This window comes from Spinacia oleracea, chromosome 4 (assembly GCF_020520425.1).
Source record: "Spinacia oleracea cultivar Varoflay chromosome 4, BTI_SOV_V1, whole genome shotgun sequence".
In the NCBI taxonomy this organism is placed as follows: Eukaryota; Viridiplantae; Streptophyta; class Magnoliopsida; order Caryophyllales; family Amaranthaceae; genus Spinacia; species Spinacia oleracea.
This window is the reverse complement of record NC_079490.1, coordinates 182513341-182585051: the sequence shown is the minus strand read 5'-3', so window position 1 is coordinate 182585051 and position 71711 is coordinate 182513341. Positions and strand designations below refer to the sequence as shown.

Below are 71711 nucleotides of genomic sequence, written 5' to 3'. Positions count from 1 at the left end.
TTCCTTACGAAACTAGCAATTTTACTTGGACAGTTGAAACCCAGAAACACAGTTCAGATTAGCAATTTGATATGTATAGCCATAAAGGAACCCATTTCTTAATCACTACAGGTTTATTATTAAGCATGCGTGATATAGTTGTTGGAACTCCTAAGCTGTTATATTTTACCATTGTCAACCATAGTATCTCTCAAACTACTAGTATCACACTATGCACTACATCCCTGGATATAGTTGCAGCTGAAGAAATATTCACCTTTATTTGTGCAGCAAGCTCATTTTTCTACCCATAAATCCTGCAGTTTATGATAGGATACCGGTTACTTGGTTTCAGAAGAACCTCTGATTTTATGCACAATTACGTCATATCCTATACGTGCTATTATACTGATTGATCTGATGCTCGTTTTGATCTCAGGTATATTAAGTCAAGTGGGCAAATGGTGAACTTGTATCTCAAGCAAAGAAAATATGTTTGAAGGTTCAATGGAGCAAAGCTCCTCTTTATATTTTTAGATTCCAACACTTCAATTATCGTACAATTTATATTGCTGGTTGTAACTGCTTGTTTAAGAATTACAAATCTTGGATGACAACAGAGCTGGAATCAGATTACCGCTGCCCGCCAATAAGTCTGAGATTGCAGTAGCAAGTAATGATAAAAAGTAAGTAAAAGAGTTGTAATAGCCAGCAACTCTGATTTATGAACAAAGGAGTTTACAAAAAAAAAATTAAACAGGAACAATCTCTCAAGTTTTATCGAGAATGAAGAAATATATACCAAGTATATATAGATGTTGAGTGCCTGGACAAGTTTTTCATCAATGTTTATCTTGCTTAAAAACAGGGAACCATTTTAATGGAAGCTCCTGATTACCAAGGCAGCAACAAGTAGCGTCTGATATGCATCTGGGCAACGCCTTTTCGCATATTTTCTGACAAGCTTCCATGGTGCATTTGCCTATGTATCCACACGAACTGCCCTGACTCATGCTACCTCTTGTTTCTGCCAACAATTTCAAGAATATTAGAAATTCAATCTTAATTTAGTGCATGAAGAAACTAGGGTAAATAACTAAATACAGTACAGGATTGGGTTTGACATCATACCTGATGAAAGAAGAATGGATAAAACCAAAAGTACAGACCAAAACAATGAGATCATCTTCATGGTTTCAATTCAGTAAGATAAATTACATACCAAATGAGTTTATTTATAATCTTGTTAACTTAAACCAGGGAAACATGCCAATCTGGCAACAACTACTGGATATATTATTGACTAGAGATGCTTCAATTCTACTAAAAGCTGTTCTAACTTCTAGGAGAAACTCAAAGCTGTTCTAACTTCTAGGAGAAATAAATTCTTTTACAAGGACTAGTGTGTATTGGGTGTTATATTCACTTATTTTTCACAACTATCAAACTTATTATCAGGAAAAAAAAAAGTTTCCATAACGGTTTATTAGTAGAACTTACTAGTTAGCACCCGTGCAATTTATGGTTTCATTAAAATAATTAAACAACTAGTTTGTGCCCGTGCTAATGCACGGGGTAGTGGGTACTAGAAAGTAAAAAAATTACTCAAAATAGAATATTATTTATAGTGTATGTTGGTTACCAATACCAAAATGTATAATTTAGTTCTAGAATAATGGTGGTGTAGGACAAATTGTAATTGCAAAAGTGATCGATTACGTGGGTGTTTTAATTTTTTCCGAAGTCCATATTTTAAATAATAAATTTCTTATTCCCATCTAATTCATATAATTGGTGTGACTTTATTTCTTTATTTTCTTCTAGTGGAGCACGTAAAGTAAATGTAATTGAATTCATAATGAACACGTATTCAAATTATCATTTATGGATTCCTTACTATGAATAAAATATTATGTTCATACTCCATTCGCACCACATTAGTTTTGACACTTATCATGGCACAAAGTTTTAGAGGATAATTTCTTGTTTGGTTATCGAATACTATTTTATTGGAAAAGTAAATGCGGAAGGAGATAGAGGGTACTATTTTATTGAAAAGTAATTTTGATAAAAGATAGTGGAGTATTTTTTTTAATTAAATGTGAGAGAGTGTGAAACCCAAGCGATTCCGTAGAAAATGCTAAAAGATATCGAAATTCTCACAATACACCAGATTGTACCTAAATTCCACTCAATTCATCGTCCTCTTACGTCATTTTTTTTAATAAAAAACAGTACAAACTGAATATATGACCTATAAATGAAGAAGGAGACTACTAACATTCTTTATTTTAAGAGGATTTTGTTAGTTGTAAGTTTATTAAGACATAGGCTCCGTTCTATTCAACTTATTTTGTCTGAACTTATATAATCTGAACTTATTTGATATTAATTGAACTTATCTAAATTTATTTTTATCTAAAAAAACTTATTTTGTCTAAAATAAACTTATATTTGTGTAAAAATGTCTAAAAATAACTTATTTTTTCTAACTTATATTATCTGAACTTAACTTAACGTATATGAACATATTTTGTCTTAAATAAGTCGAACAGAACAAAGTCTTACCACGATAGTCTCAAAAGACATGGTCCTTTTTCAACTCATTGGACAATAAACGACCTTGATCAGTGGCAAACCTATCTCATAATTAAATTTGGTCTCATGGTTTCCACGGCGTGTTCGAATAAAAATAAAGTGTAATCTACCAAATGTTTTTTGCAAATTAACTGATATTTGCCCAATAACACATCCCTCACAAATACGTGTCTAGCTACTTACTCCTACAATGCGCATTTCAAACGCATAGACACAATAATATAAACAGTAAGATAAAATCAATAATAGAAAATAGTATAATCTTATTTAGGTTTACCATTTATAACAAAAAATCAATTTAAACACATTATTTAATTTATTCACATAATAAGTGGTATACATGTAAAATTTGGTGTTATTTGATTTTCCAATTTTGTTCTTTAATTGATTATTCCGTATGTTATTTTCCAAATAGTGCAAATTGGTTTAATGTTTGTCTTATTTCCTTCTTTTTAATTTGTAGAATAATGCAATATTGAAGTAAATTTGACATGTTTCCCTTTTAATTTTCCATGTTTTCTTTTTGGTTTTGCGTGATTTATTTGACATCTCCTAATTTTGATGGTGGTTTCATGTGAAAGATTTAGGATTTGATTTATTTAAAAAAAAAAAATTAGTTAATGACTTCCTAATATAACTTTTAATGAGAGTTGAGGGATTGAAGTTTGGAGCTCTCACGTTTCTCATCACTCTGCCTTAATAATATAGATTAGTTTATTCAAATATTATAAAGCGGGCATCAGTTAATAATTTTGATTTTCAATGCCAACAATTAAAAAAAGGAGTTGTACTTAGATAGTTAAATGCAATAAATTAAAGGGAGTCACCTCATAATTTACTCTATATTAAATATTTTACAATCATTATTGTTTCCTAGAAATATAAATGAGTGGTTGTACTTAATTTCTAAAAGAGCATTAAATTAAAATATATAAAAAGTCCACGAAATAAAATATTCTTAAATTACAAGAATAAGCCGTGTATTAAGCAATATAAGAGTATATAATTAGTTAATTAATTAACTTTTTTGAAATTTATGTTGCTTAGAGAAAAGGGTAATGCAATGCTTTTGATGAGTAATGACTAATGAAGCAACAATTTATTAGTGTTTGAGATGCATTTCGGTGTTCATGATCCACTTCCCACGCATACTTTCTTGCATGCCATTTGCCTATGAACCCACATACTCCCCTCTTATTTTTTGCATTTTCCAAACAAAATAAATAAAAAACTTGATCTTACTTATGTATTAACAAGCCTTGACCGAATAAGAGATTATCCACCTTTAGTAGTTTAATCTTAGTTTGCTATCTACGTTTTGTTAGAGTTTTTAAAGATTCTAGTGCGTCTTGTCATTTGTAGTTGTAACAATGTGTAAACTCATTTTTATTTTATGCAAAATAAACCTATGTTAAAAAAATATAAATAAAATTGAGAATTCAATTTCGGTAAAAAAGTTCGATGTGTTAATTTTATTGGAGATATATTATGTAATTGTACTCTTCACTGAAGTAAAAATATTTGTGCCGACTTATAATCATTACATCATTAGCGAGCTAGGGATAACCCACCCCCCCCCCCCCAAATAAAGCAGTGAAAACCCTTACATACTTTTGAATGCAAGACATGAAAATGGTACATGTTCTCCCTTTGGTGGAGTGTGTAGTAGTGTAGTTTCTATAACTTTTCTAATTTTCCTAGGTTGCACACTCTCGCTACTTTATTTTTTGTTAGTTTAACTCTTAATTATCCTTAATTGCTTTAATTGTCTTTTGAATTATGCACTTTTTAGGAGCAAGATTTCATCTTTCAATTCAAGTATTTCGTTATTTCTTAACTTAATCTTGTTATTACTTTCATTTATAGCTTTCTTGCAAATTTTTGAGTTTTTAATTCATGATTTGTGGTAGAGTTTCTTTACCCGAAATATAAAGTCATGTTTTCATGTATAGTTTGCTTAGATCTTCTAGGTTTAAGATCTACTATGTGTGAGTACTTCTCTTAGGCATATGGGTTGAGTGATCCCCGATGAAACTCCTCTCTCTCCTTTTGTATGTAACTTTGGTGTTTGTTGGTCTTTGCTAGTTGTTGTGGGATTGTGTCCTTGCTTGAGATGGGTGTATGAACATGCTTGATGGAAAAACAATGAGTCGTTTTATCAACCAATTAATCACATTTTTAATATGTGCACAAGTTCTCCTACAAATCAATTTTATGTCGTTGGTAGCTTGAGGTAATTTAAGCATTTTGACATTTATATTATCAATGCACTCAAACTCGGGCAACAACCTATTACGCTTCGTTGCCAAGAAAAGGATAATGATCTAGGTACCCATGTTCTTCAAAAAGGACAACAATATCATTTTGGTTTTGAGACTAGTATCAAAGGTACAAAGCGCTTTTTTGCCATTTCTATTAGATGGCGATCCCTGATATAAGTATTGATATATTTTGGGAGAGAAATGACGATTTGATGGGCCATGTTTGTTTTTGGGAAGTTAGAGAAGATGGATTTTACCGTCGTAGTGAGGATCACGGGGTTACTTAGAAAAAGATGTATGGCTGGTCCAAGTAATGCTTGTCATTATTTCATGCAATCTAAAATTGTGTCAAATTTTGTTAGGAAAATTTGGTAATATTAATCCAACCTTTGACCGATTTTCTTTTATTAAGCCCACTTACGACATATTTTTTAATAATCCCACCTTTATTACCCAACAACTTTTATTGGGCCCAACAGGTCATAAAACTGTTGTAAGCGGCATTATTTCTCTACATGGCAGTACTCTCTCTCGATATATTCAGTCATCATCATCAATTCATCACCATCTCGTTGACTTTTTCACCGATTACCGGCCACTTAAGCCCAATAAAAGTCGTCGGGTAGTAAAGGTGGGATTATTAAAAAATATGTCGTAGGTGGGATTAATAAAAGAAAATCGGCCAAAGGTTGGATTAATATTACCAAATTTTCCATTTTGTTAAGGATATTGTAGTTATAGACATATCATTGTTCGTTGATATATAGATATGTGATAAAATTTTACGGGATTTACAAAATCTACGTCTCTACGCTATGTAGGTTATATGTCTTGGCTCTAAATATAGGCATTTGTCTATCAATAATAATGAGATCAAATTATGTTACTCCGATCCATAAGCTAGTTTGGTAATTATGTTTTTTAATATAAAATAAGTTAACTAGTTTTTGATTCCTTATGATATACGTATTTTATCTCTATTTAAAATATTGATCGTGTTTAACTGTGTAATAGAAGAGACAATTGATAAAATGAAAATTTGAAATACCGAAAGAGGATGATTAATTTAGAGTTTGATAAAAAGTTACAACAATTTATACCTTTAAGGTGCATACATGCTTTTTTTTGCGCATTTGCCAAAATATCTGATTGTGCTTAACAAGTGTTAGGCGAAGGCTTCCTAATTTCCTTCCTTTTATAGCGGTATCTTTACCTATATAAAAAGCCGCAACATAGTCAAGTTTTATGTGTAATTTTTTGATTCCTATTTCACCCCTCTTTTTAGATGGAAATTGCAATACAACCATTTTTAAACTTTGGATGACACATGTCGTGGCCTATGTGTCTCAATTATATCTAATCACTTCTCTAAGCAATTGCTAGTCAATCTCCTTGATTAACAAAACAAGCCAATCAAGTGGCAAATGCGTAATAAACAAGAAAAAATGGGTAAAATTATAATTGACGAGGGGCGTCAAATTTAGAACCGGTTAACAATGAAGATGTTTCAAATAACACGTACATTAATTCCAAATTTTCGAAAAAGTTGTCATTCTCTGTCACCTTCTTCATCCATGTATTCCCTCTCATCTGCTTCATCCATGACATCTCTCTCATATCTTTCTTTCGCATTTACAAACAACAATATACCTTCATTTTTCCATAATATACAATCATTTCCTACCAGTATACTATCATCGACAATTGCAGTGTATCAGAATAATCATGTATTCATAGGAACCTCAAAAAAATCTAGATCTGAAACTTTTGAAAACATATAGCAAGAGAATGGAGATCTCAAAAAAAAAAAAAATTAATCACTTACACAAAAAAATGAAAATACTACATGCAACAAAAACGAACATTTTATTCTCAGAATCAACAAGTTCCAGGACTTAATTAACAAACATATATTTAATCTTCATAATAAATGGATATGAACATCAGAGTCTCACAAATTGAACATAACCATACACAAATATGAACATTCTTAAAATCCATATCCGAACATATAAAATAGGCAAATTTGCCAAAAAGGACCTTTTATAACTCAAATTTTGCGAGAAAATACCTTACATAATTTTTTTTGTGAAAACACACCTTAAAGTAATTTTTTTGCGAGAAAGGACCTAAGGAAAGTTTCCGGCATTGACTGAGCTTTTCCGACCATTGACTTGCACGTGAGCAGCACGTGTGGCTTACGTTGGCTAAAGACATTGATTTTCCCGAGTCTTGAATTTTCAAACTTGATTTTTTTTTGATTTTTTTTTTCAACTTTAGGTTTTAAAGCTTAGAATTTTGAAGGAAAATTGGGTGTGATTAGCAAAATCAAGTCACACGTGCTTCTCACGTGCAAGTCAATGGCCGAAAAAGCTCAGTAAATGCCGGAAATTTACTTTTGGTTGTCTTTCGCAAAATAAAATTATATTAGGGTGTGATTTCACAAAAAAAGATTATATAAGGTCATTTCTCGCAAAAAAATTTACATTAAGGTGTGATTTCACAAAAAAATTATATAAGGTCCTTTCTCGCAAAATTTGGGTTATAAAAGGTCCTTTTTAACAAAATTGCCTATAAAATATATAGATCCGTTCTTTTCGATGAATTTGGCAAAAAAAAATGGAAAAAGTGGAGATTCAACCAAAAAAATTCTAATTTACTTAAATATTACTCCCTCCGTAGGGAAATAATTAGTGCTGACCTGCACGAATTTTAATAAAAGTGAGTTGATTTTATTAAAGAGTGAAAGAAGTGGGGTAAGTGTGGATTAAATATTTTAAATAAAATAAATAGGAAGGGGGAGAGCTCTTGACAAAAAACATTAATTTGTTTGTTCTTTTTTTCAAATTTGTTGCATTATTCGTCGAATTATAGTGTTTTGTGGAGAAATGAGAATGATTTCCATAGGTTTAGTGGCGGTGTTTGGAGAGAGAAAATGCAAATGGAAAGAGAAAAATTTTAGGAGAGAGATAAAATTTGAAGTGAGAGAATGAAAAAGACAGATTTCTGTTTTTACGCAATTTATATTCATAATTTACACTGTTTAGGTTCTTTTTTCGAGAAAAATATATGCATATTTTTAATACACTTCATTATGGGAATATGGAATACGTCGATATGAAGTAGCCATCAGGATGTAAAGTAACATTCGGCAGCTAGCTAGCTAGGAAGTGCTCTAAGGATTGGTCTTGTACAAAGGGAATTGAAACTCCTTGAAATGTCCGCACTCCTATCCCGGTCATCGAACACCTTTTATGAGGAGGGTTTCCTCCTAAGTTCCTCCGCCATTTTTCATGTAAAAAATGAACCTCCCTTCATCTTTGTTTATGTCCTTCAGTTCTTCTTGTGAGCTATTATTATTCCTTCCAATAATCATGTCATATTGTTCTGAATTTTTCTTTTTGGCCCTGCATCGCAAGATTCTTATGACTAATTTAAGGATTATTCATCCTTTTGATCATTATTTAATTGATACTTGTTTTTAGATTTGGTACTTCTAATTGTTTAGGTCTCTATCCATTGTTTGGATGATAAAAATTATTCTACAACTTGAGTATGGGAAATAATTGATCTATATTTCCGGATCTTTAATGATTTGAAAGGATTTTGTATCCTTGTCCTTGCTTTTGAGGCTTAATTGGAATTTTATGGATATTTTGTCTATGTCATCTGAAAGGCTTTAGTTGATTTTTCTGCTTTCTTTTTGAAGTTAGATCTAAAAATTCATGAATTACAGAAGAGGTTGTTACTGGTTCGATCCGGCATTGGACATTGTTGTCACTATAGACGTGTCTCCGCCCATGTTTTTCAACAATCTCTTCTCGTCGTTGGTGATGTGAAGACTACATATTCAGCCCAAGTTGGTTTTCGTCGTGAAGCGTTGGAAGATCGGTGGTAGAAAATGCAGGCCATGTTCTGGGGAGGTCACCGGCAGAGGTCAAAGACCACTATGAACACCTCCCTTGTATTAGCTTCCTTGAGAAGAAATATTTCTTTGGCTTCTTAGAAAAGCTTTCGTTTAGTTATTTTATTTTATTTTCATGTTTTTTGTTCTAATCTATTGCCTTTCCCTAAGATATGGAGATTTTTAGACTTTTTGGTGTGATTTTTTCATGCACGTTTGATCATATCTATACTATTGTTAAACCTCCGAGGCAAATAATGTCATCTTGCCACATGTCGCTTCCTATACAAGGATGACATGGCGCATCGTCATCTTTGATATGACATCTCATAAAATTTGCGAGTCGTTAAGACACATGTCTTCACCTTTACCTTCTTGAAGATGAAAAAATGTTAGCTATACGTTTCGAACCCGTGACCTCTCATTTGTTAGTCACATATTTTAACCACTATGCCACAACTCATTTGTTGTTTTTTATACGTTCAAAACTATATTAAGTCAATATAATTAGAAAAATGATCTGGATTATTTCATAGTCTCACATCATTAATTAGTAATCACATTTACGAGTTACTAATAATTACATGATAAAATTTATTAAAGCATACTGAAAATTAGATATATTGTAATTATGTAACAAGATAAATTGGATTTTAAACGAGTTATATAATAATCTAATTGATCCATCTTTCTACTATCCGGTGCATCGTCCGGGACACTAACTAGTTATAAAACTAAAAGTATCCCACTCTTCTCGGTCCCAAAGGACAAAGGCTGTGAAAGGACTTTAAAACATGTTGGAATTAGAATTTTCAAATATAGACTCGACCTATGACCCCACCTGAAGTGACTTTGACTTGTAATTGAGCAGGAATCGAATTGTTATTAAAATAGAAATCCCCTAACCTGACTGGTCTGAACCGATATTGTATGACCCGAACTCGACAACCGACCGGAAGATGACTGATAACAGAACCAACCCGATTGGTACCCCATTCGACACCCGACCTGACAATGATTTGAACCTGATTATAACGACATAACTTGTTAGTGACCCGAGTCACCCGACCTATAGCAACTTGATTTAACCCGACATGTTAATAATTCGACTTGTCATTGACCAGGCTAAGAACACGCGATTTGTTGATGACATGGTCAATTAGAATAAAACTCAAATTTGAACATTAATTTTTACGATATAAGAACAAAACATAGGCTAAAAACTTGATCATCTACATTAGTTATCAGACACAATCTTGACCAATGCGCAAGAGTAAAACCAACCTGATAATTGCCCGATCCAAACTTGATCTAAACCCGAAATTCAATCGGACTCGAATATGTCTCGATCAGAACCCAGCATGAACTCGGGTGATAAAGTGACCTGACACGACCTAAGACTCGGGATGACCTGACTCGAACACGACTCGAATAACCGTTTTGACAGCTCTAGCTGGAATGTATATGTCAAATTAAATATGTTCCTTCGTGCTGCTGCAATAACAAATGGGCACTGGACGTGGTTACCTATAAAATCTATCATTTACGGACTACTTTTTGTTTTTCCAGATTACGAGTTTCATCAATTTGTTGCTTACAAAATTGTCAAATGCAAAAGAGAGACGGAAAAGAAAAGAGGAAATCTTCTAAAATCCATAATGTGGAGATCTCTGGGGAAAAAAAAAAAAAAAAAAAAAAAAAAAAAAAAAAAAAAAGAAACTGCAGATTCTTGCAGACAGGCAGACACTGATATATAACAGAGAGGACACAAACGCACAGAGAGAGCAAAGAAAAGAAGGGAGTGTTGAGTGCAGAGAGTGCAGACCTGGGTTTTGAAGGAAGGAAAGAAATGTTGAAATAAGTGAGTAATGGAAAACGTAAGGAAGAAGATTGATCATCATGAAGACATGCAACATCCGAAATTAGGCCCAGCGGTTGTTTGGGTTTGTCCAGGAAGAAGAATTTGTTTGGCATTAAGAAGGTTAGAACCAGTAGCAGCATCAGCTTCATCATTAGCAACAAGGGTTTTCTTGGTTACAACACGATATATGTCTGTAAGAATAGTCAGAAATGCAATCTCAACATTTAAAGCCTCAAGAGCAGAGGTTTCCAAGAAGAAAAGACCTTCCCTTTCTGCAAATTCTTTGGCATCCTCAATTGATACAGCTCTAAGGGAACCCAGATCAGATTTGTTTCCTATCAGCATGATGATCATGTTGTTATCAGCATGACTACGCAACTCCTCCAGCCAACGAGAGACGTGATCAAATGTCTGCCGTTTTGTGATGTCATAGACCAGCATTGCTCCTACAGCACCTCTATAGTAAGCACTTGTTACTGCCCTATACCTCTCCTGGCCGGCTGTATCCCAAATTTGAGCCTTGACTGTTTTGGTGTCTATGATAAGGGTACGAGTTTGGAACTCAACACCGATGGTGGCCTTTGAGTCGATGCTAAACTCATTCCTAGCAAACCGAGCCAGGAGTTGAGATTTTCCCACTGCTGAATCTCCTATTAATACCACTTTGAACACGTAGTCTATTTTCTGATTCAGACCTCCATACAGATTCAGATTCCTATTCGACATCCTTCAGATCCCTTGTTTTTTATTCGATCACCTACTCAGTATTCAAATACCTAAGCTACCTGATTTTAAAGGAAAATCAGAGTGACTAATTAAAACTACAGGATTGATCAGAAACAGCAAAGAGTTTTGTGGTTTTGACTTTTTAGCAATGCCAAATTGCCAATTAATCAGATGAGCACCAATATTGCTTTTGCTTCCGATGTGCATTGGATGCATGTTTTACATAGTCCTATACATGTCTAATGTCTCACCTGTCATCTTGCCCCGACCCTTAATTTAATGGACATTGTTTACTGATGTTTTACCTTGTCAAGCACGCCTAAGTCATGTTCACCAAGTTGGCAGTAATGAAGTTGAGACTTTGATCCCTCCCACTAACCTATTACCTACGGTCATAGTAGAGAGTGATGGATAGCTCAGTTGGTTAGAGCTTCCATCCCGGTTCAGGTGATCCTGGGATCGATTCTCATCCCCGCTGGCTCATTTGCACCACAAAAAAAAAACCTACGGTCATAGTAGCAAAACCTTCAAGTTAGATATGCATATATAATGACAACATATCTGCAAATTACCAAGGATTGTTATGAAATTGATCCAAACAACACTCTAGTTGAAGACCTTAACTTTTGACTTGGATTTCAGAATTCGAAAGAATATCAGCAGCAAATCAAAACTACGGTATAATCTTTCTATAAATTATGAACTTCCAAAAGCTTGAACAAACCAAGGTAAGAGAATCACCATAATTAGTTTGGTTGAAACTACAATGGCTAATAACTAAGTGTATCATAGACAGAGGGACTTTATACTTGTAGTTGTCCCAATCCTTGAATTGGAATTTGTCTGCTTGTTTGCGGGACTTGTCACAAAGTAGCATGTGTGTCTATAGTCAACAATACCTTGAAAGATTGTAACACAACCATAAATATACTTCCGTCATACTCTCTCCTGCCTCCGCCCCTAAAAGATTGTCTTATATAACAAACTTCACTCTATTACCCCGTAGTATTTGGGTTGTAAATGTGCACATGGGTTGGTAAAATGGATCAATAACAACCCACAAAGAATATGGGTAATTTTTTAAGGGTTGGGAGTAGATGATTTTAAAACTTGCAAGTTAGTGTATTTATTTTATTTTTCTATTTTTTTATTAGGTAACTTGACATCAAATTATGAAGTTATTAACGTTTGCTTATCAGAATAGTCTTAATGACAATGGTAAAGCCAAACAAAAACAATGTTAACAATTGGGAAGTCAATTGGTAAAGGGTACTACTATGAAAATCTGTAAATTTATTGTATACCAGGTACGCGTAAAACCTATTGACATTTGTTTCATTTTCAGAGTACATGACTGTCAAGGAAAAGAAAGATGCCTGTGAAACCAGAAATGAGAGCTTGTCGGGTGTACCAAGCAAGCAAACATAAACCCAGGTGATGGAGGATACAAAATTCAGCTTGTGCTGTCAAACACCACTTGGAATTTACTCAAAATCAACACAATCTAGAGTTCCGGCCCCCGGATGTGCTATTGTTCATGTTACACAACTTCGCCTGAAATTCGGCATAAAACGTGATTTTGAGAGCTTACTCCTCTAGTAGATGAGACGTGGATGACAGAAGTGTTGACAACTCTTCTTCTGTTGCTGCTCCGAAACCTTGCCATCTTATTCTACCAAATTTGTCAAGCAATAGCGTGTACCTGTAAAAAGACAATTTGTCCAAAATATAAACGAAATAGTTACAAGTTACTGATAATACAACCTACTAAGAGAAGACAAATGGTCCCATACCCAGTCAAAAGGTTCAATATCTTGACTTCTTTTCTGAAGTAATAGTGATCGCCAAATGAATAGACAAACTGTCTTTGCAGTGCACCTGTATTCTCAGTTGGTTTTGATTTCTTCATCATTCGAAGCAAGAGCCATTTCACAGGATTTCGTGACAGCAACCATGAGTCCACAAAAGATACCTGGTATGAAAACTTGCACTTGTTAACTTCAAGGTAGACAGTAAACAGGAAATATAGAGGCAAAAATATGTGGAAGAATGTCCACTGCTATGACTACAAATAATGAAGAATTAAAATGATATCATAAGCATTTGCTGATCTCATTGATATTTGATGTAACGACTAATCTGCCAATCTCCAAAAGACTTGCACTTGCACTTGCACTTGCACTTGCACTTGCACAATGATCTCTCGAGAGCAGTTAGAAAGCCTGGTACCAAACAGCAGTCAAGCCTTTACACCTTCAATTAGCAATAATGCTTTTCAGCAATTTACTAGATTGCAACAAACCCAAATCAGATGAAGGCCAGGCCAACTCTGCAGTTTACGTATTCCAGAAGAAGACAAAATAGGAAGGTGCACCAGGAAGCTTCTGAGAAACAAGCAGTGCTGCCAGGTCAGCAAGGGAATAAAGAGGAATAGGACAAGAAATACCAACGGGATGTAAATAAAAGGGAAAGGGGGTAATCAGATTATGCAGGCATTTTGTGAGTGATTATTCCTTAGGAGAGTAACAGCCTAAAGCTGTCTATTGAGAGTAGTGGCCTCAAGTCACCCCTTTATTTTGTAAGCTGTCCTTTTTGAGCAAATCAATCAATCCATTCCTCTATTTTCCCTAAAATATTCCTGTCATTCTCTATTGTTTTCTGTGCTAAGCAGTGAGTTTATTACATAGATCCAGTAACTGTCAGAATGATCAAGGATCCAAGTTTGACCAAAAATATTGAAATTTTCGTCTAGTCCAACATTTAAACACATACTCGTATCCGTCATGAGTACCTAAGTCCAAGTAACATATAGATTACAGAATGCTACCAACAAACATAAACAATTAGTTCTACTTTTAAAAAAAAATTATAAGAAAAGAGTTTGTAATAGCAGTAGGAGAAAAGGAGAAAAAACAATAAGGACAAGCTCTGGAAAACAAAATTACAGACTACCCCAATTTCATTGTACCTCGCCAACCGAGTAGAAAGCCCCACCCACCTCAGCTCATAAGAATGCTAAATGTGTGAATGAGTGATAAAGTCACACTGTCAGATGTGGATACCTTGTTAATTCAACAAAAAAAAAAGCTAATTATGTGACCTTGCGCAGTCAGAAGTTAATAGAACACTTTAAAGAACTTTCAAGTTCCTCTCCAGATACCACATAATTTCCATGAACACTTTGTGCCATAATAATCTCTTCTCCTTACCCTTGCCAAACACCCTAGCTTTGTAGCTATCCGTCATCTCTGAAAGGAAAACCCAGAATTCCTCATGAAGCGCATACAACTTCTTCTGAAGGTAACTCGCCATTTCATAGTGTATGAAAACAAATTATCACGGCAAAGGAAGCACATAACCGGGAAATAACCAAACTTGGCCTACGCTTTTGGAGCATGTCATTGGCTCCTTAGTGTTAATTCTCCCTAACGCCAATATCCATACAGAAGACCTCACCTTAAGAGATACCTTCGCCTTAACAATCAGTTCTATTGATGTTCCATAAGATACGTCTGTAAAGCAATTCATGTTTCTAACCCATTTTAAACAGAAAACAGATCATGAAACAACATGAACATGATGATGACACATCTAAACAATCACACACACACCCAAAAGCAGCATGCAAACAAGTGGTAAAAGGAGAGTGAAAACCTGCTTAATTCCTTTTGCCACTTGAAGCTGAGCGCCTTTGAGGCCTAGTTTCATAAACCAACCCCTACTTAAGGGTGTAGCCTTTTAGGCATCTTACCTATCTAAATTGAATAGACGTATAGCAATATTTTTCTTCATTTATTTCCAACCAAATAATATTGGGCCTTGTGGCACCTTGTTGCCCAGAAATTGACGAGTACAAAGTGGATGTTGGAGTGCAAGATCAAAAGTTAACTTACGAACACATAAAAATGAAAAAAAGTATGAGCTTTTCTTCACGTGCAAATAGGGAGAGAATGTGTTATATTAAAATCCTCAAGATACAAAGACATTGATATCATCAATCGTTGCTTTTTAATGACATCCAACCCCAGACAGTAGCAGAGTAGGGCCTTTAAGAACAATAAGGTTCAGGTCCAATAAACATGTATAAATGCCCTCCTGAAAAGATTATTTTAGAGACTACCAAGAGAGACAAAAGAGGTACATCAATTTCAGGAGCTTAGAAAAGCAGTCTGTGGAACTCAATATTCCAAGCTTCTCTGTCGTTTCCTCCAGGAGGTGCCAATAGTAAGAGAGTTCAAAATTCAGAATAATCCTATGGGCCCTTACTATGGACCTATACGTATTCTTGGTGCCATTCACTAGATTCACTACCCATATCTTTCAACTGTCCACTCTATTTGCGCACCTACCATCTCAACTATCAACAGAAATGCCATTGCTCGTCCCAGAAATCATATGTTCCCAAGTGAAGTTATCAGGTATTAACTTTTGGGTTGGCATACGGACACATTAATGCAAGTATTAATAAACTAGTCAGGGGAATCCTTCACAAGCTGAGCTCAAGTTTGCAAGTTATATCCACAATTCCACATATCATCAAATCATTACGTCAGACCGCACACTAATTTAGTGAGAACCTGGCTGGCAAGTGATACCTTGCCTCATTGGTTCATTCCAACAGTTCACCATGCTAGACTCATATATGAGTCCAAATTGGCAAGTGAGCTTGCCAAAGGAGCTGGCTCTTCAATGTGTGGCTGAAATTGATGACAGAACCTGGATTTATTATATAACCTGATGTCATCCACAACTCATAGCTTGACACCATCAGTTGATTCCACTAAGTTGTTTGAACTCAGCTTTTCACTTAGGGACAAGCCAGGACAAAACAAAATTTATCAAAGACTTTAATCAATTTGTCCATTTTGCATACTAGGGAATTTTCGCAAACAAAAGTTGGTCATGACTTTAGCTGTCCTCGGTTCTCTGACTCGTAAGCTTGAATGTTCCAAAAGAAACAAAACCTGACTTTTCATGGTTTTCAGATAATTATTTTATGTGTGGCTGGTAAAATCCTAATATATGTGCATATCAACTTAAAGTCCCAAGGGATACAAACTAAACAACCAATTTCGACAAGCCTGTCCACCCTCCTCTCATCTCAAACAAAACCCATAAAGGCAAGAGTCCGCAAGACAAATTCTGGGCTTGGCTTGTAACTGAGTCCCTGGCCATCACTCTGGTTCTTTCTCCAACTTACACTGAACACCAGTTATACTCTTTCCAAAAAAGACTTGCTCCAGCATCTGCATCTCTTACATAGTCAAGCGCATTTTTCAATGTCAAAACTGGACTCATTTCAGCTTTTAGTTACAGGGGATGAGGGTCTAAAACTCAAGTCTCTCAAAGGAAACAACCCATCAATTTATCAGAGAATAAAGGAGACAGCAGCACAAGTATCTAAACCCAAGAGAAAGTGATTGCTAGATACCAGGAAACGTTGTATTCTTCTGGGTCTCTACGGTACGCACAATACCAAGCTGCTCAACGTAGTTTCCTAGGACTATCAATAATCTAGTGGAAGCAATTATAATTTTATAATTCCAGTCACCAATACACCACTGTAACATACTACTAGAAAGACCTATCCTGGAGGTAGCTTCTCGGCATATATTGCATAAGTACTACATAGGAGAGTTGGAAGTGGAACCACTGATCAGAGAGTGATTTGAACCCCTCTCGAACATGAAACTGCAATTCATCTAATACCGTATATAAATAATCAATATCCAGTTTGCAGTGAATCAGTGATCACTGCAAGACCTTGAAAAACTGAAAATAATAGTACCAGCCAGACTATGGGACTAGTATTGTGAAAGCTGAAACTTTGGAAAGGCATAAACAAGACAATACCTCAAACCCTAAATCAAAGTGCAGCTAGCTGAAAGGTGGTTCAGATGGTTATGCTAAGACATGTGTTTGGGACGGACAAAAATAGTAATTTAAAAGACTTTTCGCTCAATCAACAACCCTCGATGTTGTCAGTTACGCTTAAGTTAGGAATGCATATTCACTAAAAGTTAAGAATAAAAGCTGCGCTGGATTGTTTGGCCACTATTTTCAAGCTTCAGTCTATCCCTTAACAACAATATGCTAACATCCACATCTTCAGCTAAAGGGCATCGGCCCATAACATAACTGAAAATATGATCTGTGAATAGGAATTAAGTAATGCTAGCCTGCTAGGTTGGTAAACTTCTTCAGCCATGCGAAAATTATCTCAAACGGGCAGGTTCCAATGAAGATGCACTTGAAAGAGAAACCTTTATCATGTTCAACACCATTTATAGTTTTATACCACTAACATGTTAAATCAACAAAGAAATGTAATAGATAAGTGAGAGATATTGAGACTTGAGAATTCTTTTGGGGGGTGTTTGGTAGGGGTATTTGGAATGGATTGGTACAGAGTTGAATCCGTTATAATGTTTGGTTGCCTTTTTTTCCCTGTAATCTGGTACTTGGAGGTATCAAACTCCATCCCAACCCCATGGAATCTCAATCTTACCTCATATCCGAAGATTCCAACTACATACCCCCAAGTATCAAGCCCTTATTATTTCACAATAGAGCAAAGGGAGGGAATTGGGTACTTCTTGGGCACAAGTCCCTTTTCTTTTCTTCTCTGATATTGATGCTACTTTTTGGGCAAAATAATAGGTGTTCCAAACTATCAATTGAGTTATGGAACTCAATATTTGTACCCAGTACATCAATTTGAGCTTTTGAGTTGTTCTTTAGTTTGATTTGAACATGAAAATTGGTAGAGCCTGTTTTCTTATTGTTCTTTTTTTCGGGGGGGTGGGGGGGGGGGGGGGGGGTGGGGGGGTATTGTTCTTTTGTTTTTTGGGTTCAATATACCTAGTGGAATGAAGTCATACTGCCAGCTTTTTCCCCTATGCTTGTGTATACTACAAAGGATATTGAGTACATTTGTTCTCTCAATGAAGCAAACATTTTTGAAGTGAGAAATCAATCAAAAACAATGGAGTATGTTTAGATAAAAGATAGTATGGCACAATTACTTTTGAGTTGAGTCCTTTCCAAGGTGTATAGCAAACAGTAAGTAAAGAAACATAAACCATTGCTTAATTAAATCAAACACATTTTGGTGAATATGGGGTTCTCAATTCATACCTCTCTGTTATGGGTTTTGTATCCCCTTAGTTTCTTTTGTACTTTGGAAGTGAGCAAGCCTCTTGAAAGCTTGTACTTATCTTTCATTGCTTCTGTTTTGCAGAAATATTAATCACATTCACCTTCTTCTGTTAATTTGTCCATTGATTCTGTCCAATTTATTTTTTGGTAGGAAAATTATGGTAGTTCATAACAAGATAGTGTAGAGATCCTTTAGGAAAGAAGAACCGAGGACACCCTTAAGCCACATAAGTGATAATAGACATTGCATGGACTTGAACTGTATTCATGTTTCGTATTGAATCCGACAAACATTAGCATTATACCACATGCATTCATAACATAGGTATAGCATCAAAGACTAAGAATTTAACCACACAACACAATACATAATATAACCATGCGTAGCTAGGGGGTCCAATCAGCAGATGATATATTTAATCTTAAGGTATGATATTAAACGTGTATACCTCATAAAGGTGGACATCCTTGGAATCACTGAAAGCACTAAGAAACGGTTTGCTCCAAGAATCATTCATAGCCTGTAAACAAACATGGAAAAGTCAGACCACAGAGCATGTTGAAAACCTCAACCATAAAATCGCAGAGAAGGAAAACCTAAAGATCTAGATAAGTTGCAATACTCAAAGATTTGAAGCATTTTGTATCATAACAGTGCAGCTGATTAGTTAACACATTTCACACTGAACAAAGGAGCGAATGCATATTCACTAATTCTTTAAAAATAGAAGGGAGGCAATAAAGTAACACGGCATGAAAAGAATTCAGTGCACGTTTTAGCTGTGCTTATGATTGTGTGCTCTAGCCATAGTTATGGTTCAATAGGAGAAGACTCCTGCATAGTACAGAAATTTGTAGCTTAAAGCTTTAAATGACAAGGCTCAACAACCTGGAACATCCAGATTAAGTGGACAACCACAACTGGACAAGGCCAGATGTCTGTGCAAATCCAAGCGAATCAAGAGACCCACTGTCACTCGACTCACTCCTCTCATTCTACTCCTATGGCTTAAAATTTGCAGGATCAAAAAGCTGTTCAGGAGATAGGGAAAATCCTTAGGACCCCTCGCCAAACCTTTCAAGGAAAGTAGACTCTTTGCAAATGATAGGTGTTTGGCTTATGTTTTTCCAAAGAAAGATGAGGTTGACAATTAATCTGAGGAATAATATGCTGCTCATTTCTCACATACTGACTATTACACATCTAGAAAGATTGATTGATGCAGTATGGATCACTGCCAAAACCTACCATACTTCTATTGTTCTACATAAACAGTACATTATTGTAAAGTACGTGACAACGGAAGATTGAAATGATGTTCTCTAATCTCTACTTTGAGCCACAAATCGTGAGTGATATTGCCATCCTTTAGCATGTGTTCGTCTTCATGAACTTCCACTGCCACTTATACCAACTAAGTGGTAATGAAAATTTATGAATATAAAGATATGTTTCGAGGTGGAAAAATATCACCACGGACTAAGGCATGTGACTTTCCATATTAACTTACATTTGAAATCATAGTTAACTAAAGATATGTATCATGGAACAAGGATAGGTAGGTCACCGCCTATAAACAACCTAAGTTGCTAAGCAGCCAAGAAGTTCTATAAAGATCCTAATGACCACCAAGAACAAAGATAGAGATCTTAGTCTAAGATATTAAATTGTTCAATACTAGTCCTAAGAACTTGGAAAAGGAATCTCCCACAAGAAAATATCTTCATTCCACTATAAAAGCTTGTTTTGACAACTGACCCCAAAAGGTATATTTGTGGGCTGTCTACACCTCCTCTCTATTTTTTCCTATCACAAATGTAAGCAACTACGTTATCAAGCAACTGCATCATCCTACAGCGCAAGCACTGACATTAATATTGATTAAACCTATGAAGCATACATGAAGCTTGGACACACTTATAATAAAAAATTACAAACGTCTTCCAACAATTGTGTGCCAACCTAAAAAAAACAAAAACTAATCAATTACAGACCAAAATGTCCAAAACGCCCTCCAAATGTTCTCCCATCACACAGCTTTCTTCAAGAATGGGTTCACCCCTAGTTGATAATCTGTGATCTTGTAGTAATAATTGGTGGAATCAAATCCTTAGTTCACCAAAAGATATATTGATATTTTTCCTTATAGATTCTCAATCAAGTACCTGGTCGCAAGCTCAATCGCAGTTGCCCAAAGAGCTCGGACACTAGGCCCACTACCTTACTATACCTAGTTAAAGTGGTTAACCTCCTCGGCTCCTCCTATAAGCTCATTAGTTCTTTTGTTTCCCTGAGGTGATTAGGCTCCTGAATTAACTTTCTTTTGTTCTTTGAACTAACAACCTTACCACCATTCATCTCCCTTTCTTTCTCCTCGCTTCTTCACTTAACAAATTTGCGCCCACATCATACTAGAAAAGAATCCGAAACTGGAGATCCAAAGATACGTCAAATGCAACAATAAATAAACTCGGTATAGTTTAGCAATTAGCACGCAGAAAAATTGTTCCTAAAGTTTTGCTACAAAATAAAATTAATCTATTTGAGAGTGCATGCAGGTATTCATGCGGAAAGGATTCTGTTAAATAACAAAGCCCTACTATCATGAGAGGGGGTATGCCTACCAAATTCAGCTGGGTATGAATATCTGAAACTGTTAGGAATAAGGCAGCTGCAATCAAGATTTTGTGCAGATTTTTCTCTTAAGTCCCACGTAAGAGCAACTGTAGTTGAAGTGGGTCTATACCAATATAAGAAATGCAACATTTGGAGTATGAGTATTTCCGGTCAGGCAGCATGGTTAAAGAAAATGCTATATCGAAGGGATTGGTTATGCAGCAATGCGGATAGCAGAATCCACGGATTAGGGATTTATCTCATCCTAAAGAACTATGTTGTCAGGGAGTAATAATCTAGCATCTCCAGGGAGTAGGTTTATACTATTCTTGGGCATTGCATGGGAAGCTATACACTGCTGACAAATTTATAATACGAAATAAGAACAAAAATAAATCCCACTTGTGCATTGCGTTTAATTGAAAGTCAAAGTATTCAGCATGACTTTTTCAAATGTTCCTTTTCCAGTGACGTCTGGAGGCGAGTTTGAGGAAACTAACAGTAGGCGTGAATTAACACATGAGATTTTGTGGAAGTGAGCTACTAATCATCAACTGACAGGAAAACAGAGCTGATTATTTGGGTGATTTTCTCTGAAACTGTATAAGCTTCATAGCACGAAAGGGATAAAGCAGTATTCTCACGAATAAGCAACACCCTAATGTCTTAGAGACATGCACATATTATATGCAAAAACCGGTAGATGTGAGAGTATGATGTGTAGTTAAGAAAAATATAATACTATAAAAGTCCAACGGAGTAGGAACAGAGGATTCAAGGGTTCTATTGTCTTATAGATATGGACGAATTCTGTGTTAGAATTGAGGAAATAGGAAGAAGAAAGGAAGAAGAAAGCAAGAAGCCATTGTTGAGCCTTGGAAGCTCGTGAGCTTTGAGAGAAAAACTAAAGACTACATTTTATTAATTGTGTTATTTATGAGAATAATACAAGCTTAGGTATTTATACTAACATATGTACAAGTTAGTATCTAGTAACAAACTTCCTAAACTAAGGAAACAAACTAACAACTTATACTACAGTATAAGTTCCAACACCCCCCCTCAAACTGAAAATGGTGTTAAACATTTTCAGTTTGAAATCATGAAATGAAGCAGTTGTTTCTCGGTTGCTCCTCTTGGCGATGAGAACTGCAGCCACAACATCTGGAATACTGTCAACGGGAGGTATCTGAAGTTTTGAACACTGCACCTTTGTGTTTCTTCAACACTTAGCATCTGAAAACTGTTATGTGAATCCATGGTTGTTTCCTAACCATGACCAACAACTTGACTGATGAGAACACCACCAGAATACTTCATACAAATGGAACTACCAATCAGAATAATTTGGTTGAACTAACCACCATGAATCAGCTTCCTGCTCCAAAATACACCATTGATCATTAACCAATCACACACATACACCGTAACTCCAATGTGAAGAATGAAGGATAATGTGTTTGAGAGGAAAAGAATGAGAAATTCAGCTATGAAAAATAAAGCTGAAGATAGAAATTGATCAAAAAAGAAACAATTTGAGAATGACCCTTTGGGTCTTTTGAGAATTGACCACTTTGGGTCGAAACTGACCACTATGGGTCGGAAAGAGGACCACCGTGGGTCTGAAAATGACCTCCATGGGTCGGATAGAATGAGCCACAATGGGTCTCATCAAAAGAAAGATCACAATGGATCATGAAATTGATCTTTACGGATCAATGAGAAAGGACCTCTATGGGTCACAAAATGAACCTCAACCTCTGTTGGGTCATCACAAAAAAAAACCTCAACCTCTGTTGGGTCACAAACAAACTTCAACACCAAAAAAAAAATCAATGTTATTGGCAATAAATCAAGCCAACATTCAACAACCACCTCTGTTATCTGCAGGACTGACATAAGAACCACCATTTCAAATCACATACAACACCCATACTCGTATGATTTCATCTTGGAGGACAATTTGACATAAGTCACAAAGAATCCTCCAATGAAAGTACTAGCTACAATAAACGCTTCTTTGAATTCTCCAGCATGAACTTCTACTTCTGCTATCCCTAAAACCAATACTCCACCATCATCCAACAATACACTCACACTTCAATTCAATGTCCAGTCAAGAACTACCCAAATCGGACATGAACCAGAACTTCAAACTACAATAACATCTTAGAACAACATCCAATTGGAAGCCAATGAACATTCAAAACCAATTGGAAATAAACTGATGCAGTTGACATTTCTTAAACCTCAACTCAAGCATATGTTACCCGGACTAACAAAACATATCAATTAATTTGCAGAAGGTTTAGAAACCCAGTTTTGGGAGATGAAATTGAAGTTGGTTTTCTTTGGGAGTTTGGTTGAGGAGAGAGAGAGTTTTCAGGTGAAGGACAAAACTAAGCAACATCATTGGCAGGGGAAGCAGTAGAAGCCAAGAAATCAACCAATTAAACAGAGAATCACTCAAATAATGTGAAACTTTATTCAACTCGCAATTAAAGAAGGTAAGCAAGGAGATCAAGAAATCAAACCAAGAACGCTCCAAACAACGTACGAACTCAAGAATCGTAATCCACTACCTTGAATTCTCCAAGAGTTTCCTCAATGGCAGCGAAGATCTTGATGATGATTTCGCGCCTTTGATAGTGAAAAAATGGTGTTACGGGTGGCAGTGGAGGCGGCAGTAACTATTCATCTTCCTCTGGTTATCGCCGGCGAGGAATAATTGACGAAACGCTTGCGATTAATTCCAGTAGTAAGATTCTAGAACCCTAAAATTTGGGGAAAACTCAAGAATCATAAAATTGTTTGATTCAAGGTTCTAAAGAAGATTTGTGAGCGATTTTAGAAGATATTAGGGCGAATTAAAGCCCTAATTCGTCGAATTAAGACCCAATTCGAGCAAAATTTCGGAGCAGAAAATTTTTGGGGAAAAAGAAATTGATGAGTTGATTTGAACGAAAATATTATGCGGAATTGAAGAGCCGGGATCGTTCCCGCTCTGATACCATGTTAGAATTGAGGAAATAGGAAGAAGAAAGGAAGAAGAAAGCAAGAAGCCATTGTTGAGCCTTGGAAGCTCGTGAGCTTTGAGAGAAAAACTAAAGACTACATTTTATTAATTGTGTTATTTATGAGAATAATACAAGCTTAGGTATTTATACTAACATATGTACAAGTTAGTATCTAGTAACAAACTTCCTAAACTAAGGAAACAAACTAACAACTTATACTACAGTATAAGTTCCAACATTCTGCATATAGAATAGGCGAAAACAAAGAGGTGCTTACTGCTGAGTGATATATGATACAAAATATTATAGTCTTCTTTTTGGAATGAAACCGATAAAGCTCAGAAGAACAAGAAAAGGAGCCATTTAGAAACCAACACTACAAATTAGTACAAAACTACAAACCCAAGTGACTGAATCACTTTAGTGACTGAAACACTTCGGAGACTAGAAATACATGACTTGCTAAGCCAAAATTAGATCAATCCTACCTAATACATGAAGTACAATCAAGGTATTCCACAATGCAATCTTCACAAATGATAGCTAGAAGCAATGTTACCTAATTCTCTAATCAACCCACGAACCGCGAACCAAAAAAGCGAATTATAACATGAAAATGGTACACTTTTGGTCTTATTTAGCAAATTAGGTAATGAACGGCGAACCCGTACCCAATCTCATACTAGCGAATCAGGTAACGGTGGCTAGAAGCCTGGAATCCTCTAATTCCACAACTTCCAACAAATGTCACAACAAATTAACACAGAGATCAGTAAAACAGTAAGCACAGATGAAATAATATGGTATGGTTCCAATGCAAACCTGAGAACTCGCACGGAACGATAGACAAAGTAAAGTCGCCTTAGGAACATCCGTCTTGTTGGGATTAATCACATCACCATCTGACCCAATTGGCAGCTTAAATGTTTTACCATCTGAATAACTAACTTCCAAAGTAGGAAACTTTGCCGCAACAGCCGCAGGGATTAGAATCTTATTTGCCATAGCAATCTACCCATATTAAGAACACAAACCCAAATCAACGAAAACCCATTTTGTATATTGTCTATAACAACCAAAATAACATAAAACTTCAACATTTTGACAGCAATTAAATGAAATAACTCTCCAAATGTACAAAAATAACATTAAAAAAAATTACCTTGCCTCCATTTTTTTTGAGATCAGCCATATCTGCAAAATATCCCCTACTCATCTCATCTTTACTGTCCTAAAGTTAAACAAGAATTAACACATCAACTCACATCATTATCAAAACAAAACAAAAAATGAAACCTCAGAAGATGAATAAAATCCAGATTAAAAAATCATGAATACACACAGTCGAGCACGCTCTTTATCAATTGCATCTTTGTTTCCCATCTGAAATCACAAATTTAACACCAATTATTCACAAATTATTAAAATACACAAAAATCCTTCAAAATTAACAAGATTTCAGTATGATTAAACAGTCATATATGAAACCTGGTAAATGTCGAGAAAGCGGATGGAGGTAGAGTTTGAAGGATTGGGAAATGGGGAAAATGTGGAAGAATCATGATTCGAGGATTGTTTCCGAGAGCTTAGAAATGCTCGTCTTGCAGTGGATGCTTGGTTCGTAAATCGTTGAACCCTCCACATTTTTCTGTCTAACTTTCTCTCTCCTGAAGTATCAGAGTTTTGATGATGATGGAGGATCGAACTGCTACTCGAGCTGGCAATTCGAGAAAACCGTCGTGTTGGGTCCGGTCTGGGTTTGTGACTTTGTGGATTGGACAACCCGGTAAACGGGTCGTTTGAATCTGGTCATTCAGATCGGGTCATTATATTTTGAATCGGGTTTGAGTATGGTCGGGTCTATTCGGATTTTGGGTTACTTCAATTTTTTATAATCAGTTCGGGTCTGGTTTAGGTCAAGATTTCGGGTCAATATCGGGTCGGTTCATATCAGATGGGTTTTTCGGGTTATATCGAGTTTTTCGAGTTTTGGTTAGGTTGTTTCTCTTTAGATTTGGTGGTCATTCATAAAATCATTATTATTTTTATTTTTATTTTAATTATTATTTTAATTATTATTATCATTATTATAATCATTATCATGTAACAATATTTTGCAAAAAAAATTAAGGGATAAGACTCAAGCGTATATGGTTCTAAGTCCAATGATTTATGGTATGAGAATTATAGTGAAAGACAATTTAATCATTACATTTTCACAAGTGATTAATTAGGCGATTCTAGTCTTAGTCTATTAAGTTACGACCGAGAAGACGAAACATGACATATGGACAAATATATAATACTCCATAATGTATTTTAGTAATGTAAGTAGTAGTAGTAGCAGCAGCAGTAGTAGTAGTAGTAGCAGCAGCAGTAGTAGTAGCAGTAGCAGTAGTAGTGGTGGTGGTAGTAGTAGTAGTAGTGGTGGTGACTTTGTGGTGACTGGTGAGTGTTTTTGCACTCACACTTTTAGTAAGAATTGTAAATATGGTGATGGAGTTGTGATTCTTGCACCTAGTTTTGATGAGGTTACAATCCATAGTCTCCCCGAGCCTCCCATGCTTGCTGATTTGGTTGTTGTTGATGGTGCAGTCGATGAGGGTGTTTTCTCTCTTGATGTTCTTTCTAAGTTGTCTTTACTTGTGGATGATCCCACTTGCATCGACATCAATCTTCTAACTCGTGCTTTTTCGAGGGAGTTGCAGACGATTAAGTGCATTCCCCCTAAATTGCGGCTTCGTTTTGCTAGAGTTTTTCTTAGTGCTCTTGACAAGGCCCTTGTGTGTATGAGTGATTTGTCGGCTTGGGTGCAACTCCTTATTTTTCAGTTGATATTTCAGTAGGAACACAAACAAGAGGGGGGTGAATTGTTTTGAGGAACTTAGGTAAGTTTCTTGCGCAATTTAAACAACAAACGGACATTGATCAATAAACACGAAAGATAACTTGAACTTTACTACTTATCTTGAAAAAGTTTATGTTGTTGTACTCTTGAAGTGATTAAACATGCTAAGCTTTATGCATCAAAGTGCGCAAAACGATAAACGCGAAGTGCAATTTAACTAAAAACACTAAATTAAGCATATAATAAGGGAAAATAAGGCAAAAAGCGCGAAATTTTACCGCACTCTACCTCCCTTTAAAGACACGAGTTACGACCCCGTAACTCAACTAACCTCAGGAAATAGCTAGGGATACTTCTTTCTCATATCATCCTCAACTTCCCAGGTTGCTTCTTCCGGCTCTTGTTTATACCACAAAACTTTGACAATCTTAGGGTGCGTTCTATTCACCTGATTTTCACTTATTTTCTGAACTTATCTTAATTGAACTTATCTGAACTTATTAAAACTTATCAAAACTTATTTTATTTATAAGTTGTACTTGGTCAACCCTTATTTTTCATGAACTTATCTTATCTGAACTTATCTGAACTTAACTGAACTTATCTGAACTTATTTTTCCTGAAATAAGTGGAAATAAGGTGAACAGAACAAGGCCTTAATATCCTTAGTTCGTGTACTACGCCCTCTACTATCTAGGATCTAAAGATAGACTTTGGTCCAACACTATGGTCTCCGGTTGCAACTCATGCGACTTATCCGGGAAATGATTTCTCAATTGGGAAATGTGAAACACATCATGCACTATATGCAAATCCATTGGTAAGGCTAGTCTATAAGCTAACTTTCCTCTCCTTTCTAAGATCTCATAGGGACCTATGTACTTTCGGACTATCTTTCCTTTCTTGCCAAACCTCATTACACCCTTCATTGGTGAAACTTTGAATAACACTTTGTCACCCACTTGGAATTCTTCGTCCCTACGCTTCAAGTCTACATAGCTCTTTTGGCGATCTTGCGCTGCTTGAATATTTGATTGGATAGTTCGGACTTGGTTCATGGTTTCCTCTATCATTTGAGGTCTTAACACAACTGTCTCAGTAATGTCACTCCAACATAGTGGACTTCTACACTTTCTTCCGTACAGGGCCTCAAAAAGTGTCATTCCTATTCTGCATAATAGTTATTATTATAGGAAAACTCAATCAAGTCTAAGCTATCTTCCCAACCTCCTTGGAAATCAATAACACAAACACGAAGCATGTCCTCAAGTATTTGAATGGTTCTCTCAGTTTGTCCATCTGTGGCTAGATGAAATGTTGTACTCATTTTCAATGTCGCACCAAAGTTCTTTTGCACATTCTTCCAGATGTTTGAAAGAAACCTTGAATCTCTACCTGACATGATATCCTTAGGAACTCCATGTAGTCTCACAACGTACTTGATGTAAGCCTTAGCAAGTTGCTCCATTTTCCAGGTCTCCTTCATTGGTATATATATTGTTGAGTTAGTCAATATATCTACCGCAACCAGTATCATTTCCGACCTTTGACTTAGGCAAACAAGTGACAAAGTCCATTGAAATACAATCTCATTTCCAACTTGGAATTTCTAAAGGTTGAACCTTTCAAAGGTCTCTTACGCTCTATTTTGACCTTTTGACAAGTCAAACACTTAGCCACAAATTCAGCTACTTCATTCTTCATTCTTGGCCACTAATAGGTCTTCTTCAGAACCTTATACAATTTGTCACCGCCTGCTTTCACAAAGTATGGGGTATTGTGACCATCTCTCATTAATGTCTCTTTCAATAATTCACACTTTTGAGGCACACGCCACCTTCATTTGTACCTCAAACTACCATCATCATGGATCTTAAAATCCGTCTACTTTCATTGCGTATCATTTCTTTGATTCGCTCCAACTTCACATCTCCAACTTGATTTTCCTTAATCTCGTCAAACGCTGATGGTTGAATCGTCAACGCATCCATCATTCCCTCCAGAAATTCACCATTCACGATCTCCAGATTCAATCGTAGCATATCTTTGCACAACTCCTTAGCAACTACTAATGCATTCACACTATGGCTTGATTTCATACTCAAGGCATTTGCAACTACATTCTCTTTCCCTTCTGATATTGGATGTCTAGATCATAGTCCTTGATCAATTCCAACCACCTTCTTTGACGCATATTTAAATCCTTATGTGTGAAAATGTACTTCAAACTCTTATGATCAGTGAATATCTGATATTTCACACTATACAGATAGTGTCTCCATATCTTCAATGCAAACTCTATGCCTGCTAGTAGGGGTGTTCAATACCGGATACCTGGCTTTTCGTGTACCCGAAAAAGCGGGTACCTGCATTTGCAGGTAGTTGAAAAGTCGGCCCGTGACCCGACCCGGAAAAACCGGGTACCCGGCTTGCGGGTACCCGACTTTTCCGGGTCGAGTTGTAGGGTACCCGGATGCTTTAACCTCATTTTCATTCACCTTGCAAACTAAAAAAAAACTTTCAGCATCATCAAGCCTCCCACATGAGCAAAGACACTTAACAACTGAAGTATAGGTAGCTACACTTGGGCAAATCCCTTTCAACTTCATCCCCTCCAACCTCTGTAAAGTCAAGTCAGATGTATGACTTATGAGCACGACTACACACATGAAGCAAAATCGAGTAGGTAGTAACATCAGGTTCAATTCCTCTATCACGCATTTCATCAAACACCTTGTCTGTAGCTCGAATCGTCCTCTCGGATCTGTCATCTAGGTGCAAACTTGATTTCTGACAAATCCCATTGATCAAACTGTTGTAACAAACTACATTATGCTCAACCCCTTTATCAATCATCTCTCTCAATAATCTCTCTGCAAAATCAACCCTCTTGACTTTACACCACTCATCAACCAAGACAATTTTTGAGATTTATTACTCCAAATCGTTAATTAACTACAAAGAATTAGGCCAAGCACAAAGGACCAAAATAGAATGATTAAGTAATTGCAAAGCACAAAAAAGAAGCAGCAAGGTGATAAAGCTTAGATATGTCAATTGTGTAGCGAAGTGTTTGGAACGGTGGGTCTGCCCGGTCTGGACGCCACCTTGGAGTTGGGGTTACAATGGTCGACCATGGTGGTGAATGAGAGTGATCGAGTTTGAAAACTGAAAAAGAGTGAGAGAAGAGAGAGAGGGGAAGCGGTTTGTAACTTTGTGTGCGACTGCAAACCCAAAAATGAATGGTTAAACCAGTAAACCCTAAATTTTTTATTTTTTTTAGTTTTAACGGGTATCCGGGTACCCGATTCCCAGAAATAACGGCCCATACCCCGACCCGGAGACCCGGTAATTTATCCGGGTCGGGTTTCCCGGCCCATTTATTTTTGTAAAAACAGAAAATTACCCGGTTTATTCGTGTCGGTCGGCGGGTCAATGGGTCGGGTATTTTTGAACACCCCTACCTGCTAGTTCTAAATCATGGGTAGGATAATTAAAGAAAATAGTTTTTAGAAAGGAAGTGTTATGAAAAATAGAGAGAAAGGGAGAGTAAAGAAGAGAGAAAACTGACGGTTATAATCTTATTCCATTAGGCATCTATAATATATACACATACATAGTATTATATAGGGGTAAGGGTATAATGGGCATCCACCCTAATATATATTTTATAATAGGAAGATAATTATCTATTCTAATATATTAAAAGGCGTTTCTAAAAAAGTATACGTGTCACGTGGTGCTCTCCCTCAATCATTTCATTCCAACAACTTTCATTTAAAAATTGGAAAAGTGTTCTCCACAAGGTTAGTTTGAGCTTGAGACATCATGAATAAAATATGAAAGCTTTAACCATTAAGCTATTCAATATTGTATGTTTAAATGTTCAACATTAAATACTAATAAATGCTTATATAAAAGATAAAATTTATGTTGTAACCGGGGCATCGCCCGGGTCCAAATGTCACGACCAGAGCTCAGTTCTATGTTTACCATCAATTGAATCAAATTTAATTCAATTTCAAAACTATAATAGATCGAAGGACCCCCTCGTTGAAATCTATATCAAACAATGATGTGAAAAGATCGAAGGTATATGATGTTTGACGTGCAATAAACGTTGTTTTGTTGAAAAAGAATTTTATATGATTCGACTTGTTAGATATTTGATAGTTTCAAATATTTCTTGTGAATGTCTTATGACTTTCTATCAATAAATTAATTTTAGTTTTTAAAAAAACTTATCTGGACTTATCATAATTTATTTTTCCTAAAATAAGTGAAAACAAGGTAAACATAACATGAAATAAGTCTGAACAAGATTAAATAAGGGTGAATCAAACAAAGTCTTAGCTTATTTTATTATGTTTTTCTATAATATTTCATTATCTGCTCTATTTTGTTACTTCCTTACAACATTTCATTACTTATGTTACTTTATTATTGTTTGGAAATTTTGCCAAAAAAAAAAAACCAATAAAGTTGTCTCTTTGCCTATTACCACCTCAAACGTTTAGTTTTATAAATTACAACCTTAAATTTTATAGTACCTCACTTTAAGTTACAACCCCGGGTCATTTTCCAGCAAAAACTTTCGAAATATGTTGACATTCATATAATAATCCATCCCTTTTTTTTCCCAAAAGAACTCTAAACATAAATTAAATAATTTCAAAACGCCAAAATCAAATTAATTTGAAGTTATTCTGTTTTTTTTTTTTTTTGTTTGTTTTTTTTGGAAATTATGTAATCGTGTTTTAATAACATTAACAACATCATATTGCGATTTATTTCGCTGGAAATGAGTCGGTGTTGTAATTTAAAGTGGAGATGTAAGTTTAAGATTGTAATTTACAAATTTGAAAGTTTAAAATTGTAATTGGCAAAGACACAACTTGATTGAGTTGTACTTGGAAAATTTAACTTAATGTTTTCTTAATTACACCATTCTATTATCATTTAATAACGATCACGCTAACGGGTGCCCTTGGGGCGACAGATATGAAAATATTTTTTGGTAAATATATTTGTCATTCTATATTTAATAATAATAACAAACTTACAATAATTTATTTACCTTTATTTTTTGTTTTGTTAATTCCTGGTTGAGTGGGGAGGAGAAGAGACTAAAATAGTAGGATCAAATGTGTTTTATACTACATATAAGATTAAAATCGTAATGTAATCATTTTTAGTGTGTAGCCAATCTTTTAAAATAAGTGGACTAAATAATAAATGAGGCAACTAAAAAGGAACTGACGATGTCTTAGTATAAATTCTGACCGGAAAATGAATAAATGTTGACCATCATGGCCTTATTGAAAAGTCAATAATGATATTGGGGGTGTTTGGTAGAGAGAGGTTTGGAAGGATATTAGAGGTTTGGGAGGATATTAGAGGTTTTGACTAGTCAAACCTCTAATAGTGGTGTTTGGTAAACAGAGGATTTAAATGGAGGATTGGACCAAATACTCCAATTTGAAAAACGTTGCTAAGAGCAGCGTTTCAAATGGAGGATTGAAATAATTGGATTTGAAAAGTCTAATTTAACCCCATCTTCACTCATCCCCTCTAATCCCACCTCCATTAACAGATCTGAGTTCTTTTTTCTTTAAGAATGTTACTATTTTCCCCTTAGTTTGTGAATGTGGTTATATAAATACGCAAGAAAAACATTGGTTTGATGGAATTTATTTTATTTCCGGAAAAAAATTTGCAAATAGAAATTTATAGAAAAAAAATTACGATTTTACATTTTGATATACCTGGAAATATTAAAATTGCATCTTCTACCTCAAGAGTATGATGCATGTTGAGTTATATCAAGATGTTTCAATTGAATTGTTGACATTGATGGTTGTTGATGTTGATTGATATAGAGTAATTAATCGAGGAGATTAGGATGTTGGAATTTCTTTATGGACGAAAGTCGGATGGAGAGCTGGAGATGCAAAGATGTTTATGGGTTTACCAGTTTTACATAGATTTTTATTTATTTATTTATTTTTCATTGGTTCTTTATACTCCGTAATTACCTAAGGGGTGGGTTTCATAGTAGATTCTTCCTGTTTGCCCACCTTTTTGTTACCTCTTTTCCCCCCTTCAAGTTGTGTATTAGGATTATTTGTTTACTCAAAGCTACACAATAATATACGGAGTATAAATTAGCAAATCAATTAACAAATAAAATAAATATGCTATAAAAGACTAATGTCCATAAATGTCATTTTACATAATTAAATAGTGAACAGCTTTTATAAAACCTCTAAGTTTACCAAACAAGTTCATGTAAACAATTAGTCAAATCCGCAGTCAAATCTGCTAAACAAAAAGGTAATCAGTTATCTGCTAATGTAAACAGTAAACAGCTAAACGCTATAATCTAATTACCAAACAGGGCCATTGACTTGTTCAACTTTAGTTAAACCCTTAAAAATGAGTACAAGAACTAATTAGATAATTAGAAGTTTCTTATGTTAGTCTTCTAAGGTTTGAAAATTGGAAAGCTACGCGGTCACGGGCAACGCGACAATACCTGCGTTTAGGTGTGGACGCGTCGGCTATCTCAAATTCTCAAGGACAACAACATACGACCCACCAATCCACCAAGTTTGAAATCTTAATACTACTTGGGTTTGGTCAACCAACATAAACTTGCCTTTTATTTTAAGGCAACTTTTAATTATGTTATAACATACGCAATAAAGAGTATAAATAACGAAAATAAAAAACACGTATATATAGAGTAGTTCACTAATAATGTGTTAGCTACATCTACAAACAGAGTAAAGTAAAGTTTTATTGATTTTGAGGGCTACAAATTACAATTAAGTTATGACTTAGAGAGTTTATATAGTACTCTATAGACAGATGTGAAAAACCTTGCAGTAAGGGGGCTTGACCGACTCAATGCATATTCTAACAAATTACTTATTAACTTCATTAGGTACGATTCTAAAACACCCAAAATATGCATAAGTCATAATTAGAAATTTATCAATTCTCTGGGTGGGTCATGATGGGCTACTCCATGTGGAAATTGCATACTATAGGGTTGGACAAGTGGATGAACCTAATCCAGTATGTATGTCGTGTCACACCCTAATTTTCATAATGGTGGGCGACGACATGGGTGAAACCAAGCTCGCATGTCCATCATGTCGAGCCTACATGTCTAAACTAAATTATTTAACTATGTCATCATATAAGCTATATTGTGTTTAGTTGTGCCTCTTCTTGATTATCAACAAAAAAGAAAATATAACACAAGCATTGCCTTCGGCTCACCACGCACGATAATGCACTTCATATAATTAAAAAAGTAAATTATACTCGTATAGATATATTTTATCTCATATATTTCGTATAAGTGAAAATTTATTATCAGAGTGTGTAAAGTTAACTTTAAAAAACCAATAAATGTGTAAACTATTCAATTTGTGCGACATGAATACTAACAAGTGCAAACTACTTTTGACGTTGTAAAAACACACGAGACTAGTCATCTTGGCAAAAGTTATACTTCGTACAACACTTGAAACTAACTTTTAACCAATTTAATTATCTCACAAGTCGCATAAAAGATTGTTTTTTTTTCCGTATGAAACTAACTTTTTTTGTGATACGGAAATTTAACTTATTGTATATTTGTATATTGTCATATAAAAAAATTATCTTAACTTTGGACAAGTGAAATATATAATATGTTGTATAAACTACGACAAACTCTATTATATTATTTTTGGAGCACCTTTACCTTTTTACGCAAAGACGAAGATGTTATATTATATTAATCGTGGAAGCACAATGAAATCTTTACAAAAGCTACGGGCAAAACACCAAAAACTTGTAGCCCGTAATCACAAAAACTATTAAACTTACAAATCCTAACTTCTACCCCAAAAACAGTTCCCCCTCTCCTGACTATATGCCCATTAACTGATTTCATCTAAAGAAGAAAGGAGGATCACTAAAACATCCAACTCATTCCTTAACATTTGACGACTCTCCTTGCTGCACATCCGGTTTCTTCTTGACATTGATCAACTGGGTTGTGACTTTGGTGGGGATTGTACCAAACATGATCTCTGTTGTTATTGTTGTGGAGGGTGCTACTTCTGGTGGTGGTGGGAGCTCCAAATCAATGAGCTGTGTATGGCGTTGTGCTCCAGATGAAGATTCACCCATCTCCTTCAAACTGTCTTTTGCTTGTTTCAGTTGTGTCTGATACACCAAGTCTGTGAATGGTGGAGGGTTGAGAAACACTTTATGACCCAATGCCATAGATATTGCATATTGTCCCATACAATGTGCAAGCTTGTTGAACAACCTGGGAAGATGAGAAATTGAAAACGAACTGAACCTTGTCATAAGGCAAGCCACATCTTTTATAACTGGAGCTAACTCATGATGATAATAATCTTCCATAGCTGTTAACAACTTAATCAATAGTTCTGCATCAGTCTCCACTTCCAACTTCTGCACCCCAAAATCCAGTGCCATTTGAAGACCTTCCCTTAGTGCATACAACTCTGCTGCCAGTGGAGTGATGGCATTGTATTTACTTGCAAATCCAATGTACCAGCTCCCTGTTTCACTTCTAAACACACCACCACCCCTGCTTCATCTTTTTCTTTCCAACTGCCATCAATGTTAAGTTTCAGAAAACCAGGAGCTGGAGGCTTCCAAGCTGGAGCCTTCTGCAACCAGTTACCTGCAACCTTAGCCTGCACCATGGAGTTAGTTTCTCTATAGTCCACATAGAAAGCATTATAAACAGAGAATGGCTTGAGCATTTTCAGCTCAAACACTGCTCTATTACGAGCCTTCCAAATATGCCACACAGCCACTATAAAAACAACTTTCCAGGCTGTGCTTAAACTAAGATTGTACTGCATCCATTGGTGCCAATTAGAGTTGAAAAAAGACTGTAAGCACACTTCCTTAGCTACAGAAATACGTTGGAAAATAAAATTCCAAAGGATGCTAGAATCCCCACAGTCTCTAAACAAGTGCAGATGAGTTTCTGCATCACAGGAGCATCTGCAGCATTGTCCAGAAATGGAGTGTATATATTTTGATAGACTATCAGCAACTGGCAAGATTTGGTGAACACAATTCCATAACAACATTCTATACTTAAATGGTGATGGAATTTTCCACAAAGATTTCCAAGAAACTGTATTAGAGCTAATAGGGAAATGTGAAAGGGAATTACAAAGGAGGGAATAAGCAGATTTAATACTAAAATTTCCATTCTTTGAATCTATCCAAGTGTAGAAGTCTTTTTCTTGGGACACTCTGGCCAATGGAGTAGCTAGAATATCAGTTTTAATAGGATCAGGGAGAATATGCGCCACTCTTTGAAAATTCCAGACTCCATTTTTAATAATATCACACACATATAAATGTCCCACCGCATCCGGAATATCCCTATTTATTACTTTGTATAATGGTTCAGTTCCGACCCAATGATGATACCAAAACGAAGTGGATTTCCCATCCCCTATTCCCACTTTTATTCCCTTTTTTAAAAGGTCCCGTCCCTTTAATATATCTCTCCATATCGGGGAATGCCTTGGGTTAGAAGTACAATCAAAAAACGTTCTGTTTTTAATGTATTTGTCTTTAAAAATACGGACCCACAGTTTTTCCGACAAAGTTAATAATTTCCAACCCAATTTTGCCATAAAACAAATATTCCATTCCTTTAACTTTTTTATTCCCAACCCCCCCAATCCCATAGGGATTGTGATTTTATTCCAAGAAATACGGGCTAGGTATCTAGTTCTATCTACTTTATTCCATAAAAACTTTCGACAAGATTTCTCTAATCTATCAATCACACTATTCGGAATAATATTAGTCTGCATCGTATAAAGAGGGTAGGTATTTAGAACCGATTTAATAAGGGTACACCTTCCCGCCATATTCAATAACTTAGCTTGCCAACCTTTTATTCGATCCATAGTCTTGTCTAGGAGTCCAAAATAGTTGTTTATTTTTAATTTGTTTGGTCTTATATCCACCCCTAAATACTTTCCAAAACAAGTTGAGATGCGAAGTCCATAAGGGTGGGCAATAGTGTTTCTAATAGTATGATTCATTTTTAGTGGGAAGATAATTGATGATTTCCTCATATTAACTTTTAACCCTGACATAGTGCCAAAATCATCAATAGTTTGCATAATAATTTTCATGTTCTGAGAAGTGGCTGACCCAAATAAAAAGACATCGTCCGCATAAAAAACATGAGAAAGAGATATATTTTTAGTTAGTTTTATCGAACTCCACTCTCCTTTGTTTACTCTCTCCTCAATAAGCATAGAAAGTCTATCTAAACATAACACAAAGATGTAAGACGACAAAGGATCACCCTGGCGAATGCCTCTGGAGGGTCTAAAATTTTCCGTGATTTCACCATTCCATAAAACAGCGATATTTGGGGTAGTGATACAGCACATAATCAGATCAATAATTTTTAGAGGGAAATTATAACTAAGTAAAGTATCTCGAATAAAACTCCACTCGAGACTATCATAGGCTTTAGTTAAATCTAATTTTAAGGCCATTATGTTCTTTCCTTTTCTAGCTTTATGAAAGTGATGTGCAACTTCCTTCACAACGATCACATTATCCTCAATACCCCTCCCCTTAATGAAACTAGATTGAAGAGGGCTTATTAACTTATCTAGAATGGGTCTAAGTCGATTTGTGATTATTTTAGTCACTAATTTGTATATCGTATTGCACAGCCCTATTGGTCTAAAATCCGCCATGCTTTCCGGCTGATTCGATTTCGGAATTAAAGTAATGTAGGAATCATTAATATCTTCCGGAATAGTGGCTAAATTAAAGCAATTGCTACAGAATTTTACTATACTCGGCCCAACCTCAGTCCAAAACGTTTGATAAAACACTGGTTGGATCCCATCTGGGCCTGGACTTTTAATTGGGTCCATTTAATCTGGAGCACCTTTACCAATCTTATATTCGGATACACCTCGAGATAGTTACATTTATTCGAGAGTTCTTTTATATATAAAAGAAGGAACATTATTGAACAATCTTTCATACCTTTTTTTCATAATGATGAAAAGCAAAAGAGAATAAATCCAAGTTAAATTATGAGGAGTCCATTGAAAATGTTGTCCTCTAATTTTCTTCCTTTTTTTGGGGGGTTATTGCCCTTTTAAATTGAGCTTTTTCTTTTTCAATTACTTAGTTTGTTTGCTTAAGAAAGATGTCCCATCCAAATAATAAGGGCAAATAGTACAATAACTTTGAGTTTTGATTTGTGGGATTTGAATGGGATCACTATTGACCTTTTGGAGATAATTCTATAATTGGGATTAAATAATGCCTTTTTTAAGCATTCTTTTACAGTATTACTTTCTTTTCCACTTTACTCATGTTTTTGCTTAAGAAAGATGTTCCGTCTAAAACTTTGCACAATTAACTTGGAGTTTGTGGGATTTGGATGGGATCACTATTTCACTATTGAGATTTTGGTAAAAATTCTAATAATTGAGTTTAGATGTCTTATTTGAGCTATTTATTCATTTATTACGATATAAAATCAAAACTATGGAGTAATAATTGAGTTTAGATGTCTTATTTGAGCTATTTATTCATTTATTACGATATAAAATCAAAACTATGGAGTAATACGGATAGTTATTGATCCAAATGACACCCACGATTATTATATGTATACAATCTATCTATACTAATATCCCAAATCCCAAATCTTTAAAATACTCACAATTGAAGTACTATGCTTAAGAATAGTGCTATGAGTCACAAAATGGTGAAATTCACTATTACTAAGTTTTTTTTTTTCATTCCTTCCCTTTAGATGCTCTATGTTGCTTGTTCAAACAACCTAGGTTCAAGCCTTGTTAATTACATATTTTCCCAATTTCTTTTATTTGTTTCACTTTCTCCTTTTTTGATTTATTTTAGCTCATGCTATTCTATTAAATTGTTAAGTAAAATAAAACTCCTATGCCAATTGTTATATTAATTTTGACCCAAGACCTAAACTATACATTCTCATACCCTAAAATAGCCGAAAAAGTCGAGTTGTTTGGAAGACATGACAATAGAAATAGCCTATGATATAAATTGTATTCCATAGTTGCCGAAGAGATTTATGAAGGTAAACAAACATCTACCTATTGACCACTTAAAAAATTACGTTGTACTATCAATAATATATTTTCTGTTGTAGTATATATATACGGTGTCCAGTGTGTCCCTAATCGATCTATAAAGTAACAACATATAACCCTTATTAAGTAAGAAAAATAAAAACTTCTCTAATTAATTCACAATATATAAATAACATGGGTTACTAATTTAAGAAACTACATATTACAGTTACACAATTTCTTATTTACAAGTGGTGTACAATAAATATTGTACACCAAAGTTAAAGTTAACTTAAAATACTTAAAAGTTACCTTTATACTCCCTCCGTCCCTTAATACTTGACCTGTTTTCCTTATTGGGTCGTCCCTTAATACTTGACCTGTTTCTAAAAATGGAAATATTTAACAATATTATATTATTTCTCACTCCCCCCTTATTAACCCACTTACCCCCTACTCCATACAAAAAATAATAAAAAATTCAACTCATACTCTACCCATTTACACATTTCCTACTAACTACATTAAAATAATACCCCACTATCTATTAAACTAATAAGTCAATTCAAGTTCCTTAAACTCTGTGCCGGTCAAACCGGGTCGAGTATTAAGGGACGGAGGGAGTATATGTAAAAGTTATAAATTTTTTAGTTAATTTATTTTTTCATTTTAATAAAAAGTATTTTTCAAAATCACTAATAATGTATAAAATTAGTTATTTAACCGTTTAAAATGTTTATCTATCAACCTTTTTTTGTTATAATATAAAATTTAATCAAAACACAGTAAAAGTTACAAAAAATTATGTAAAAGTTATCTTGGTGTACAATAAATTTATTTTACACCTTATGCACACAAGATCTTTTATTACTGTTATGTACAATTTAAAACAAAACATTAATCTCATTATTTGAAATATTAATCCCTCTTACATTGGTGTTGTGAGCGTGAAACATTAATGGAAGGATGACGAACGAATTAAAACTAAATATTCATAGTTTATACCCAAAAAACTAAGGAAGTACAAGTATTTTCAAAATATAAAGCACATGGCCTAAATTATTTGGTGGGTGGAGGAAATTGCGAAGAAATGCAACTCAAAGAATTTTACTCTCACCTCCGAATAAAAGCAAGATTATCAAATAATTTTCAACCTTCCTTTAAAAAATCTAAGAGTTTATAATATTTGCAAGGTCCCACAAAAGTTTGCGTTTATTAGAAAAATAAAAGTAAAAGAGGTGGTAACAGCGGAGAACATATAAATGCAAACGTAATCCAAAGTCTCCAAGTCGGCTTTTGCAGTTTTTCTGCTTTCTTCTTCGTCTTCCCATACTCTTTCACTTTCTCTCTCTAAATCATTCTGCAAAAATTCATGCAATCCTCGATCTTTTTTTAATTCAATTAATTTAATTTAATACTCCCAATTCATTCCCAAATTTATACTTTACTTTTACTTTAATTTAATTTGATTTAATTAATTTATTTGTCACTCCAAATTTTCTCTCTCCTCTGTTTTTTCTCGTTGTGTTTGGTGGAGGTAAAAGAGAGGAAATTTATAAGAAAACCCAATGAAGATCAACTTATTCGCAACTTTATGCACCTGGATAGTATTTCCCGGTGTAATTTTTCCGGTGTCGGTTTCCGGCGGTTTTCCGACAACACTGAATCTCCACCGAGCTATCCCTTTGAACGACCGAGTTGAAGTGAGCCAACTCAGAGCTCACGACCGTGCTCGGCACGGCCGTGCGCTGCAGTCCATCAATGGAGTGGTTGATTTCCCTGTTGCCGGCACATATAATCCGTACCGTGTTGGGTAATTTGCAGTGACTTATGCTTCAAATTTACTTTCAATTTTTTTTGCTTATTATGAGAAATGTTGAATTTTGAGATTTGATTTTGTGATTTATGAATTATGATGAACTGGGGTTTTAATATTTGATGAGAATTTATCTGGGATTGTTTTAATTTATTTTGATTTCTACTTTAATTTCATTTTTTGGGTGTTTCTAAAGATAGAACCTTTTGCTTCATGTAGAAGTTTTGTTCTGTTTCATTACTTTAATCATATGATTGATCAGTTTATCTGCCCACTTTTGATTGCTTCTTCTGGTTATAATTCAGTTAATTATTAATTTGTTCCCATATTTGGTGGCTTTAATCACTTTTATTTCCATGATTTTGTTCATATAACTTAGTTGAGTTCCTTTTGCTTTTTAAAGTTTTACAGTGTATGACTTGATTTCCACCATTTTAAGTTGAAAATGTTGGTGTTTTTAGGCTATACTATACAAAGGTTCAACTAGGGTCTCCAGCACAAGAATTCAATGTGCAAATTGATACAGGAAGTGATGTTTTGTGGGTTGGTTGCTCTGGATGCACTGGTTGTCCTGGAACCACCGGGCTTCAAGTATAGTAACTCTTTTTAAATTCATCACTTGTAATCTTCTTTCTTCTTTAACATTCATTTTTCCCAACTCAAATGAAGCAAAAATTTCGAAGTAAAATACTAGAGTGAGATATGATTTACTGTTGTTGTTCTGCAATACTAATAGACCTTTTGTAGGACATTCAACTTAGTGAGTTCAACCCATCGAGCTCATCGTCTGCATCGGTGATCTCTTGTTCCGATAAACGGTGCAAGATGGGAGCTCAATACGCTGATTCACTCTGTGACAACTCCAACAACTGCGCTTACCAGTTTCAGTACGGTGATGGCAGTGGTACGCAGGGTTATTACGTAGCTGATCTGCTGCATCTAGAAACTATTGTTGGGGATACTCAATCTTCAAACAATTCAGCTAAAGTCATATTTGGGTAAGAGTCAATTGTAATTTTTGTTTGGATAAAGAAATATCGAAGCATGACATCCACTTGTTTCACTGAACTGCAAGATTTTGTTCAATCCAGTAATGAGGATTATGAATTATAGTTCAAATGTTAAATCACAGTAATAAATTGAATAATGATTGGCTAATTTTGTTTTCTAAATTTGTGGAACAGCTGTAGTATGTCTCAAACTGGGGACTTGACCAAGACAGAGAGAGCAGTGGATGGGATATTTGGTTTTGGTCAGCAGGCATTGTCTGTTGTCACACAATTGTCATCGCAAGGGATTACACCCGCAGCATTCTCACACTGCTTGAGCGGAGATGGTAATGGTGGAGGAATAATGGTTATTGGGAGTATTGTGGAACCGGGCATAGTCTACACTCCCCTTGTACCATCAATGTATGATCCTTTCTCCTGACACTGTCTATTCATTTCCCTGCATTAACTTAAAGATACAAGAAATATTTGCTGAATGATATGAGGTTTAGTAAGTTGACAGTATTACTTAATTGCAACTTCAGAATTAGTGTTAATATCTGGTGGTTGATACACTTACAAGTTAATAATTTGTGCTGGGATTCTTTACTATGTCTGCTAAAAAAATACACCAAATATAAAGAACGAATCAAATAGAAAAAACCTGTTTTTTACTCTTCTACTGAGATTCTTCTTCTATCATACTCCCCTCTCCTTTTCCTGCTTTTCTCTTTCTTGGGTAAAGAAGGTTTCAGGTCTGAGAAATTCCTATTCAGTAAGCATTTTAAGTCCTTTTCTGTGTTCATACAAATACCTCACTTCGTTTTGTACCTGCAGGCCACACTACAATTTATATCTACAGAGCATAGCTGTCAATGGCCAAAAGCTGGCAATTGATTCTTCGGTGTTCACTACATCTACCAACGCTGGTACGATAATTGATTCAGGAACAACCTTGGCTTATCTTGCTGAAGAAGCTTATGATCCTTTCGTTAGTGCAGTAAGTTTCATTTTGTACTTAACTAGACCTTTATGTTGTTTTAGGCACTTCAACAGCTAACATAATAAACTATTGACGTTTTGTGCAGATCTCAACCGTTGTTTCTCAGTCTCAGTCTGTTCGACCCTTATTGTCTAGGGGAAACACATGTTACTTGATAACATCCAGGTATTTATTTTCCTATCGTATACTCCTTCCATCAGCGATTACCAATTAATTGTCAAATTATCCTGTTCCCTTTTGGAAAAGGATATGACTTGATTTTATAAATATACCTTTATAAATGTTGAGTAACATTGGGAAACACATAAAAATGGCATACTTAATGGAAATTTAAAATCTAATCATAAAAAATAAATATTTTTATAAAAGAAAAAGTGGTATTTGTTTGGGATACACGGATTATATATTTTGTTACCAAATTATTAAATTTTCTTCACCAAAACAAAAAGCTGATCAAGTTTTCTTGTTATAAATATTTGTTGGGCTAATATACTTACTTTCTTGTGTGGTTCAGTGTGGATGATGTATTCCCTCAAGTTAACTTAAATTTTGCTGGTGGTGCGTCCATGGTTCTCAAACCACGAGATTATCTGCTGGAGCAGAACTCTATCGTAAGTTTTGTTCTCTACCTTACTTCTACCTTATAATCAGTCGTATTTTTATCTACACTGTAATAAGTCGTATTGTTCATGGACTTATACTATATACTAGCAGATACTAACTGTATAAGATACGGAGTACTCATAAAGTATCACCAAAGACCGAATAAAAGAAAACTTGTATGCATTATAGCTAGCTAACATCGCGAAATTGCTGGTAGCAGGCAGGAGCTGCAGTTTGGTGTATGGGTTTTCAGAAGATGGATGGGCAGGGGTTGACAATTTTAGGAGGTAAGCTTCTAGCAACAAATTATGGTTTTATATGCAAGTATCCCGATTTGCAAGGAACTCCCTTTTTAAGACTAGTCTTAAAATTCTGCAACTTGCCCTTCGGTTTTCTGCCTTGTCTATTTTTATAAGGATTACCATATTTCTTTCTGCAGATCTCGTTCTAAAAGATAAAGTCATTGTATATGACTTGGCTAATCAACGGATTGGATGGGTCAATTACGATTGTAAGTGGGATACTAATTTCTACCTCTTTACTTCCATCGTTTTTATTTTTATTTTTGGCATTAAATCCGAGTTGTATTCTATTCAAATGTAAGAGGTTTGAAGTTCACTTGATGTCGAACTTGTACATCGTTACTAAATCCGTAAATGTTCATTTGTTTTGTTTAGGTTCTCAATCCGTAAATGTTTCAACAAGTACCGGCTCAAATTCAAATACATATGTGAACACAGGACAGCTGAGTAACAGCATTTCATCAATGAACCCTTCTTACACAAAAATACTAATCGTCGTGTTGGTAATGCTTGCCTCTCTGATGTATATCTGACATCCAAGGGAACGGTTCAGTTGAACAGGTTCTTCTACGAATATACTAATCTCCAACTTCTTTTTTTTTTTCCACATTATATAAGTCTTGTCATTTTCATTTGTAGCAAATGGCAAGGGCTGATTTTAGCAAAGTTATAGTACATTGGATAGTTAGGTTTTCCATTTTATCGCCTTTTTTTTATTTTATTTTTATTTTTATTTTTATACCTTAGATATTGTAGGCAGTCCATTTCTATGTCATTACATAGGATGTGTTTATAGGTTTGTAAATGCTATTAATACGAATATTAGCTCAGTGAATTTGTTAATAACAATAGTACTATGTCCACAGAATTACAATTCTGATGCTGCTTCAGTACTGAATGCTTTAGTATTACTCTGATTTTTTCTTTCATTCTTGTGAAGTACAACTATGCCAGTAAAGCAGTACCTTGAAATTGATCCGGAAATTTACTTTTTCAATAAATCACGTGTCTCAAATCTTAAGAGGGTATCCAGAAAATTACTTAAGAGGAGGGATAAGGAAGTCTTTTAACTAGCAGTCATGTATATGAACTTCTGCTTCAAGATGAGCCTTTGAATCTTCCGGTGACGATTACACCAATAATTGGTTATGCGATATGATGTATTAGCCGAATGTACAAAATTCACCTTCAGACTGCCAATTAGATTATACACCCGGGTGCACAGTGCTCATTGTGCACCCCGTGTAGAGCGCAGATTCAAAATTAAATCGTACGCCCAATAGAACGTTAAGTATAAATACGTAGAACAAGGTTAAAATACGTCAGTTTTTAACAAAAAAGATAAATACGGAGTGTTGGGTTTACCCCAAATCTAGAAATCTGTTTAATGATTCTATTTTTTTTTTAAAAGGTAAATTTTAATTTCATTCTCCCTGAAAATACATTGTTTGGGCGCCCAATTGACTCCCAAAAGCCCACTTGGCTATACACAACATAAGTCTACGCCCAATAAAGGCCCATGCCTTGTTCCTACGGCCTACGGTCCAATAACAATAAATGACTAGTTGCATTTACTACAAAAACACTATAAATATGTCGTCAAAGCACATAGATCTAACAATTTATTGCCTTACCGAAGAGATTTGAAACTCGCTTATGACCCGGTCCATTTATGAACTGATCTGTTTCAGCGCAAGGAAAATTTGTTTAATCTGCAATCCGTGATCTGTTTAATACGAACCGTTTCAACCACCCATTTAATCCAAAACGTTTCAATTCATGATTCATTTAATCCAAACCGTTTAGAACATGTAACCCGTTTAAACCGAACTGTTCATGATCCGTTTAATCCAAACCATTTATAACATGTAAACAGAAGTTACTTTGGAATTATTTGTCCAATAAGATCAATCAAGATACGCTAAAACAAAATTCTGGTTAATAAATTAATTCATAACTAAAAATTCTGGAGTACATGATTCTCTTAAAATTCAAACCAATATCAAATACTTCACTACAGTAATTCAAATACCAACTTGAAACGAGGTATTACAAAAATTCTCAATTGGACCTTGGCAACCTAACTCGTGTTCAGTATCAAATACTGTAATTCAAAAGTGTCAACATCCATAACCAGAAATCACCAAACCACCTTAAACCAAAACTGTATACAATACGGGTGATTCTTAAATTCTTAAACTGCACACTCACCGGCCACAAATTCTTAAATTCTTAAAGCCAAAAAAAGGGATTAAATTTTTTACTAATATAAAAGTTAATCAAAATTAGGTTAAAGTTACAAAAAAAAGGGGTTAAAGTTATCTTTGTGTACAATAAATTTATTGTACACCTTGTTCGCACAAGACCTTTTGATCCGAGTGATAAAGTCTCAAATTTATTAAGCCAAAAAATCCGAAAATGGCAAAATTAGCTAGTATAATTAATTAGGTCTTGGGAGCTGCAGTTTTTCCTAGCAATAGAACATGACATTCCTCACGTTTTCCTTGATTTGTGGAAGGGCCTGAACCTCTGCCTCTGCTTGTTTGTCCTTGGTCAGATCTCTGGCACTATTCGATTCACTTTCAGACATGGTCATACCTTCAGCATAGTACCGAGCACGAAAGGCCAAAAGATGTGCATAATAAGCTGGGGGAACTGCCAATCAAAGTCGGTTTAACTTTACGGTTAGTGTTGTTCATGAAAACTTACAGAGAAACGACTCTTGTTTATGAAAACTTACCAACTGAGACTGAGCGTGTGCATCTAGCAAATCTGAATTATTGAAATCAAACACACAAGATCAAAAAGAGAAAGCAATAAATCTCAATTACAGTCACAGAAACTAATTACAACTATTATGTGGAGTGGAGTGGAGTGGAGTGGATACTTACGTGTAGCACAAGCTATTTGTTAGCAGCTGGAGGAGGTCTGCAGTAAAATTGTTTTCGTCGTAAAGCACATGATAGTGTGTAGGCCGGCTCGTTCCCTACACAAGTCATTCACAAAGTCTCAAACACCGCCAAATCAATGAACTAACTTTTTACAAAAACCTAAATCACTTGCCTGTATCCCTGCATGGCTGCATAGGTAGAAGTCAAACTCCGATGGATGGCAAATTTTGGTATCAACCACAGTTCCTGTCGCAAATAATTTTAATAAAAAACATCAATTAAGAGGATCAATAGAGCCAGCATTTCACAAGATTAGCATAAATATAACGAATTAACCTGGCAGAATATTGCCACTCCTGTCTGTCATTTTGTTATCAACAGGGAAAAGGCGGGTATGGTGCCTTTTCTGAACAACCACAAACGTCACACGTGGTTGATAGTTTTCTTGGATGGATTCGCATGCCTTTGAAAACAAAAAGGATTAAACAGCAGTAGATATTAAATAAACATAACAGACTGCACTTTGAAACTAACATTTCAAAATCATTTGCTGGAGCAGGTCACAGCTATATATATATTATTATTCAACTCATTTAAAAAATTAAGCTCAGCTTATCAACATGTTAAAAGACTTAATACCTGCCGTATGACATCAACCTCGTGCAGCAAAACCTGAGCAAACTGCCCTTCGCTTACTCCATCCCTGTCCAATAAATAACTTGTACTAAGAATGAGGTACACAACACAAAATTATTAAAACCACAATTGAAACAACAATTATACCTAAAGAATATAATTCTTTCAGGCTTGTGTTTATTATTTGCCTTGTAGAAAGCTATCAGTAGTTCTCTGAAAGCACAAGATATATATATCAGAAACTCACAAAAGTCAGAATACTAATTTTGGCAACTTATTGAGCAATATATACAGCTAATTCACCTAACACATGTATGCAAATCCTTTATAATTTCTACTCGATGACCCTGCGCACGAACAAGCCCTCTATACTTGGTCACCCCAGGCCAGTCCATTGAGCCAACAACCTACGATAGTCAACATCAATGCTCATAAGTTAAACTCCTTACATTCGTATAACGTGCAAAGATAACTATACAACTTTTTTAAAAGTTGTACAACAATAGAACCTTACCGCTGCAATTGAGGCACTAGAGTCTTCCCCTGGCTGAGCGTGTGTAACATCAGCGCCAAAAATTATCGTTGGTACATCAGTCAAGAGAGGTATATTCCTCTGTATTGCATCACACAAGACTGTATTGCTTCCCCCAGCCTACATTGATCATTAGCTTAGCAGCAAATAAATGTATGATTGTGCACTATAATACTCCAAATTTTATTTATAATAGTCAACATTTACCTTCACATTAATTTTCAAAGCTACATTTTCAAGATACTGCTTGCCAAGCTTACAAGCTTGCCTAGGCTGACAACATTGAGAAACTATACCGAGCTCAGTTTCACATATTCTTTTAATTTTTCCTGCATAGACGGAGTAATTCCTGTTACTGTCTACCAATAAGCACAAAGTTAAATAATATAAAGAATAGCCCAAGTGACATACCATACGATCCAGTAACATCTGGCAATATTATTAAGAGCAACTGCAACTGAACTCCCAATTCTGAAAGGGCTTTCTCAATCTGAGCAGGGTGAGCAGAGCGTATGGGAATACAAGGGTTCGGATTGAAGTTCTGGCAGAAATAGAGAGATTGAAAAAATCAACAAAATGAAACATCCACATCAGGACAGGAGTAATTTGATGCAACAAAAACATACCATTCCCTTGCTAGAACACATGGCAACGAGTTCCATGCAAAACTGCTGCACTAAACGTTGATCCATTCTTGAAAAATTCAGGCAAGCCCATTGAGCCACAGTAGCACCATTGTACATTTTCTACACATACAAAAGACCGGTAAGAAATATAAAGAATGCTGCAACCACACAAGGTTTTATAGTAGACAAACCCTTACCTTATTAATCATATTCCACTGGCCCACCCCTGGAGCAACTTCTCGCTCTGCGCCACTGTCATGATACTTAAGCTAGATAAGGGAAGAAACAACTTGTCAGATTAATAGGTGCAAGGCCTAGCTTTTTCTATACAGTATACTAAGAGTACAGAAATTGTAGATGAAAAACTAATATACCATTGGGGGAGGCAAAACTCGGGCATCAACAGTTGTAGACACTTCAGATATATTCATTCCAAATTCTTGTTTGACCATCTGATTTTCCGAGTACCTGTTTTCCTTCACCATCTTTAGGTGGGAAAAAAAGTCAACAAATATAAAGAATGATGAGTTACACAACCCAACTGCACACAAACATTCTAGACAGCAGCATGATGCTCGCTAAAAAAATTAACCTTGTTGATATTGTTTTCTCTCTCATGAGGTCGTTGGCAAGTGGCCTTTAAAAGAGCAGTAACTTGCTTCTCGTTCAACTTCTTAGGGTACTTTTGACCATGAACAATTTGGCAGACCTACAATTAAATTACCACAAAGACTAAATATCACTGAGCACAACACAAACAAAGAAAGATAACAAGTAAATGAAAAAGGAGACCTCCATAGGCAGATAGGTAGGCTTCTTAGGCTGCCCAATTTGGATGCAAGGTAAAGCTGGATGTCTAAGCTGTATATTGTACTTGTCTCTAAAGTACTGTGAAACAGACAGCTGGGTGTCATCACTTCCAAGAGAGAACCTGCAAATGCAACATCATTAAACTTGAGATTGCAAGTTACTACTACACCCAACTAGAACATATTCACACATAAAAAACAATAGCTTCCAACCTAAAACAGAACGTAATTTTTTTAAAGAGCAGCCAATATGAGTATGTAGAGACATTTTGTTTGACATGCACTAATCAATTAACATTCTTACACACGACACTGTTATTACAAGACTACAACCTTGAAGATCCTGTAAGACAATGTGAGAAGAAATGCTACAGCGACAGGAAGAAGAATACCAACAAGTCAAACAACACGACACGCATAGGCACATAGCATACAATCAAATGCAGCCAGAGAGATATCAAAACATAAATGAACAGAATTCCAAAATCATACATCACTTGGTTTGCAGGTTCACTTGATACGCCAATCACTCTGTAGCGTCTCTTGTAAGCCGAATGATTGGTTTCCACTGTGATATTTTTCAATGCCCTCTTGACCTGAAACAGACACGAAGATCCTCAATGTTAAAGTGCATGGAGTGTAGACATTCCCCTCATAGACTAAGTATCACAGTAGTACCTTCACACGATTTGCATCCGAAAGAGGCCTGGAGAGATCTCTCAAATTCAAATAATCAGCCACAAACTCGTGAACCATTTTTGACTCATAAAATGGTCGGGCAGACGCATCTATAATGGCAAAGGTCAGCACAGATTCAAATACAATAATAGATTCATAGGCCAACAAATTGTTACGACAATTTAGCCAAGAATGTACCAATATTCAGAGAGAGGCCCATCTGAGTTGGCCTAATGCTTTGATAATACCCCCTCCAGTACTCTAATCCATCAGCAAGAATCCCCGTACCCAGTGATTCCGAGAAGAAAGATCTCCCAATTAACACATACCTACAAACCACATGCAAAATTTCAGCATCTCAATTAGGAACCCAGGAATTTATTCTTAACTCTTAAAAGGATTTAAGTATAAGAAAGATTACTCTGTAGGAGGCTTAGCTGCACGAAGAACGACATCAAGTACTTGGATGGCATCTTGAGGGGACTCTGAGAAACGACCAAGAAGATACTCTTGCAGGAAATGTATATCAACCTTGCAAGCCAGTTTTATGGTTACCTGGAATTTTTGAACCTCACTGACAATCAAACACAACCAGTCAATTAAGGTTAGCTAAACATTAGTACTTCCATGAGATAGAAAACCTATGAACACAAATAGATAGAGGCACAAGATACCTCTCGGGACGGCCTCCTCTTTGCTTTACAATTTTAACAACAAAATCCTTTGATGTAAATGGCAAAGGACCTGCAGTGTAGAGGCTCTTATTGCCATCATATGCCGGAATCCTGTTCCCCAAAGACGACTCGTCATCCTGTACCAACTTATTCAATATCTTTTTGCTAAAATTCTTGGACGCTATCTCTGGACTGATCGATACCTGATCAAGAATGAAAACAGCATCATCATCCTTAAAACTATTTTTTGTTTTTTTATTCTAAAGAATTCCAAGTTGGCAACAAAGAAAAGCAACAAATCAAAGCTCACAATTCATTGCAGCTTTCATTCGTTTACTCGTAGTTAAGAATAAACAGGTTAAATCTGCATTTAAGAACAAACTACATACTTGTGAACTACCAAATTCAGAACAAACACTTCCCTCCAATTCTACATTTTGATAAAATAGCCTAAAAATATTTTATTTGTTTAATGAATTGAATTTTACCTCATATTTCCAACTTCAGCATCTTATCTCCCAAATTACATGTATACTGTTCCGTAAAACCCCAAAAGAACATAAACAACATTACTTTATCACCGTATACATATTCATATTTTATTCTTTCACTTAATTACCATGTTTATATTTTGTACTCCGTACTATACTTTACATACTTCTGACCATTCTTTTTATATTTGTCAAACTTTAAACCATTTTTATTTAATGGTGGGTAAATGGATTAGAAGAGACATGAAAACACACCAATGAATAAAAACTTTGAACACAAAAAACACCCGAAATACAGCTAAAAACAAAAAAAAAACTGAATTATATAAACAACCCCAAAATACGGAGAGAATGGTCTAAGCAAAAACAAAATGTACCATCAAAATTGTGATCCAACAACTACCATTAATTTTCACTAAAAAAAGCGATGTACTCACATTCAAATATTTATTCCTTCAAACAGAACATTCAGATATTCATCACCGAGCAAATTTACACAGCGAATGACGCAATCAATGCAAAACAACAATAAAATAGCAAAAATAATAATAAAAGAGAAATGCACCATGTAAGACAAAACTACCAAAATAACAAAACAAAACCCTAATACATTAACAGAGAGGGATGACGTCGTCAATGGAAGAACCCCAAGCAAAAAAAAAACTAAAATGGAGAATGAGGGAGAGATTACATCGTAGTGATGAAAGTCTTTGTCAGAAAGTTGGACGAGGAAGTGATTCGCTCTCACAGCACACCGCATTCCAGAAGTACCAAGTCCAGGCCGTTTTGGTAATACCAAAGGCTTGTGACTCCTTCGCGGCTGAGCCTTGGCCGCCGATGCTGAAGCCGTCAACTGAAGTTTCTTCATCTCTGAGATTAAGCTGACACCGGCAGCCGCATCCCAACTCGCCTTCGTTAAGCAACCGAAACTCGGTGGCCGTGAACCTCCACGTCCGCCACCGCCAGAGCCTCTTCCTCCAAAATCACCGCGACCACGACCTCCGTAATCTCCGGAGTAACCTCCACGACCACGTCCGCCGAAGTCGCCAGGGTGTCCACCACGCCCTCGACCTCCGTAGCCTCCTGAGTAACCTCCGTGGCCTTGACCGCCACCACGACCATCGCCTCGCCCTCCGCCGCTACTACCGCCATGGTACGACATCGCTATGAGAGGAGAGATAACAAGTGAGACTATGATCGGAGTAAAGTAGAGAAAAAAGAGAGAGGAGAGAGAAAAGTTACCAGAAAAAAAGTTATTTAAAGGATTGCTTCAATGGAGGTTGAAAACGGTGAGAGAGGAGAGAAAACAGAAGCAAAATTGGGAAGTTGAAGGGAAAATGTGGAGAAAGTGTGGAGAAGGAGAGAGAGAAGAGGACTGCTTTTATAGGACTGTTGGTCCGTTCTTGTGAAATAATAGGGGCAACGTCTCAGTATGCATAATCAGATGGGTATGGGAACAGTCCCACTTTAATTCTATATAGTATCAAATGTGTTTTTGTTTTTTGTTTTTTTTGACAGCCAAATTACAAATGTATCAAATGTGTTGATTGGACGAATTTACCCTTCTTTTGCATTTTCATTTTTTTCCAAACTACGGTCATTTTGTTCAGCTTTGTGGTTTTCTTTTCGTCTTTTAGCTATTTTGGGTAAGGGCAGTTCTAGCTTTTTGAATTCTTTGTTTTTTAAATATCTTTAATTTTTAATTGCGGTTCGGACATTCGATTAAGGAGAGATTAAAGCTATAATGACTCATTTGTATTTTCAAGGAAAATCAGGGTTAAATTGTGTTTCATGAAGTAAATGATACAGACTACTTTTATGAATTCTTCTAAACTTAAGATCGATAAGGAACTGATATCGATTTTCATTACAGAATGACACTAGTTTGAAGTCCGTGCGATGTACGGGTTTGTCGATATCTACATCTTTATCTTATTATATCACCACCGATCTAACACCCCGATAATTCTCATTTCTAAAATAACCCCTTTTAAATATAACTGTAGGGAATTATCAAAGTATTATCCGTGTGAAAACGTAACGGCTTATTCAGAATTTTGCAGCGGAAAACATAAAACTAACTTTTAGGTTCATAAATAATCTTATTACATATTAGGTCCAAAACCAATTAACTGAAATAAGGAAATACGAATAGTACGACAATTTCAAATTTAAGTTGACAAACCAAATCACTTAATAAAGCAAATATAACTACAAGCTCTCTATTCCCGATCCCAATGATGCATCATCTTCAAACCTGTAGATGGACAACACTTATTGATCCTTAGAGACTGCTCACCAAAATTGGGTCATCACAGGATCAATAAGGCATAGCCATGATCAACACACACAAACAAAGCACGTAATCAGCAAAGCTGAGTACTACATACTAAAACAATAATAATCCTAACATGATACTATTAACCATAAACAAGGGCAGACATAACATGATAATTTGACGACCATACTTGACTAGACTAGACTAGACCTACAACAATAATATTATTTTAGTTGAAATAGACAATGGACCGAGTTGACCGTCCGACAGCCTTCACTAAGGAAGACGAGGTACGGGCGCGACTCCGTAACCTCAGAGACCTGCGATATCGAGGAACATTTGAATAAAAATAGGACACGGTGATCAATCCGGTCCGAGATAAAGGCCATGGGCTACCACCATGAACCACAACTCCTGTTTGTCCGTCACTTTAGACGTGCACAGTCTAAAGCTATTGCTATTCAGTTTCACTTAACATGATTTACAAATTGAGACTCTGTTATGACTCAACAATCACATAAGGCATATAATCCACATTCGTTCACAACTGTTTTTATCTTGGAATTAAGTACGTGATCATAAAGGCATCAATCAAGACTCATTCCAATTTACCCAACCTTTCCTTTAACCATGATCAACCCTGTATATGGGTATAAAGTTTCAACTTACTAAACAAGGTCCTCGGCCCTCATAAAGTAGTGAAAAGCTAAAAAGGGAACAACAACCAATCGATCCAAACCAATCATATAGAATAATCTAGTGTTCCCAACCAACATGTTTGTATCAATCATCCATACTAACATGTTACAGTTCTCATAGTGCAAAATAAGTTCAATAAGTTTGTCCAACAGTATTAAACATGCACATTCCATATAACCAAGTTCGTCCATAATATCAACATCACCAAGTTCAACAATAATATCAACATAACCAAGTTCAACAACAAATTCAACATGGTTTCAACAATTAGCACACAATCCAAGCACGCAGGTATGTACGTACCTTGTGTAAACAAACTGATAGGCCACTTTAACACTTTCAAAAGTCGCCTAAAGAGAATTCTCCGCCTAAACAACCAACAAGTAGTCTCAATCAATTTCTAATCATTGACAACCATAATAAAGCATTCTAAATGCATCCTAAATATATTTAGAACTTTCCCCAATATCAAAACTTGAACATTTGCTTTCCTAGCATCATAATTATTGAACTAGTGATTGAAATTCAATTCGTTGAAAACTTTTGCAAACATCGTACTTTAAATTTTCAGCAATATAATTTCATTTAAAAGCTTCCCCAAGGTCAATCTACGTTCCTAGTATCTCAAAACAACCAATTCAATAATTCATACTCAACCTATCATGATTAAAAATCATAAAAACCTTGAATTTCATACTTTAAACAATCAAAATTCATATTTTAAAGTAATTTGATAATCTGAAAATTAATAACTTTATTATATAATTTGCATAATCTAAAATTTATAATTTAAATTACAAAAGTCATCACTTTAATTCAAGAAACATAATTCAAATTAATAAATCATAAATAAGCCCTAACTTATAATTCAATCAACCAAAAACTTGAAATTAATTCGTTTATAAACTCAACCAACATCTGAAAATCATGTTCAAACATAAAAATTATGAATTTAATATCAAGAACATAATTTAAATTAACAATTATAAGTAATTAAAATAATTAGTAACTTAGGGTTTAAGAAATAACCAAGAACCAAAGAGGAGGGAGGGGTTTGGCCGGCTGGTAGGTGGTGGCTCACGACGAGGCTTGACCGGCTGAGGTGGCTGGCCTGGGTCGCGGTGCAGCTGCGACAATCGAGAAAAGCCAATGAGGAAGGACGAAAACAGAGAGGGAAAGAAAGAACGAAAATAGAGGAAGAAAAGGGAACGACGAAGAAGAGGATTACCGGTGATAGATTATATTGCTGGTAAATGAGGTGTTTTTTTCTTTTTTTTAAATAGGTTATGCCTCTAATGAAAAGTTAAAGCAACTTATTAATATTTTCAACATTTAAAATTTTATGCATAAGACACTCAATAGAAAAACGGAACTTGCAGAACGTTAATTCTATAATTGGAAAACTCGAGTGAGTTATTAACCCGTGTACATGAGTAACTTCGAATTCAAAAGAACAATGTATCTTGATGTTTTTGTTTACATATTACATATTTTGTCGTCGCCTTCGCCTTTAGCAACTTCCCTCGCAACAAAGTCTCCCTCATTAGTTCAATATCATTATTATCTACACCCTGTGTGTTTATATACTACGTGATCTAGGAACTTATTATGCCAAGAACTCTAATTATTTAAAAGATAAATTTAATTAGCTTACAATATTTGTATTTATCCTTTCTTTTATATATTTTTGATATTTATCTTATAGCTCAATATGAATATATCTTATCAAATTAGTATTATATTATAAATTAATATAGGATAATCTTGGGTTTAATGGTGATGGGACTCTATTATATTATTGCTTTGAAGATGATTAGATAGCATATAAACGGATGAATTAGAATTTGAGTGCAATTTATAATGTGCATGTTAGGCAATAATATATATTTTAAAAAATGTCTAATGTGCTAATGACAATAAGGAGTACATAACTATTAATCCTTGTTGCTAATCTTTCATCAACATAACTATTAATCCTTGTTGCTAATCTTTCATCAACATACTTCCTCCGTCTTTTAATACTCGCAACGTTTGTTAGTTTCACGCATGACAATGCACAACTTTGATCATTTATATCCTAAATTCTCTTTATGCAAAAATTATAAAAAGTTGATATTTTTAAAATACACATTGAGACGAATATAACAAGATCCCACATGACTATGTTTTATTTTATATAAAAAGCACTAAGAATAGTCAAAGTAGATTATATGAATAGTGGCAAAAGTCCAAACGTTGCGAGTATTAAAAGACGGAGGAAGTATGTCTTATACTGTTGTAGACATGATAGCATCACACATGGCTCGCATATGCTACCAATACGATACGCATCATTGTAGCATTGCATATTCATTACTTTGAAAATCTAAGTGGCGAGAGCATTATACAATCAAACTCAAATGAGTTCGTACACCTCTTGGTAATTGTTACCAATAAAGTAACATGTTTTCACAGTTAAGCATGAAGTACACAGATGACAGATCCAGGTTCAAGTGACAAAAGATGATGGCAAACTCGAACTCAAAATGGTCGGCTATGTATTCATCAAAGCGGGATGTTCAAATTAATTGTTGATTACTTTTGGACGGCTCCGCAGGGGCGGGGCAAAGATATCGGAGGTATTGTGCGATTTCACAAAATGAGGCCTTTTTCACGATACAAACATTACTTCTTCTTTTTCGAGGGAATATGATACAAACATCTCTTTGAAGTTATTTAACTCAAATTAATAAAGGATCAATTTTATTTTCATTGGTATTTCTTTTGTGGTGTACGTTACTTGCATTTAAAAATCCATTTTCTCTATTGACATATTTTTTTTTTTCGTACTTGTATTTAAAAATATTCATCAATGTTAATAGTACAATAGGCTCTGTTCTCTTCACCTTATTTTCACTTATTTCAGGTCTGATAAGATAAGATAAGATAAAATAAAGGCCGATAAGATAAAATAAGATAAGTTCAGGGTCAATAAGATAAGATAAAATAAGATCAGAGCCAATAAGATAAGATAAGGTGAGGTAAATATTACATAAGGTAATACTATAAGTTTCAATAAGATAAGATAAGATAAGGGTCAATAAGTTCAGATAAGATAAGTTCGGGGCCAATAAGATAAGATAAGTGAAATTCAGGTGAAGAGAACACTACCTAAGTCAAACACACAGAAATTGAATAAATTATTTGAAAGAGTGAAATAAAATAAAATAGAAAAATTAAAATAGAAAAAACACTTTAAAATTTGAAATTTATATTATTAGAAAGAGACTATGAATTTATTGGTATGGAGACTTGAATCTACAACCCTTTTAAAAGCAAGAACCTCTTCTTTGGAACAGTAGAATTCTCTTATGAACAGTGTATTTAGCACATTTACCAATTTACCCTCTTACCTTTTCTTCTCCAGTCCAACCTGCATTCACCAGCCTAGAAATCACTAACCCCTCTCTTCTTCAGTATCCTCCTCTCTCCTTTCAAGAAACCTGGACTCCGGCCTCCATCGCGCCACCTCTTGTGGCCGAATTCTCCCGCCCCTCTCTTCTTTCATTCTCCTCCTCTCTCTTCAAGAACCATGAAATCCAGCCTTCATCGCGCCCTCTCTTGTGGCCGAGCAGAACAGAGGGAGAAAAAGAGGGAGGCGGCGGCGGTGGGAACTACTGTTGGAACTGGCGGTGGTGGCGTCGGCGAGGCAGAGGCGACAGGGAAAAAAAAATCTCTCTCCTCTCATTTGTTTTAGGTTTTATTTTCCGTCGTTTTTAGGTAAGCTCTTGAGCTCCGAGTTGTTAATCCTTCATTTTTTCGTCTTTTATTCCAATTTTGGTTTAATCTGTTGGTGTTTTCTTCGCTAATTTTTTTTTGGTATATGTTGTTTTGAACATTTTGGTACGAGTATAATTTATCGGTGACCTTTTGGCGTGAGTTTGATTGGTATTTTTGTTTGCAATTGGTTTGATTTACTTATTGTCATTTTTATGTTGGTGAATTGATGATGTTGATCTTTCAGCTGTCGAGCATCTCCATAATGGTCTTCTCTCGAATTATGGGTAAATTTATTTGCCATTTTGCTTATTTATTGCTTAATTTTAGTCTTTTTAACCTAATTCTTGAAATATCAGCAACTGACGTTGTAAAGTGCTAATCAATAATCACTTTTAGAAGATCTGCTCTTGTTGAGCTCGATACCAAGTCCAGTCTTTCGAATTTTAGGGATTTCTGTATGCCAATTTGGGTTATCAAATTAGACCAGATCGTTGTATATTACAAAAACAGTAAGGTACTAATTTGGTCCAGTTATTTTTGGGTGGTAGAAAAAATTTCTAATCTTGTCTGGAAGAAAGATGAACAAACATTTCTTGTGTTTTCCGCTGCCTCAGTCTATATTAGCAGATTATCGTCTACGTCGTCTTCACTAGAACAACAAAAAAATGAGCAAAGAGTAACTACAGAGATTGTTCGGAGTATTGGGGTTCAAGAGGGTAGTTTGTGTTTTGATGAAAGAGGGCTGAAACTCTCAGTATCGAGTATCATAGTATTAAACGAGTTATTGTGCGGAAATCCCACATCATTTGTAGACAATGTAGAGTCACGAGGGATGAGTTGGTCATGTTTAAGGATTTTAAAGCTTTCCTGGAAAAGAAATGTATGCATTTTGGAGATATTTTCTTAAAGATTTGGGAATCACTAGGGACCCGTGGTTATTTTCACTTTTTGTTCAGATGTTGGTTACTATAATCTGCGACTGCTTTCTTCGGCTCTTCCTGCCAAATTTTCCTGTTTAAAACGAGGTATCACTGCCTATTCTTAGACATAAAAGTAAGCTGGACTTCTATGAGTTACTTTTGTTACCATTTTTATTTTTTCTCGTCCTGTGTCCGATTTTCACGTTGTTACGTTTACAATCTACATTAAAACCCAATGTTGGACGTTACATATGCACAATGTTAGACTGGTTATTCCTTTCCCTCCGTTCCCCGTCTCTCCCCTCATACCTCGCCGGTTGAGGCAGCCTTGTTTCATTAATGTCAACTCCATATTTGGAGGTGTGTTAGGAGTATGGTATAGGAGCTTGACGGTAGAAGGTGATTGTCTTCGAGATTGTAGGTTGATGATTGATTTATTTTTATGACCAGTTAGTGAAATTTCAATTGTCTGATTTCAAGAGAAGATTTGAACAGAGGATATCAAAGTAATTTGTTTACCTGGCTAACTGAGATTTTTCTTTTCTAGCAACGTCAATAAAAATCCTTCTTATGGTTTCTGAACAAAGAACCGAAGATGCTCCATCTTTTTTTTAAAAAAAAGCAAATGATTTCAAGCTTACTTTATCACAATAGGCTAATACGCAGTGATCAAGATATCCTTGTCAACTTCCACAAGACGCAAATTGGCCAAATATACCTATATAGGCCATACAATGAGTCAAGTAAAAAAATGTATATTCTGTAGATGTGTGCTTACATTAGATGAATTTGGTTTACTTCTTTTGTGTTTAATTTGATGTTTTACTATGTTTTATTCTTCAAATTATGGCAGCCAAGTTTGAGAAAACCTTCATTCTATCATTTGCAAGTATAGTTCGATATGCTGCAGCCTGCTAATGCTGAGGAAGTGGGTTTCATCAAGGTATTATCCCCTCAATTTCTGTTCAATTAAATTTTTTTTATTGTTTATTGGCTTGATTTTTCCTGTTAAATTCAGTTTACTGACCTTGTATTAACATCTCGGATACTGTTTCACTTGTGCTTAACTCAACTTGATTAGTGATCAATGTTTAAATCAGTGAGGAAATGATGTAAATTTCTCTTCAATTTTGATAGCAGATTAACTGTTATATATATATATATATATGATTAGTGATCAATGTTTAAATTAGTGAGAAATTGATTGGATTTGGAATCAGAATTTCGTGATTAGTAGAAAGCTAGCTGAATGAACACCCTAGGTTGATTGACTTATGCAAGAAGGTTGTGTAAGCTAGCTGAATGAGTTTTGTTTCATTTCCATGTAACAATGGGTTCTTGATCTTTTTATTACTCTTCTTCAACCTCTATCTAATGACGGATACTAGAACCAGTCTAACTCTCACTCCAGAAGAGCGCACAAGCTTAATCGCGATGCTCACCGAATTCGTGGATGTCTTTGCTTGGTCATACAAGGACATGCCAGAAATCGATAGGGACATAGCGGAACATTCCGTTAAACCCAGAAATGAAGCCTGTAAAATAAAAGCTAAGACAGATTAAACCATACGAGTTTTAATTCACAATTGTTTTGTTTTTACAGTTAGTCTTTCTTGGTGGTTGATGCTTTTGCTTGATCTTCCATGGGTTTAGAACTTCAGATTACACATGATTGTGGGCAGTAAACTATCCATTTAGTTCCTTATTGGTAAAGAAGCTATTTCCAATGAGCTGAAAAGGTGTTTCAATCTTTCTGGATTTAAATAAGATGAAGTATACTTGTACTCCCTATATGTTTTTCACATATTATTTAGGATTAGGTCTTTCTTGGTGGCTGATGCTTTTGCTTGATCTTTCATGGGTTTAGAACTTCAGATTATACATGATTGTGGGCAGTAAACTATCCTTTTAGTTCCTTATTGGTAAAGAAGCTAATTCCAATGAACTGAAAAGGTGTTTCAATCTTTCTGGATTTAAATAAGATGAAGTCTACCTGTATTCCCTATATATTTTTGACATGTTATTTAGGATTAGGTCTATTCATACACCACATATTTTTCCTAAAGCTGAATTTAGCAACTGAATTCTTTAAGTTCAGTCTGATTTGCTGGTCTGGTTTCTTTCAGTTCAGTCTGATTTGCTGGTCTGGTTTCTTTCAGTTCAGTCTGATTTGCTGCATTACTCCATATTCTTGAATTGGGAACTTGGGAATTAAATGCTATAGTGTTTGAGTGCCTCGGCTAATAAACTAGATAAGCTCAAGACACAAGCATCAGACTATGCAGCTTTCATCATGAACGAGCTTCATCCTCAACGCCTAGGATATTAAAACGTGTGCATTTTACTGAAACTTTTCATTCCGACCTTTCGTTTACTGAAACTATTATCTTCTGCTAATTACCATGATATTATTCAGTTTAGGGAACTTGAAACATTATTTTCTCGGGGAATGAAGACTAAAGTCAACAACGAAGCCCATGTGGAGATGATTCCTGATAAATCAGTTTGGAAAGTGGTATCTAGGACAGCAGAATATTTTTAGGTGTCTAACATCATGCCTTATGCTAGTGATTATTTATAATCTATTGATTGTTCATGGATACGTCTTTCTCCTCTCTTACAAGCAGAGGCGTATTAACAAGTGTTACATGAAATCAATTTGTATATGGCTCGAGCTGATATCAATATCATTCGAGTTGTAATAATGAATGCAGACATGGATGCATTTCGCCTTTTAGTACTGTTTTTTCTACTGAAACTATCTAGGGACAGTGGTTATTATGATAGTATCATGGATTCATGTTATTCATGGTGTATTACTCGCAAATGGTAGAGCTGCATGAATGTCTCAATGCTACTATATGACCTCTCTTTATAAAAGGCTTTACTACTATATATATTATTACTAATTAGATCCCTCAGTGTTATATTGTTGCTGCTTCGTTCATGCTTTACTATTATTATATTATTAATAATTCGATCTCAAAATGTTAAAAATTTAAAATGTTTTTAAGTTAATGTACATTTAAATTCATTATACGAGTAAAACTAATAGTAATAATAATTATTCAACCCTGTTGGGCTGTTGGTTCAATCCGAACCCGTAAAAAGGCATATAATATTAAAAAAATGCGTAATAAAAAAAGGCGTGATAAAAGTTCTCAACCCGTTGGGTCAATCCGAACCCGAACACTCTGGGTCTTGAACAAGCTTTTGTCAACCCGAAACTGACTGACCCGATAGAATCCGAACCCGAAGTTGACTGACACTAACCCGACCCGTTTGACAGGTCTAATCATAGTGGTATTTCCAGGATTGATATAGAGTGAACTAAAATTCTACAACTTTGTTTACAAAATCTATACAGTATGTACTTCGTATTTAAACTGGACCAGGAAGTACGTTTCAGTTCGTAAAATGCAAAGTAGGCCTCAGTGTTATGGGTGGAAATGAAAAGTTAAAACCCTCAACTTGTTGGGATTATGTTTAGCTTAAACTACACAAGATTAAATGTACTTGGAGGTTGTTACGATTTTTGGGGAAAATATTTGTTTTTGATGAGCTCCTTTTTCCCAATTGCAGGATAGATATTTTCCTGCAAAAAAAATAATAATTAAAAATTACAGGAAATCTTTAAGGAGCTAGGTTTTGAGGCAAATTTGGGAATGGAAGGCAAATTTGTAGAGACAGAGAGGTTGAAGAAAAGGATAGAAAGAAGGGTGAAGATGGTAAGGTTGGTTCGCAATTGGTATGTAATTCGTACGAAAGAGTATTAACTAAACCTTTGTTTTGGATAAGAGTATTAGGAAAATGTTGGGCATTTACTATAATTCTTACGCAATGTGAGACCATGGTTCCTATTATTTCAGAAGAAGATTTGCTAAAGATATCATTTAGCTATGTATTTTCTTCAGTATAAATTATCATGTGCATACTACATTTGACCTTGAGGGACTCTTGCATGTTGGATATCGTAGTCAATATCAACCAAAGCATCTGGTGCACCAACAACTAACCTTTACAGATTCTACTATTTTACATGAAATATCATGAAGAAGCTGAAGATATCCACCTAAGCGCAGGATTAAGTGGTGTACTTGTCCGTGATGCGATAGGATTAAGTGGGTTAATGCTTTCTTATTCTGTACTTGCTACCATGATCAGGTTTCTCAGATGGAGATGTTACATAAGTTTAAAGCTGGGACATACCATGCCCTTATCGCCAAAGATCTTGCATCATAATTTAGCAGTCCTTTAATTAATAAACGTTGAATACGCTTCATTTTTGTATCTCACTTTATAATCGTCAACTATAACAGATGTAGTTTCATTAGCTTATGTGCGGTATGAGCTCCGTGCTAAATTCTAGATTCTGTGGGAATAAGAACAAGCCAGTTTTGATTGGGAACTACAAATCACAGCAACAAAATACATCTCCTGTCCTTATTTTTTATCGTGTTTGATTTAGGAGGCAAACATTTATAGTTTTGTTCGGTGGGCATCCTAGTTTTAGAAATATTGGAAGTCAAGAATTTTGGGAGCAAAGAATGAGGAATTTGTTGAAAAAGGGAAGAAAAGTAAGCTAGTCATGGAGTAAATCTGTAAAAAGTAAAATAAATCAGGAAAAAAGGAGAGAAAAGTCGTAGAAATGGGCCCAGCCTAATGGGTCTTGACAACTAAATTTTCAAAAGCTAAAAAAATAAAGCACTAACGGGGATTGAACCCGCACCTTTGCTGCAATTGATTTAATCTTATCCACTGAGCCAAGAAAGACTCTTTGTAGGGTTTAGGCGACATAATTATTAAACATCTAATGGGGGGCCCTTTTGACAGGGGGGCCCTGTACGGTCGCCCCGCTCGCACCCCCTCTTCGCCGCCCCTGCGGCTCCGCATCAACAACATTGAGTGAAAGACGACCTTCTGAAAAGGAGTCCATGTTCCCTGCAAAAATATCACAAAGCCAACAAAGAAGGGGTCGATAAATTGATTTATTGTTAATTAGTCGTCTTCTCCCTAGAAGCTGGGTGATTCCTTCGTGTCTTCGAATAGTACAACAAGGTGTTTCTCAAGGAGAGCTCTAATTTTCCTTCCATTAGTTGCACTTGCTCAGGAAGAATTGTACTCGGTACAAAGTAATCATTAACCATTAACCAAGGCCGTATACATATACTCCGTATAAGATTAAAAATAAAAATGAAAAAAAACAACCAACAATACCACAACTCTTTAATTATCTTCTAACTAGTGTGTGGCCCGGGCGATGCCCTGGTTGTTACATTGAATAACTGAAGTTTTAGATTTTTCTTGAGCTCAATATTTGACCAAAATACTTATCTTCTATAAAATGAAAAATATCCGGTAAGTTCATCAACTACACAGACACGCTAAGTCATTTATCATGGAAAGTAAGTTTTCAATCATATCATCTTACAATTTGTATAATTTGTTTTCTCGTGGAATTAAGTGAGTCAAATTAATAAACACCAAATTAGATATATATACAGCTATGTAAGACATTCCTATAGTTGATTCTTATGAGACTTATGACATCGTGTTTCTTCATGATTGTCATAATGCTTTAATTTTTTTTCTTTTCAAAATAGTCCATAGAAATTAAAAAGTCACATAAATTTATTTGTTTTAGGAAAAATTCTATAAAGGTCGTCGACCTCCGACAACTAAAAAACCTTAGATAAATATATACCGTTAGATTATGTTGATTAGATCCTAGCCATCCATCATTTTTTTTATTAAGTCTTGTTTGGTTACAAAGTTAAGGGGTATTTAATTTATTTTTAAAAAACCGAAATTAATCTTAATGACATCATCGCCGGTCACTACGCTCACCGCCGGCAACCACCACCCGGCAAACACCATCACCGCCGGCCACCATTACCGCCGGCCACCACCATCAACGCCGACCACCATTACCGCCGGCCACCATCACTGCCGGCCACCACCATCAACGCCGGGCACCATTACCGCTGGCCACCATCACTGTCGGCCACCACCATCAACGCCGGCCACCATCACTATTAACCCGTGCATCGCACGGGCTTAATTCTAGTTCATATATATAATGTTCTTTAATTTCCTTTTATATTATCACAAAATACTTTAATATTCTATCAAAATTCGTGTCAAATGATTATTTTAACCAATTAAATTCACTGGGTCATTTATTTTTTCACGCTTTTCTATTGGGATATTAAATTTTTTTCTCATTTTGTGAAGATTAGAATTTTGATAAAAGTGGAAACATTATAAATAAACGTACTTTCTCTTATGTTTTTTTATAAAAATAAAGGAATCTCAATGCACATTAAAGTCGTTAAAAAGCGTGTAAAATACCAAACGTAAAGGAAAAAAAAGAGACGGAGGGATTACTTAGTAAAAAAATAATAAAAGATGAATTCAATAGGAATCAACTAACGGTAAAAGATAATACTCCCTCTGTCCCTGAATAGTTGTTACACTCTCATGGGCACACAGTTTAATGCGATAAGTAGTAGTGTGGTTATCAATTATTATTTTATTGAAAAAAGTTGATGTGATAGGAGTTAGTGAGGTATTTTTTTAATTCAATGAGAGAGAGTGTGGGGACAAAAACAAATTTAGTTGATTGCCTCAATAGTTGGCATTGTGAGCCCAGTCGGAACACTGCTCGAGGAAGGAACCCCATATGATTTCAAGGATTTAGACATCGTGTGACTCGGTGGAGTTTGTGAGTCTTGAACCCCTGACTGCTTCTTGTTTTGTTGTTTCTTTTTGAGTTGTCGAAGAGTCTTACCAAGATCGGGATCGGGTGGAACTAAGGTACCCGTTCTAGCAGACCTGGGCATAAACAACAGACAAGAAAACGCAGTGAAATTTGCCTCAATTGGAACTAAAAGTTCCAATGAGACGATGGAAACAATTCAAATAATCAAACTAAAACTAATAGAATCTAGCCGTCTCCCCGGCAACGGCGCCAAAAACTTGATGAGTTAAAAAGTGATACCGCAAGTGCACGGTGTCTGTTGTTAGCAGATACTTAGCAAATACGGGTCGATCCCACAGGGAGACAAGTTCTATTAGTTTTTGCCCAATTATACGAACTATTTCAATAACGAAAGTTGAGTTTGAGTATTAACTACTAAAGCTAAAACAATAATAAAAATGCGTAATTTATCAATGAATTAAAGGTCTAGGGCGTCTGTTCGGTTCACCATGCTTATACCAATCCAATAACACAATTCAATTCGACAACGAATAAACTAGGCCGAGTAATTAAAGTACATGTTAATCCTACAGTCGGGTCTTAACACTTTCAATCCAACATATGCAGTACGGTCGCTAACATAATCAGAATTGCCAATTGTACTAAGCCTCTAAAAATACGATCTTTCGATTCTAATTCCTATTAGCTAGATATTCAATCCATGAAAATGGCCAATAACATGAATCAATAATTAAAACAAATCAATTGGAATTACTCAAGCATAATCTAGAAATTAACAAACTTTAATGCATAACAATCATGGTATAAACATGGCTTCCCTTACTTAGCCCTAGAATAAAACTACTCGCTCATAATTGAATTAACAAGCATGAAATAAATAATAAAAACGAGATTCATAATCAAAGGACGAATTAATCTAAGAAACGAAAATAATAAGAAAGAATTAAAGCAAAAGAAATTATGAAAAGTACCTTAGATTTATGAATTGAATTATGGAAAAACTAGGGTTCAACAATGGAAAACGAGAGAATAGAAAATAACGTGAAAAGCGTTCATCGGAATTGTCAAACGTAAAAGAAAATAAAAGCATAAGGGAATACATTAATTCCCTTGAGGTATTTTAGTCTTTCTTAAATTCTAAACAAAATAGGAATATAATAATAATTACATAAGTTATCATTTAATTGAACAATCACGAGAAACGACGCAACGAACCCGCATGGAAGTAGCTGGGCGGAGAAACCAGCGGGCCCGCTGGTGGGTCGCTGGTTTTCGCGCCCAAGGGGAAGATTGGGCCATCGTTTTGGGCTTCGGGCGAATCGGATAGTCGAGCCATCTTGTTCATGTCATAACTCTTGTTCTACAATGCCTATAAGGACGTGTGACCTGTCGTTGGAAAGCTCTTGAAGTCTACTTTCTAGGCCAATAAAAATCGCCTCATTCCGACATGTAGAACTTGAGATATCATCAAAAGAGTGAACGCTTGTCCGTTTTGATGCTTAGAAAAATAGCGTTTAGCTTCGTTATTGACTCAAAATTATCCCTAGAGATATGCAATGATCCTCGAGTCAACATTCCATCCGTTCATCATCCAAATCAACTCATAACACTCCGAAAGCATCCAAATGACCGTAAAATCACCTGAAACATTAAGAAAACACAAACGGGGCGTAATAGAGTACGACAACGATAACTTATGCAAATGTGATCCTAAATGCAACTAAAATGATATAAATGCCTAATAATGCAACCTAAATGCGCCTAAAATACCCTATACAAATATGACTCATCAAATTCCCCAAGCTAGACTGTTGCTTGTCCCCAAGCATCACTAAACCAAAGATAGAGAAGCAAGACGCACTTGACTTTCATAAAACCATGGTAAGACCAACCTAACTCTCGAGCAAACAATCAAACAGAGTTATTGAGACGGAAATCTAGCTCAGATACAAATAGAACCACAAAGCATCGTGATCCACAATCGAAACAACCAAGCTTAGCCACAAACTATTCTCAATCAAGCTAGTCGTCGCCGCATACCTTGTAGAATATAAATATATGATGCAACATAGGGTAAGATGACAATAGCAAGAAACGATTTTCATTCAATCACAAAACAAACATGCCGATCAAGAGGTCTTTATAATAAGCTTGTAATGGGGCTAGGTGAAAAGGAAGGGTAGGGTATAATTTGGGAAAAAGTGAGAGTAAGGTCCAACTTGGGGAGCAAATGTGAACTATATGCGTCGGCGTGATAATGCCGCGAATCCAACTCCATCGAACCATGAAACCCGAACAATCAACCAAGTTACAACCAAGGGAAAACATAATATAATGTCAATGATCTTTCTTCATTCCCCTTTCCTTGCTTTCAAATTACATACAAAAACGAAAAACATTTTTTTTTTTTTTTTCTTTCTTTTTTTTTTTTTTTTTTTTTTTTTTTGACGTCTGGTATGAAAATGAAACTAGATAATGAAATCGAAAGTACATAAATAAATCTAATGCTAACTGTTACAAGCTTGGGTGCCAACAATAATATACACCATTTCCGAACCACAAATCCAAACATAGCCTCGAACCACGAACTATTGGCTTAGTGTGCCAATCAATCAACATCAATGAAACCATTACGAACACCGAAGCTCCCCCAAGCTAGACTCGGGACAAGTAACCAACGGGGCTAATAGGGCTCAATTTTGTGGAGTTAAAACAATAAACGGACAAGGCTACAACATGGGAATGAAAGGCAGGAACTGATGTTTCTAAGTTCGTCTGAAGGCTTCCTAAGAGAATGGCCTCTGTCATACGCGGCATGCATGAGTTGCAACTAAACTACTAATGAATCTCAAGCCAAAATCATACGATAACAAGTCACATCAATCACACAAACACATAGTAAGGTGACCTACAAGATAATTGGCTAGCTATTCTTGACACGAGACCAACATCTTACCGCATACCATTCAATTGGTTCACACAATGCCAAGCAGTTATCAATGTATAGCATGACCGACTGAATTTCAGAATCATAACTAAGTTCAAAAGAAGCTCAAGAGAGTCAAATAAAGCCCGAACATAGTTTGAAAGTCAATTGCACAATGCAGGGTTGACACGAGACCAACATCTTACCGCATACCATTCAATTGGTTCACACAATGCCAAGCAGTTATCAATGTATAGCATGACCGACTGAATTTCAGAATCATAACTAAGTTCAAAAGAAGCTCAAGAGAGTCAAATAAAGCCCGAACATAGTTTGAAAGTCAATTGCACAATGCAGGGTATAAAGACATATGAATGCAAAAAATGCAAGTAAGAGTGCAACTAAATTGAACAATAACACTAGGAAAGCAGTACATTTTTTTCGTTGCATGTAAACTCCCACCCCTAATGGACAGTACAAAGCGTACAACACCTAAACAAAACAATAAAACTATACTAGAAAGCAACAAAGATAGATATCCCTCCCCCAAGCTAAACAAAACACAGTGCCCTCACTGTGAAAATAGCAACAATATAACTCGAACAAGGGAGAGAGATGGAAAGTGCTCACTCGTGATGAGCCTCGTCGGCCGAGTAAGACTCGGTAGAACGGTCGACAGTAGAAGCGGTGGGGCCAGAAGCTTCAAACTGACGACGCAAAGAGCCAATCTCCATGAATGTGGTGGATTTGGGCGGAAGCTAGTTGGTTTTGTTGATTTCATGATGCAACAACCACCATTTAAAATACTTCAATCAACCAAGATGGTGCATAATTCAAGATTCCACGATCAATCCCAACAATCAATCCAAGCAAGACAATATTCGCCCAATGCTAAAAATTCAAAATCAACAACCAACGAACGTTAACCAATCTCAACAAATAATTCATATAATATGCACAACAACGACAACCATTTGAATTCAACAACCAATATTGTCATTAAAATTCCAATTTTCTTTTCAAAATATGATTCGAGTGAATAAACTTTAGAAATTTAGAAATTTTAATATATTTTGTGCACCACAAAGACCAAAATTTGGTTGCAAATGCAATGAATTCCGCAAACGAGCACCAATACTACAATTTGCCAATGCCCAAAATAAAACAAAAACCCCCAAATTGATTTTAAAAATTAGGGTTTGTAATTCATGTACAAAACGATGGTGAAGGTGGGAGATTTGGGGGTTGCAGGGGGAGGGAAGGTGGCGGATGTGGGCTTGTGGTGCGGCGCGCCGACCACCGAATTGCAGGCGGCCGACGGTGGTGGTCTGGTGTGGCTGGAAAGAAGGTGATTCGCGAAGGGAGTTTGTTGCTGTTTCGTGCTTCAAGGAGAACCGCACACGAGGGAGGGAGGTACGACGGGTTATGTAGGCTGGGCGGGTTGCAGGCGGCGGCTCGGCGCAGGCGTAACGCCGGCAGGGTGATGGCTGGCCGTAGGGTGGTGCGAGAGAGAGAGGGACGCGGGCTGGTGGCAGGGTTTTCTCGTGGGTTTGTGAAAGAGAGGAGATGGGTTTCGTTTGTATTTTTTTGAATCAAGAGGGAGGCGGGAAATCCAGCGGCGTCGCTGGTTCGCCAGCGGGCAAGGCAGAGAACGAGGCGATTTGGGTAAAACAGACAAGCGGGCTCGCTGGGCGAGCGCTGGGCAGTCATGAATGGCGAGAGATCCCTCGTTGTATCGAGGGAGCGCTCGCTGGGCCCGCTAGCATGGGTGCAGCGCATAGTGTAGCTGGTTGCCGCGAGATTGTTGATCCACTTGCGGCTTGTCGATGCATTAAAATTTCCGGAATTAACTCGATCTTGCACCTACACATCTTTAAAAAAAATCAAGCACCACTAAAATAAAACATAAGGATCGTTAGTAAAGGTTAGAACACGCAAAAACAATGAATAAATACGATGAACGAAAAACTAATCTAAAAATAAAATAAAAATACGAATTCAAGTGAAATCAAAATAAAATATTTTTGTTCTTTTGTTGTTTCTAATTTTTTTTTTCCCAATAAAATAACCAAATAAATAAAATAAATTAGATTAAAAATAGAAATGAATGAAAAAATTGAAAAGAAAAAGAGTTAGAAATCGGGTTGCCTCCCGATAAGCGCTCGTTTTAAGTCATTAGCTTGACTCCAAACCTCATAAATCAAGCGTTGATGGGTGGATCGGAGAGATAGATCGTCTCCAATTTTCCGATAAACGCTCCTTCAGTGTATAACTTCAAATGTTGGTCGTTCGCTTTGAACTTGGTGCCATCGGGCACCGAACATCTTGCTCCAACTGTTGGACTAGCATCAACTGCATCTCCAGGATCATCATCACCTGCAAACCTTTTCAAACCAAGTGCATTATTTGAAAAATTTCTAGAATAAGAATGAGGCAACTTGGAATTAGAGACAATCACTGAACAAGACACTTCTTGCATTGGACTTTTCATCACATGAGACAAGCTAAAGGTCACCTTGTCATCCCCTACAGTCAAGGTTAGCTTCCCTTTCTTAACATCAATAACTGCCCCTGCAGTATGAAGGAATGGCCTACCTAAGATTATTGGAATCTGATTGTCCTCTGCTATGTCAAGCACAACAAAGTCTACGGGAATATAGAATTTACCTACTCTCACGGGGACGTCTTCTAAAACACCTAAGGGGTATTTAATAGAATGGTCGGCCATTTGAAGAGTAATGGTGGTACATTTTAATTCTCCCATATTTAACTTTTTGTAAATAGAGAGGGGAATGACGGACACACTGGCACCTAAATCACATAGGGCCTTATCAATGAATAGAGCACCTATATGACAAGGGATGGAGAAACTACCGGGGTCCTTTAGCTTAGGAGGAGACTTGTTTTGTAACATAGCACTACACTCCTCAGTTAAAGCCACTCTCTCTACACCACCAAAATCCCTTTTCTTAGTGATTAATTCCTTTAAATACTTTGCATACATAGGAATCTGAGATATTAAATCAGTGAAAGGAATCGTTACCTCGAGATTCTTGACCATAGCCAAGAACTTACCGAACTGTTGATCAACCTTTGTTTTCTGCATTCGGTGAGGAAATGGTAGTGTAGGTGCAAAAGGGGGAGAATCAGTAACCTTCTCCTTGCCGCTTTCCTTCTTTTCTATTTCATTCTCAGCACCCGGGGTTTCAATCCCTACATCCACAGTCTTAATTTTGA

General features: G+C 35.7%; 6 protein-coding genes and 1 long non-coding RNA gene across 18 annotated transcripts in view; 3 read left to right on the top strand and 4 right to left on the bottom strand.

Moving 5' to 3' along the window:
- The window catches only part of LOC110783713 (pentatricopeptide repeat-containing protein At3g14730), a 15472-nt gene extending 14679 nt beyond the window's left edge, over positions 1 to 793 (top strand). For all 6 annotated transcript variants that reach the window (XM_056843165.1, XM_021988065.2, XM_021988061.2 and 3 more), the window contains one exon: positions 419 to 793. The gene's annotated coding sequence lies outside the window, so the exon portion shown is untranslated. The remainder of the gene's footprint in view (positions 1 to 418) is intronic.
- A 9681-nt stretch (positions 794 to 10474) lies between these two features.
- Positions 10475 to 11484, bottom strand: LOC110783712 (ras-related protein RABA4d-like). Its single transcript, XM_021988058.2, has one exon. The coding sequence runs from the start codon at positions 11327 to 11329 to the stop codon at positions 10640 to 10642; it is 690 nt and encodes a 229-aa protein (XP_021843750.1). The 5' UTR covers positions 11330 to 11484; the 3' UTR covers positions 10475 to 10639.
- A 1104-nt stretch (positions 11485 to 12588) lies between these two features.
- Positions 12589 to 25904, bottom strand: LOC110783710 (mitochondrial ATPase complex subunit ATP10). 2 transcript variants are annotated; one of them, XM_021988056.2, is made up of 7 exons: positions 25610 to 25904; positions 25464 to 25504; positions 25284 to 25347; positions 24944 to 25132; positions 18937 to 19008; positions 13123 to 13301; positions 12589 to 13031 (listed from the first exon to the last, which is right to left on the bottom strand). In XM_021988056.2, exons 1-7 carry the CDS (start codon positions 25763 to 25765, stop codon positions 12917 to 12919), a joined length of 816 nt encoding a protein of 271 aa, XP_021843748.2. In that variant the 5' UTR covers positions 25766 to 25904; the 3' UTR covers positions 12589 to 12916. The 2 variants fall into 2 exon arrangements, with proteins under 2 accessions (XP_021843748.2, XP_021843749.2); XM_021988057.2 differs by having other exon boundaries at positions 25284 to 25352; positions 25610 to 25707.
- A 3326-nt stretch (positions 25905 to 29230) lies between these two features.
- Positions 29231 to 29825, bottom strand: LOC130472246 (pentatricopeptide repeat-containing protein At2g13420, mitochondrial). The gene is made up of 2 exons (XM_056842769.1): positions 29637 to 29825; positions 29231 to 29590 (listed from the first exon to the last, which is right to left on the bottom strand). The coding sequence occupies exons 1-2, from the start codon at positions 29823 to 29825 to the stop codon at positions 29231 to 29233; spliced, it is 549 nt and encodes a 182-aa protein (XP_056698747.1).
- A 10577-nt stretch (positions 29826 to 40402) lies between these two features.
- On the top strand, positions 40403 to 44761 carry LOC110783709 (aspartic proteinase 36). Of its 2 annotated transcripts, none has more exons than XM_021988054.2 (10): positions 40403 to 40934; positions 41399 to 41528; positions 41685 to 41935; positions 42122 to 42349; positions 42764 to 42926; positions 43015 to 43094; positions 43444 to 43540; positions 43750 to 43819; positions 43972 to 44043; positions 44210 to 44761. In XM_021988054.2, exons 1-10 carry the CDS (start codon positions 40690 to 40692, stop codon positions 44365 to 44367), a joined length of 1494 nt encoding a protein of 497 aa, XP_021843746.1. In that variant the 5' UTR covers positions 40403 to 40689; the 3' UTR covers positions 44368 to 44761. The 2 variants fall into 2 exon arrangements, with proteins under 2 accessions (XP_021843746.1, XP_021843747.1); XM_021988055.2 differs by having other exon boundaries at positions 40404 to 40934; positions 43753 to 43819.
- A 1320-nt stretch (positions 44762 to 46081) lies between these two features.
- Positions 46082 to 52607, bottom strand: LOC110783708 (protein argonaute 5). 2 transcript variants are annotated; one of them, XM_021988052.2, is made up of 23 exons: positions 52414 to 52607; positions 51863 to 52335; positions 50681 to 50883; positions 50428 to 50580; positions 50205 to 50335; positions 50007 to 50116; positions 49821 to 49924; positions 49312 to 49450; positions 49112 to 49228; positions 48894 to 49004; positions 48717 to 48788; positions 48520 to 48639; positions 48305 to 48434; positions 48101 to 48222; positions 47876 to 48013; positions 47665 to 47768; positions 47509 to 47574; positions 47365 to 47428; positions 47062 to 47188; positions 46898 to 46971; positions 46726 to 46820; positions 46575 to 46606; positions 46082 to 46489 (listed from the first exon to the last, which is right to left on the bottom strand). In XM_021988052.2, the coding sequence occupies exons 2-23, from the start codon at positions 52331 to 52333 to the stop codon at positions 46305 to 46307; spliced, it is 2868 nt and encodes a 955-aa protein (XP_021843744.2). In that variant the 5' UTR covers positions 52334 to 52335; positions 52414 to 52607; the 3' UTR covers positions 46082 to 46304. The 2 variants fall into 2 exon arrangements, with proteins under 2 accessions (XP_021843744.2, XP_021843745.2); XM_021988053.2 differs by having other exon boundaries at positions 51863 to 52584.
- Positions 52608 to 57495: 4888 nt separating this feature from the next.
- On the top strand, positions 57496 to 61632 carry LOC110783707 (uncharacterized). 4 transcript variants are annotated; one of them, XR_008932551.1, is made up of 5 exons: positions 57496 to 57907; positions 58152 to 58191; positions 59681 to 59770; positions 60959 to 61159; positions 61244 to 61632. It is a non-coding gene; the product is annotated as an uncharacterized lncRNA (long non-coding RNA). The 4 variants fall into 4 exon arrangements; XR_008932550.1 differs by having other exon boundaries at positions 60954 to 61159; XR_002532138.2 differs by having other exon boundaries at positions 57498 to 57907; positions 60992 to 61159.
- The last annotated feature ends 10079 nt before the right edge of the window (positions 61633 to 71711 follow it).

Bases quoted from the DNA above. Each gene is read 5' to 3' on its own strand.
- LOC110783712 (XM_021988058.2), bottom strand. From the start codon at position 11,329: ATGTCGAATAGGAATCTGAATCTGTATGGAGGTCTGAATCAGAAAATA.
- LOC110783710 (XM_021988056.2), bottom strand. From the start codon at position 25,765: ATGTGGAGGGTTCAACGATTTACGAACCAAGCATCCACTGCAAGACGA. The intron at 25,505-25,609 runs GTTTCATATATG...TTGTGATTTCAG, and splicing joins GCTTTCTCGACATTTACCAG to ATGGGAAACAAAGATGCAAT. The intron at 25,348-25,463 runs GTGTGTATTCAT...ACTTTAGGACAG, and splicing joins GATAAAGAGCGTGCTCGACT to TAAAGATGAGATGAGTAGGG.
- LOC130472246 (XM_056842769.1), bottom strand. From the start codon at position 29,825: ATGATTGATAAAGGGGTTGAGCATAATGTAGTTTGTTACAACAGTTTG. The intron at 29,591-29,636 runs GTGTGTAGTCGT...TTGACTTTACAG, and splicing joins CCTACTCGATTTTGCTTCAT to AGGTTGGAGGGGATGAAGTT.
- LOC110783709 (XM_021988054.2), top strand. From the start codon at position 40,690: ATGAAGATCAACTTATTCGCAACTTTATGCACCTGGATAGTATTTCCC. The intron at 41,529-41,684 runs GTATAGTAACTC...GACCTTTTGTAG, and splicing joins CTGGAACCACCGGGCTTCAA to GACATTCAACTTAGTGAGTT. The intron at 43,095-43,443 runs GTATTTATTTTC...TGTGTGGTTCAG, and splicing joins TGTTACTTGATAACATCCAG to TGTGGATGATGTATTCCCTC.
- LOC110783708 (XM_021988052.2), bottom strand. From the start codon at position 52,333: ATGTCGTACCATGGCGGTAGTAGCGGCGGAGGGCGAGGCGATGGTCGT. The intron at 50,581-50,680 runs GTATCTTGTGCC...TTTGATTGTCAG, and splicing joins AGAGGAGGCCGTCCCGAGAG to TGAGGTTCAAAAATTCCAGG. The intron at 48,435-48,519 runs GTATGTTTTTGT...TATTTCTGCCAG, and splicing joins TGTGTTCTAGCAAGGGAATG to AACTTCAATCCGAACCCTTG.